This window comes from Nyctereutes procyonoides, unplaced genomic scaffold (genome assembly GCF_905146905.1).
Source record: "Nyctereutes procyonoides isolate TBG_1078 unplaced genomic scaffold, NYPRO_anot_genome, whole genome shotgun sequence".
NCBI classification, from domain to species: Eukaryota; Metazoa; Chordata; class Mammalia; order Carnivora; family Canidae; genus Nyctereutes; species Nyctereutes procyonoides.
In genome coordinates, this window is record NW_026575020.1 from 60,340,845 (window position 1) to 60,395,525 (window position 54,681).

General features: G+C 58.1%; 2 protein-coding genes across 11 annotated transcripts; one reads left to right on the forward strand and one right to left on the reverse strand.

Moving 5' to 3' along the window:
* Positions 1-701: 701 nt before the first annotated feature.
* On the forward strand, positions 702-10,205 carry SLC16A3 (solute carrier family 16 member 3). 7 transcript variants are annotated; one of them, XM_055314922.1, is made up of 6 exons: positions 720-741; positions 3,044-3,399; positions 6,749-6,996; positions 7,357-7,500; positions 7,781-8,539; positions 9,167-10,205. In XM_055314922.1, the coding sequence occupies exons 3-6, from the start codon at positions 6,774-6,776 to the stop codon at positions 9,430-9,432; spliced, it is 1,392 nt and encodes a 463-aa protein (XP_055170897.1). In that variant the 5' UTR covers positions 720-741; positions 3,044-3,399; positions 6,749-6,773; the 3' UTR covers positions 9,433-10,205. The 7 variants fall into 7 exon arrangements, with proteins under 7 accessions (XP_055170940.1, XP_055170897.1, XP_055170931.1 ...); XM_055314956.1 differs by lacking the exon at positions 720-741 and adding an exon at positions 6,498-6,652 and having other exon boundaries at positions 2,510-3,399; XM_055314938.1 differs by lacking the exon at positions 720-741 and adding an exon at positions 6,498-6,639 and having other exon boundaries at positions 2,510-3,399.
* Positions 9,474-44,460, reverse strand: CSNK1D (casein kinase 1 delta). Of its 4 annotated transcripts, none has more exons than XR_008663114.1 (10): positions 44,087-44,460; positions 36,940-37,050; positions 23,708-23,856; positions 22,960-23,188; positions 22,348-22,518; positions 21,792-21,940; positions 19,853-20,024; positions 19,226-19,365; positions 10,318-10,471; positions 9,474-9,690 (listed from the first exon to the last, which is right to left on the reverse strand). XR_008663114.1 is itself a non-coding variant. In XM_055315002.1 (10 exons), exons 1-9 carry the CDS (start codon positions 44,160-44,162, stop codon positions 16,257-16,259), a joined length of 1,230 nt encoding a protein of 409 aa, XP_055170977.1. In that variant the 5' UTR covers positions 44,163-44,457; the 3' UTR covers positions 13,126-15,118; positions 16,225-16,256. The 4 variants fall into 4 exon arrangements, 3 of the variants coding, with proteins under 3 accessions (XP_055170954.1, XP_055170977.1, XP_055170969.1); XM_055315002.1 differs by lacking the exons at positions 9,474-9,690; positions 10,318-10,471 and adding exons at positions 13,126-15,118; positions 16,225-16,289 and having other exon boundaries at positions 44,087-44,457; XM_055314979.1 differs by having other exon boundaries at positions 9,474-10,471.
* Between the last annotated feature and the right edge of the window lie 10,221 nt (positions 44,461-54,681).

The following is a 54,681-nucleotide window of genomic DNA, read 5'->3' on the forward strand; positions in this document are numbered from 1 at the left end:
GAGAAGGCAGAAGGCCCCGGTGGCCTGGGCATCTCAGGAGGTCGCAGGGCATGGCCAGGAGGCCGGTACTGCTGCTCCCCCCACTGCCCGTTACCCTGGAGGGGTCACTCTGCCCCCACCCGGTGGGCTCCGCGTGCCCGGTAGTCCAGGACACCGGCAGCATCATTTCAGAGTGGGAGGCTGGAAGGTGCTCCTGTGCTCCCGGCTGGAGGCCGCCACCACCGGCCTGGCTCCCCGCACATCCTCAAACTTGGGCTGGCCCTTCCCAGGTGACGGGTGACCGGTGAGGACGGGGCTAGAGGCACCTCACTTGGGACCAGCTGGGATCCCAGCCGCCAGGATGCGGAGCACCCCGGGCTGGCGGCCACCCGCAGGCCCTCTGGGCGCCCCAGGGGAAACGGCAGCTGGGAGCGTCTGGCTGCCCCACCACGACCCTCCGGCCGCGTCCGGGAGGGAGCGAGGCTCGGGTGCGGCGGGACTCCAGGGGCGCGGGGAGGGAGAGCTGAGCGGGGAGGCCGGAGCCCCGCGGGTCGTGCTTGCAGGAAGGGGGAGCGGCCGGCGGGAAGGCGCAGCTCCCTCCCCGGCGGGGTCCCTCGCCCGGCTGGAGCTGCCCCTCCCGCGCGGCACGGGGTCGGGCGGGGCGGCAGGGGCGGTGCCAGGCGGCGGTGACGCGCGGGGGACGTGCGGCGGAGCTCCGAGGGGCCGGCAGCCAGGCCAACCGAGCGCGGCGCCCAGCGGCAGGTAGGCGCGGCGCGGATGCTGACGGGGCGGCCCCGGACCCTCGCCCCTTCCCCTCCGGTCTCCCCCCACCGCCCCCCGCCCCGAGGGGCCCCGGGGAGCCCCCTGTGCCCCCCCCCGTACCCCCCGCGCTCCCGTGTCCCCTGCACGCCCCATGCTCCCGTGCCCTCCCATGCCCCCCTGCGACCCCGTGCCCTCCCGTGGCCCCTGCGCCCCCATGCCCTCCCGTGCCGCCCCCCCCCCCGCGACCCCATGCGCCCCGAGCTGGTGACCCTCGGGGTTGGGCTCTGGCCCGGAGGCGGCTGCGCGGGGCAGCCCGGGGGCAGCCGAGCAGGCTCGCGGGTGGCAAGAGCTCAGAGCCGGGCGCGGGCAGCGTCCGGGCGGGCTGCACGTGTGCTCCGGGCGACTCGCAGGCGGGTGGGGCCCTGCGTCTCCCTCACCTCCTCCGGCTTCTCGCCCACCTCCCAGCCCCCCAACACATTCACCTTCGGGTGTCGGTCCCCAGCCCGGCGTGGGGCAGACAGTTAGGGGGGCCCCTCCCTCTGCCAGGCTCGTGGGAAAACCTGGCGGGGCCTCAGTTTATTTATCTGAAAAATGGGCGGACAACACAGGCTCCTGGGTGTTGGAGCGACCGCTGGGCTGCGGCCGCTGGGCTGAGGGGAAGGGAAGCAGTCCGGTCACGGCTCCCGGGGCTGCCGGGCATCCGGGTGAGGGACAGAGGGTAGCCCAGAGGCCGGCACCCTTCCATCCCAGGGCGCTGTGCTGCACGTCAGAAGCGCACACTGGGCAGGAGAGGCTCGGAGACAGACACAGGGGTGGCCTGTCGGGGGCAGTGTGACGGAGGCCTTGCTGAGGGCTCCAGGAGTCACCTGGCAGTGCTGGGGCAGGTGAGCAGCCTCCCTGCCCAGGGGCCTGGGCCGAGCCTGGGATGGGCCGCGGGAGGCTGGGCCCAGGGCAGGCTGTGCCTGACACGGTGTGACCTTGGGCAGGGCCTGGTGCCCCGGAGTCAACCTGGCCCTGACACACCCCCAACCCCCCCCCACCCGCTAGAACCTCTCAGTGCGGAGGGGCAGCCACAGAAGGGGGCTTGTGCCCTCCCGGGCAGTGGCCAGGGTGTGTCACGGGGGCCTGTGCTGTCCCTGCGGCCAGGCCCTACTTGGCCCGGGGCACGTCCTGGCAGTGCCCAGGCCAGTGGTCCTCGGGGGCTGGGAGTCCAGCAGGTGCCGCCTGCCTCACAGAGTGACCGGTCCGTCCATCTGAGGCACCTCCGGGTCAGGCCTCCGGTGGGATGGGAGAGGCTGGGGCTCCTCACGCTGCTGCCCGGGCAGGCGCGGCCCCATCTGGGGAACGGGCGGTGCAGGGAGGCCTTGCCCGGCGCGGTCGAGTCGAGGAGCTGGGTGCACCCTGTGGGCTGGGCTCGGCCGCGGGAGGGGCCAAGGGATCACTGGCGCCCAGGGCTGCTCCGGGGCTCCCCGACCCCGGGCGCCGCCTATACGGTAGCGGACCGCGGAGAGCGCCTACTCCAGGCAATACGGCGGCGGCTCCTCCCTTGGCGCGGTCACGTCCCCCACGTCCCCTGGCCAAGCAGCAGCGGCAGGGGCGGGCGGAGCTTGCTCCCTTCCCACACCCCTCCAGCCCGCCCAAGGCGGCCTGACCCCCACCCGGCCAGTGGGGCGGGTTGGGAGGGGCCCCTGCTGGCTAGTAGGGCTTGGGATGCACAGACCCGTCCCGTCCCTGGCCTTGGCCTTAGCGCTCTGGCTTGGGGGGGGGCGTGCTACAGGCAGTCGAGGAGGGACGACGTGGCCACGTGATGGGCAGGGTCCAGGGCTGGGGGTTGCTGGGGCCTGCTCCAGCCTCTACTGCTCCCTGGTTCCGCGGAGTCTTCTAGAGGAGGGTGCCCTGACAGGGTGAGCCCACGACCCTCCACAGGGCCCTGGCCCCGTCCTTGTCACAGGGGGCACAGTGTTGGAGGGGGGCTGGCCCCAGTGTGGTGTCGTCTGACAGACGAGGCCAGCGTTCTTGCTCCACTGGCCACTGCAAGGAGCGCTCTGAGAAAACCAGACGTGCCTTGGGGGCTTCGTGGTCAATGGAAGCGGGGGCCCAGGCTGCGCTTAACAGGCCTGGGTCATGCTGGGGCAGTGGCCAGGCCCACGTCTCCTCCCTGCAGTCTCGGCTCTGCACACGGTGGGGGCATCTGGGGCCCTGCGCCGGCCCGGGAAGGGGGACAAGCACGCTGACCAGAGGCGCTGTCTGAGCCCGGGCGGACAAAGGCATCGGGATAAGCTGTGGCCCGTTTGCACAACAGGGCAGTGGGGAGAGGAAGGAAGGGGCCCGGGAGGCCCTCCCTGCCCTGAAGGGAGGCGCTCTCACGTCCATCAGCACCCCCTCACGCCGCGGGACGTGGGCTCAGGTGAAGCCAGCTGCTAGCCACAATGAGGCGTTTCTGGTGCCCAGGCGAGTCTCCCAGGCCTCCTGGTGCAGGAAGCTGCAGGAAGGAATGCGTTGCCCCTCACGCCCCGCCCACCCGGAGCTGGTCTCCAAGGCCTGGACGTCTACTTAGATAACTGGCCAGGCTCCTCAGAAGGCGAAGCTGCGGAGCACCTGGGATAGGCCGCACACTGAACCTAGGGGACCTGACAGGCCAGACACCCAGGACCCAAGGTGGGTGCGAGGACCGCTGGCACAGAGGTCTGGGGGGGCAGGCAGGGGGCAGGCAGATGCAGGAAGACGTGGGGCGGCTCGAGGCCGGCGGTGTGAGGGGTCGGGCTGCTTGCGTGCGCTCTGCACTGGCCCCCCAGGTGGAGACGCAGGTGGGTGGGGCGGGCAGAGGAGGGGGCACGGGGGAGGGCAGATGCTGGAGATGCTGCTGGAGAACGGGGCTGGCAGGAGGCCAGGCTGGCTCAGGGGCCGGGGTCCACAGTCCAGTGGACCCTGAGGGAGAAGCTGGCACAAGCCCTTGACTGGGGAGAGCACAGTGGGCCCTCCGGCGTGTGGCCTGCTGCACGGGGCATTCCGAGGGGTCCCCTCGCACGTTCCTCCCTGGGCCTTCCTCTGCTCGGTTACCAGCTGCCTGGGGCGGTGGGACCTCCGGGAAATTGGGGGGGGGGGGCAGCTCCCGGAGCCTCACCTGACCCAGGAGCGGGCACACACACACACCCCACCAGGGAGATCAGCTTTCTGAGGCCCAGAGGGCGGGTTATTTCTGGGCTGGGGACGTGGTTCGCATGCTTCCCCGGGAGGGTAATGTCATCACGAGGCCAGCTGGCTGGGGGTGCGCCACAGACGTGCTGGCACCAGGTCCCCCCGCGCGGCGGTGAGGGTCCCTGACCAGCACCCAGGGGGGCCACTCCCCCCGTCCTGGGTCATGGGCGCCGTAGGGCTCTCCTGGGAACACCCCCGTCTACGCCTCTGCTGGCCTTCCTCCCCCAAGGCATGCTGGGCAGACAAGGCCATGTTGTTCTTGGAAATCCCAACCCCTTCTCTACCCGGCCCCCCTACGTGGGCAGAGCACGGCCCGGCAAAACCCCTTTGCTGCAGACCTAGACGCCCCACCTGCCCCCTTTTGAGAAACCTCACTTTGAGGACTGGCTGGTGTGGGGCACAGACGGGGAGGGGCATGGCACCCCAGGCTGGGGGCTAGCTGGGAGGGGTGTCTCAAGAGCCGCTGGGGAGTCTAGGGGTGGGTGGGAGAGAGGACTGTGCCCCCCACCCCGTGCCTCCCGTGGCAGCCACACAGACCACGGGAGCCCCAGGGCGGGCCCAGGCCTGGTGGGCAGCAGAGGTGGGGGCTGGCGTTCCCCTGCGAGTGTGGCTGGGGCAGCCAAGATCTCAGAGGGGGGCCACGGGTGGTTCTGTGACCCTGCGTATAAAGAGCTGAGCGGCTCCTATTTTGGGGTTTCAGGCACACTTCCCTCTTTGGCCTTCGCACGGCTCACTAGGTGTATTTTTAAAAATCAATGACTGCCTGTAAGCCCACAACCACAAACAAGCCAGCACTGGGGACAACGGCCCCCCACCGTCCTCCGCCCTGCGTCTGGGGTTTGTGCTTTCTGCCTTAGACAGTATCCCTGCATCATGACACAGTCCTAAGATGTACTTTCTGGGTTTTTTATTAAGTTTCCCCGCTGTGTGTACCTTGGGGACCTCTGAAGCTTGGCGCTAGTGAGGTGAAGGGATACCGTGGCTTGCTGTACCCACCCAGTGTGTTTTGGGGGCGGGATTCGGCCCCATGTAGTGTCCCGTCCCAGCCTCGGGCACGTGGCTGCAGTGTGAGGGGGGACCTGGAGGAGAGGACCCAGGGGTGAGGCCAGACGATCCCGGCACAGTCCCGTCCCAGGTTCCAGGGATGCCAGGCGGGGCGGGGGTGGGGGGTGGGCAAAGGGCATGGTAGGGAGCCTTGGGGGGGGCGCTCTCCTGGGTTCCCCCGGGGCAGGGGTGCAGGGGGGCCGGCGCCGTGTGCTGCTCCACTGGGCTGTGTCAGCCTCATCACCGGCCTGGCAGCCAGCAGGCTCCTGGGGACCCCGGCCTCAGACGGCGCCCCTCCTCAGCAGCAGCCGCGTGGAATCACCCAGAGAGTCTTCAAAATCACTCCCCTGCCCGGACACAACACACCCTTGAATGGGAATCCAGGTGCCCCCCAGGCAGCCATGTCAGGGTCCCCAGAGGGCAGGGCTCACGTGCAGCCTCGATGCTGGGAGGGGGTCATTCCCCCCCACGCTGACCCTGTGCTCGCTCCAAAGTCCTGTCCAGGTTCCGGCTATGCCCCGACTCGCCCGACATACGCAAACGCGCCACCCAGGGGCTCCGCAAGGTCAAGGTCGAGGACTGTGTCCGAAAGGGGACGGGGTGGAGGCAGGCCTGACACGGGGACTGTGAGGGGCCTGGCAGGGGCGCTCCTGGGCATCAGTGTGGGCCAGCGCTCCCCATGGGGGCTTGTTTCTCCCCGAGGGGATCTCCCCGGGGCTGCCCCCCTCCCCGCCCACACAGGGAACAGCCTCTGTCCCGTGAGGTGGGGAGAACCAGGCCACCAGCCGGATCTGTGGGGTGAGGGGCTTTCTGTGTGAGTGATGAGGAGGAGTTGAGGGGCGAAGTCGGGAGGGGAAGGTCTTGGGCTGGACATCCGGTCCCAGCGTTCCAAGCTGCTGGGCCTCAATGGGGCTAAGTTGGGGGTTTGGGAGGGAAGCGGGCCCGGGGCCGCTGCAGGGTCTCGGGCCGACAGTGGGCACGGCTGCCTTAGCAGCCCGGAGGCGGAGAGGGCTGCTCCAGTGGGCGGCATGGAAGCGGCGGCGCTGCCCACCTATCCCTTCACTCGGCCCTCCTGCCCACCCGGGGTCTCCCCTTCCTTGAGCAGCAGAGACCACCCCCAGCTCTCGTGGGAGCTCGGCCTGAGGATAAGCGGGTGGGAGGAGCCAGCACTGGCACGGCGAGGGGCCAGAGGGCACAGGGGCCACCTCTGCGGCACGGACTGTCCACTTCCCAGCCTGCCAGCCCGCACAGCCAAGCCTGGGAGTGCGCCACCCCCCCCCCGCCCCGTCCTCAGGCTGTCACTCGGGGTGCGGTGTGACCACGGGAGCCCTGTTCCTTGGGGGTGGGCGAGCACGGCTGGACACGTCTAGCTGAGGTCTCGAGGGACACCACCCCACGCCCCGTCACAGGACCTGCTCGCAGGGGGTGGGAAGTACAGGCTGCTCCCCCACATGGGGTCAGCGGGGAGGAGGCTGGGCTGGGCTGACGTCCCCACTGGGGTCTGTCCTCCTCAGGAGGTAACCTGAGACCTTGCTGAGCCCAAAAAAGCCACTGCCCTTTAGAGCCAGCTGGGTGTGAGCAGGCCAGGCCTGAGCGGGAAGCAGGGAGGAAGGGCTGCAGCTGCTGGTCCGCCCAGACCCTCCATCCCGGGCCCAGGTGAGGGGCGCAGGTGAGGGCCGGGGGCGGGGCTCTCAGGTGGGGGGGCAGCGGGGGCCCCGCGGTGGCCGAGGCCGCACGATTGAGTCAGCCTGACTTCCTTCCTCAGGGACGCACGACCCGCCCTCCTGGCCATGGGTGGTGCCGTGGTCGATGAGGGCCCCACGGGCATCAGGGCCCCTGACGGCGGCTGGGGCTGGGCCGTCCTCTTCGGCTGCTTCGTCATCACGGGCTTCTCCTACGCCTTCCCCAAGGCGGTCAGCGTCTTCTTCAAGGAACTCATGCGTGAGTTTGGTATCGGCTACAGTGACACGGCTTGGATCTCTTCCATCCTGCTGGCCATGTTGTATGGGACAGGTAAGGGGCGGTCACGTCCGGTGGTCACCTCGGGAGGTCACCAAGTGCAGTTCTGGTTAGGAGCTCCAGGAAGGCCTGGGGGTGGGGGGCTGGAGCATCGGGTACCTGCAGCCCCTGTTCCGGGGAGCCTGGAGTACAGCCCTGGAGCGGCCGTGGCTCCCCATCGGGCCAAACCGGGCACAGGCCACGTGCATCTAGGACATTCCACTGTGAACCATGCTGTGCTCGGGCAGGCCTCTGAGTGTGACTTGCACCCTGAGCGCCTGGTGCGTCTGCTGAGCTGGGCTGGGGGCCAGGTCCCTGGGTGAGTGTGGGGAGGCTGGCCCTGCCCTGTACCCTGACCCCCACTCCCCCCCACAGGCCCACTCTGCAGTGTGTGCGTGAACCGCTTTGGCTGCCGGCCTGTCATGCTCATGGGTGGCCTCTTGGCGTCCCTGGGCATGGTGGCCGCGTCCTTCTGCAGAAGCATCATCCAGCTCTACCTCACCACAGGGGTCATCACCGGTGAGTGGGGCCCAGCCGGGAGCGGGGCAGGCCATGGCTGGCTCCTCAGGCGTACTGGGGCAGTGTGCCCGGGGCAGGGCCTATGAGGAGCAGGTGGCCGTGGGCTGTCCCTCGCGCCGGTCTGTCCCTTGTTCCTCATCTGACAGGGGCTTTGGACACACACCAGGCCCCCCACAGGGACACCCGGAGACCCCCACGTAGAACCATTTGGGGAGGAAAACGGGACAGGGACGAGGGGCTGGGGGCTGGTCGACGCCTCACCTGCCCGCCCCTCCTGCAGGCTTGGGCTTGGCGCTCAACTTCCAGCCGTCACTCATCATGCTCAACCGCTACTTTAACAAGAGGCGCCCCATGGCCAACGGGCTGGCGGCCGCGGGCAGCCCTGTGTTCCTGTGTGCCTTGTCCCCGCTGGGGCAGCTGCTGCAGGACCACTATGGCTGGCGGGGAGGCTTCCTCATCTTGGGGGGCCTTCTGCTCAACTGCTGCGTGTGCGCCGCGCTCATGAGGCCCCTGGAGGCGCCGGTGCCCGGGTCGGGGCCCGTGCCCCAGCGGCCGTCCCGGCGGCTGCTGGACCTGAGCGTCTTCAGGGACCGTGGCTTCCTCATCTACGCGGTGGCCGCCTCCATCATGGTGCTGGGGCTCTTTGTGCCTCCCGTGTTTGTGGTGAGCTACGCCAAGGACCTGGGTGTGCCCGACACGCAGGCTGCCTTCCTGCTCACCGTGCTGGGCTTCATCGACATCTTCGCCCGGCCCACTGCTGGCTTCATCACGGGCCTTAAAAAGGTGCGGCCCTACTCCGTCTACCTCTTCAGCTTCTCCATGTTCTTCAATGGCTTCACGGACCTCACCGGATCCACAGCCAGCGACTACGGAGGCCTGGTGGTCTTCTGCATCTTCTTCGGCATCTCCTACGGCATGGTGGGGGCCTTGCAGTTTGAGGTACTCATGGCGATCGTGGGCACCCAGAAGTTCTCGAGCGCCATTGGCCTTGTGCTGCTGCTGGAGGCCATCGCCGTGCTCATTGGGCCGCCATCGGGAGGTGAGTGAGGGGAGGGCAGCAGGCAGCGAGCCTTCTTGGGGAGGGGGGCCCACCTTGGGAGGGCCCAGCTCACAGCCAGCAGGTGTCAGGAGCCTCCAGGAACCTGCTTAGTCCCCCGCAGGAAGGGGCCCAGGCGTGTGCGAGAATCCTGAGGGTGCTGCTTACCCCGCACACCGGCCGGCTCAGAGCCAGGGTGGGGGTCAGGCTTTTGCTCTCCTTGGTGAAGGCTGAGGATATCCCAGGGTGTGATTTTACACAGTGTGGGCCAGGGGGGCAGCCCGGCCAGGGTCTCTCCAGCAGATGCCGTGGGCTCCCACCCAGGGGACCCCAAGAGCGCCAGGGCTGTGCTCTGTGGTCCTGGGGCCCTTCTAGGGCCTGGGCAGCTTCCGTGAGGGCACAGTGAAGAGGCCTCCACGGTGACAGGCAGCGTGGCCGGCTACCTCACCCTGACACTCTGCCTCCTGCACCCACATAGCTCCAAAACCTCCTCTGAGCCTCTGGCTCTGTGCTGCCTGCAGGAGTGGGGGGGTCCAGGTCAGGTCAGGGTCCCCCAGCAGCACAGTGTGCACAGGCAGCTGGTGACCGGGGGCGACCTTCAGCCCAGCCAACACGGTCCCTCCTCTGCAGGCAAGCTCTTGGATGCGACGCACGTCTACCAGTACGTGTTTATCCTGGCGGGGGCCGAGGTGCTGACTGCCTCCCTCGTGCTGGTGCTGGGCAACTTCTTGTGCATTAGGAAGAGGCCCGAGGTGGTGGCGGCGGTGGCGGAGGAGGAGCAGTGCCACAAGCCCCCTGCGGACGTGAGGGTGGACTCTCGGGAGGTAGAGCACTTCCTGAAAGCAGAGCCTGAGAAAAACGGGGAGGTCATTCACACCCCGGAGACGAGCGTCTGAGCCGAGGCGGCCAGTGGGGGCTCACGGAACCGGACAGACACTTCCAACGCTTGTGTTTATTTCACAAACAGGACGAGCTGGGGCGGGGCCATCCGTGTTTCTCTGGGGAGGCGGTGGGGTGGGAACCGTGTCATTCCAAAGCAGGTCTGTGGTGAAGCCGCGCCGCGAGGTTACGAGCCGTCTGCACCAGGGACCCAGCCTGCTGACCCCAGAGCAGCCCGGTGCCCACCGCTGAGCTCAGGGACCTGGAAACCCACGCTTCAGAGACAACACGCCCGGAATCAGGGGGGCTGGGGAGGGCCAGTGGAGCAGCACCGCCTCCCCACATGCTGGCTGCGCCCCGTCCCACCCCGTCTCCACTGCGGCGCCCCAGCCCACCCCTCACGGGGTGTATAGGGCACAAGACTCCCTTCCTTCACCCCTGAAATAAACCTGCGTGTGGGAGGAGCCACCTTGGAAGGAACATCTTCAAGGAGCTGGCAGGGGGGCGCGGGGGGGTGTCTGACCGTTCACTCCAAACTCACTTCTGCCAGACAACCTGGTCATTTCTACAAAGTGGCTCTGGGCCGGGTCAGCCTCCTAAGCGCTGCTGGTTCTGGACCCTTCTCTGCGGGGACCCCGACGGCTCAGAGTGTCCTCACAGGGCCCTGCTGCAGGGGTGGGGCATGCCCGGGAACCCCTACGGGTGTGTGCACTTAAGCTGAGACATATGTGTGATTCTTGTTCACTGTGTGTGTGTGTTTAAAGAAAATGATCTTCCTGCCTTCCATTTATTCACCCCTTGGTCGGCTGATTGTGGCCCTATGCGGTGAGCGCCCAGGGCGGGCATCTGCTCCCGTCCTTGTCCAGCCCTGCTCGGCCTCGCCCCGGGTACCTCACACCCACCTGCCCTCGTGGCCAGTGGTGGCCTGCGTGGCTGGGAGCCCGGTCAGAGGCCGCTGGGGCCGCCTCAGTAGGTGGTGCGTCGCGGGCGCTGGGGACGGCAGCGGGCACCCTGGCGGGCCACGTGCAGCCGGAGAGATGCCACGTCCCTGCTCCTCTGCAATGAAAAGCAAGTGAAAGCTCACATCTTGTCCGTCCCAGAGGTGCCACCCCCGCGGGGGTGCCGCAGTCCCTTCTCCATCTGCCCATCAAGCTGTGCAGAGGAACCAGGCACCTTCCTGGGGTGCTGGCCCGAAGCCCCGGGGCCCTGGGCTGTGTTGGTGCTAGCTCTGCATCTCCTGCCCTCAACCTGCGTCAGGGGGAGCCTGGCGGGGCCCCCGGCTGCTGCTGGCACGTGACGCTGCCCAGGCTTCCTGGGCCTCACACTGCAGTGTCCCCGACTCTCACCCTAAACTGCTTCCCTGCTGCTGGCCCGGAGCAAGGGCAGCGTGCGTCCTCGCTGGACGTGAGGACCAGTCCTGCTCCGGGGACACTTCATATGAAGTAGCTGTAGGATGGCCAGCTTATCAGCGTTGCTCCAGTTGGGCAGGATGCACTGGGGGCCTGGGACCAGGCGCACACGCATGCACGCACATGCTCCCAGGTGAGCAAGAGTTTTGCCACCCTCCTTTGGCCTTGGGAACAAGGGCCCGTCTTTCCCTTAGCTGGCCCCTCAGTGGACATGCTAGGTGGGCTGAAGGCCCCTGCCCACCACAGCCATCAACAACTGGAGGCTGGGGTTCAAGGCCCGAGGGTAAGCAGGCAGTCTTGTCTGCCTAGGTTTGGACTGCAGATGTTCCGGGCTGGGCTGGACATGGGAGAAAGGAAAACTTGCTGTCCTCAGGAAGCGGTGGCCACCGAGGGCTGAGGCCCCTCCCTTACAGGAGCCCAGAGCAGTCAGCACTTGGGCGGCCATGGGTGGGGTGGTCCCTCACCCTCCGGAGCTCCCTGCCAGAGGAGGCTCACGGCCAGCACCCTGGAAGCCCACCCTCCCAAGGGATGCAGGTGCCTCTGCCGCGCCCCCTCGGCCCCTCCTGGCAGGGCCTGCACACATCACCCCAAATCACCCCGGGCTGCTGGCCTCTAGCCTGGTTAGACCTGGGTCCACCTCCCACAGGCACGCACAGGGAGGGGCCTGTGCGGGGAAGACCCTGGCATACGCACATGGGCCTCAAACTGGGGGTGCCGGGGTGGGGGGGGAGGGTCTGCCAGTGACAATTTGGGAGGCAGATGCCCAGGACCTGCGGGGCCCACTATTGGGGGTCCTGGGCCCAGTTCTTTCCAGGATCTAAACGGTGGCCTGGGGGCACCTGAGGGGCTCAGCGGGTTAAGCATCTGCTCTGGTCACGGTCCCGGGGTCCTGGGCCTGCATCGGGCCCCCCCCTGCTCAGAGGGGAGCCTGCTTCTCCCTCTGCTTCTCACACTACTCGTGCTTTCTCTCTCTTTCTCTCTCAAATAAATAAAATCTTTGAAAAAAATGAAAAAATAAACAAACTGTGGCCTGGAGGACATATGCCGTGGTGGACACTCCCCCGGGACCTAAAACACCTCTACAGGTGTGTGGCAACGGAGGGCGCTGCTTCCAGAGGTCCTGCTGGGCGGAGCTAGGAGTAGGACAAAGGACAGATGTGGGGGTTTCCAGGATTGGGCTCCCGATAGCCCTCTCAGTGGGGGTGAAGTCTGTAGGGGGTGCAGGGAGCGGAGTGCTGAGCCCCGGGTCAGGGAGGTGGGGGCAGCTGGCACACGTCTCTGAGCACCGAGGGAGTGAGGAACGGGCCACAGAGGCTCCGGGGAGAAGGCAGTGCGGTGGTCCCCGCCCTGCTGCAGCCCCCTCCTGGCAGAACAGAACAGAGGACGGCCCAGGGCTTGTGTCACTGCCACTCTGGTTGGGGGCAAGGGCGGGCAGCTGGGGTAAGCAGCAAGGAGTCCGAGTGTTGCCTTCCCAATGCTGGCAGCTGAACGAGGAGGGGTGAGGGTCAAGAAGAGCCCAGCCGGAGAGCAGGGACTTTGGGCCCACACCCTGCAGGACACCCCCAGGGCCCCGGAGCAGGAAGGGCCAGATTACAGGCCCAGAGCAGCTGGCTCCTGGGGCACACCACAGGCCAGCCCATCTTCTTGTGCAGTGGGGTCAGGGACTCAAGGGCTTCAACAGCTCACGCGGGAGAAGCAAGCTGAGGCCCCGAGCACAACAAAGGGAGGGGCCCACCTGGGAGCCGTCGGCTGATCAGAAGGCCCACGGAGCTGGGGGGTTGGGGGCAGTGGCGGGGTGAGGAGGGGCAGAGGGCAGAGCCCCGGGCACAGGGTTTGAGCAGTGGCCCCTCAGAGGGATTGAGGCTGACAGGCCTGAGCCCCCTGGTCGGGCAGAGGCCCCTGGGTGCCACCTCGCAAGAACCATGCGCGCCCCTCAGTGGCAGCAGGCACGCCAGCTCTCACGCTGCTCACTCCCCAGAAAACTCCAGGCAGGTGGCAGTATTCCTTCCTGGGCTGCCCCGGGGGCCACAGAGCTCGGCGCCAGCCTCGTGAAGGTGGTTAAGCCCGGGGGGGGGGGGGGTGTCTCCAGAAGACCCACGTGGACTGGCGCGTGGGCACGGCTGCACTGTGTCGCCCGGGGAGTGGCGGCCCGTCCCTGTGGCCTGCTGCCGACCAGCTGACAGACGGCGCTGACGGGCCCCACACAGACAGCAACGCCCCTTCTCAGGAAATCAGTTTTCACGTGGTTGACCTACACACAGACACCTCTCTGTGAAATAAAGAGCAGTGGAGGGCGGGGAGGAAAGGTAAAAGTCATCACGGGTTTATTATTTACACGGTGGGTAAGCACATAAATGCAGTGATCACACAAACGTGCCGAGTCAGAGACTGGCCACCAATACACAGGTTGATACAGACGTTGCAACTACATTTCCTGCAGTGGGAGGGCAGCGAGTGTGCACGGACGGACGGACGGCCGCACAGCTGAGGGCCCAGGATCTGGGCCCACCTCTCAAACACAATCCAGCAATTTCAGGTCGAAGCCCAGATGCAGAGCGTGGGAAGCTGCCCCTAGCGGGTCTCCGGCACTCCATGGGCGGCTGCAGCTGCTAACACCTCGCCAACAGGGGCAAGCCCCGCTCTGAAGAGCCCCCAACTCGCCCTGACCTGCCCAGGCTCACACTGCTCTCCCAGAAACACAGCCCCATCTGACCAAGTGCCTGCACCCCAAAAGAGTAGCCCGCTTGGGACTCACGAAGCAGCACGGACGCACTCCGCGCGGTCAGCACACACCAGTCCCGGCGTCCTGTGCCAGCGGCCTGGGGGCACACACAGCACTCGCAGTGGGGTGACAGGTGGTCAGGTGGGAGTACCCACGAATACCCATTATTGCACCTTGTTTCCCACAACGGGGGCTCCCAGCTACTGGCAGCCTCGTGGCCCGGTGCCGCTACCTGCTACAGAATGAGGGGGCACCCGGAAAAACCGGCAGGAGCCAGCAGCCCCGAGAGGGTCATACTTGAGAGACTCCGACCTGCTCTGCTCCCTGACCCCCGTGGGGCTCGCTACGCCCCAGTGAAGGTTGTGGAGGGAAGTGTGGGACGCCACACCCTCCTAGACGGCCAGGTCGAGTCACCAGCTTCTTGGCACTTCAAGGCGGATCCCCTTGGGCCCAAGGCCTCCGCGGGCGAGCCCAGCACAGTGCAGACACGTCCTGGGTTCCGAGCACACAGGTTCATACACATGGAGGCCAATCTACACTGATCACGTTTACAGTCTGTTTAGAAAATTTCCCAAATTCAAAGACACTGAGGCAACACCACCACCAAAATAGCCACACGTGACCCCAAGGAAAGGCCCGATGTCTCTCTGTTCGAAAATACTCTCCTGAGGGACCAGCAACGCCCACACAAAGCCTTGGCTTCCGAGGTCTTCCGTGCTCGGGTTCCTCCTCGCCGCATCCAGGGGAATCGGGTACGCCGTGCCCGCTAACTGCTCTGAGGCCCGCGTCGCGCAGGCGTTCCGGTGCAGGTGGGGGACAGTGAGAGCCGACACCAGCGTAATGAGGCCACGGGACACACGGCACACAACACACACACAGACGCACACACGTCACTTACACACGTCTACACAGGACAGCACTTCTGGTGAGAAAACCCCTCTCCACAGCGGATCACACGACAGACCACAAAGCAGAGGACGGGCGCCCGCGCGCGCTCTGCTCCCTGACTCGCTCTGTCCTACACTGAAACTCCACACCAGCCTTTGCTCTGGGTGCTTTAAAGTCAACATCTGTTTTAAGACCGCAAAAACAGACGAGAAAGAAACAATAAAAAGACAGATTTCATTACACAGATTTAAGCCAGTAATTTTTAGCAAAATGATACAAAACTGTCTTAACCAAGTAGAAGATCGGTGGTTACAGTAGGCTCGTCAGGGAGCAGGGAGCGGGAGTTTGGTTCTCTCTGCAATTGTCTCTCACACTCTGCTTTTCTTCCCAGCCCGTGACAACCGAGTCCACGTGGGGGGCCCTCGGTGCAGCCCCTGCGACGGCAGCGCTTTGGAGTCTGTCCGGTTTAGTTTGTGTTTTGTTTCCCCCACGGGCGTCGCTGGGTGGGCGGCCTGGAGAGCTCCCGGTGTTAACATTTCGGTTCTAGACCGGGGGGCGTGTCACTAGTAAAGCCATTGTAACAGAGTAGATCAGCCATGCATTGTCTGCCCTTCACAGCAAAAAGGAGAGTTCTCATCGGTGCACCACAGACTGAAGAGCACTGGAAGCCACCCGACCGGCAATCTGTCGGAGCCAAAGCACAGGAGAAGGTCAGCATGAGGCCAGAGGCACGGGGCCAGTCAGGCTCGGGCACAACACAGCAGTGACGGCGAGGGGACGGGGACGCTGCCCGGCCCTACTCTGGACGCCCGCGCCCCAGCCACTCCGGGCGGCCCCTGTGCGTCCAGGACACGTGCTCAGCAGGACGAGTGACAGAAAGACGGGGAAGGAGAAGAGGCATGCAAGCGAGGAGGCCAGGTGGCCACGGAGCTAGAAGCCCGAGAACGATCGGACCAGACAGAGTCCAAGCTCGAAGAGGTACTTGCTCCCCGCTCTCCTTCCTGGAAAGTGACCTGGTGTTTTGAAAGCGGGGACCAGGCGCCGGGTGGACACTGGGGCTCCCCGTGGGGGAGGTGCGAGGAGCAGCTCCTACCGAGCTGCCTCCGAGAACGCAAGTCACGCGGGAACCGCGGAGCCCGGTGGCGGCAAGGCCCGGCCGGGAGGAGCCACGGTGTCACCGACCGACATGCGCCAACTGCAGGGGAGCAGGCGGCTGTGGCTGTGACGGGTTAATACAGACGGCAGCACGGATGGGACGCTGAGCAGAGACCGAGCTCGAAAAGAAAAACAAACGACAGAAATCAATGCGAAAGGAGAGAGTGACCAAGCCAGGGCGGCAGAGCCCACCAGGACTCCCGCAGCGAGAGCGCAAGAGCCCCCCCCCAAGCACGGCCCGCTCAGCTGAGCACGAGACGACACACGCCCCGCACAACGGACCCCGGGCCGGGCGGCTCGACGGCCCTACGGCCCCGGGGCCACTGGAGCCAAGCGCAAGTGCAGAGCCCTGGGCGCCTGCTCCCACCACAGGCCCCTGACTCTTGAGACGCCGCCGTGGGGCCGACGGCCAGCCCACGGTGCGCAGGGTCCCGGGGCCGCCCCGTTCGGGGACTCCCGGTCTGCTCTGGAATCCACACGAGGAGAAGCACTGGGCGGAGGGACGTCTCTCTCCCTGCAGCACCTGGCATGCAAGCCCAGTCCCGCCTGCGCACCCCTGTGGTGGACGCAGGGGTGGTCAGCGCCCGCCCGCCCGGTGCCTGCCGTCTGACGAGACCCGACATGAGCACACTCACCCGGTGCTGCCTTCCAACGGGGAGACGTGCAGCTACTTGCCGTGGTGTTCGAAAGGAATGCTATTCTGAGGTGGGGGGAAAAGAGAGCTGTTGGTAAGGGCTCTGCTGGCACGAGCACGGAGGCCTTCCTCACCTCACTTCAGCCAGGCCCACCACTGGCCGCGCTGCCTCACAGGGGACCCCAGGAACCTGGCGAGTGGCCCCCGGGCGAGGGCAGCCACTGCTGCTCCTCTGGGTCGCTCAGCTGACGAGGCCAACAAGGGGCCAGGCACAGCCTCCTCACTCCTCCGGCAGTGAGCCAACCTGACATCCAGCCCCGCCAGGACGCACGGACTGGCCACGAGGAAGACGGAAGGGCTGCAGGTCTTGTTTCGGGAGCATGAAAACCAACAAACCGAAAGGAGTAACTGGCTCAGAGACCGCGACGCATCCTATTAACAGCACTGGACCCAGGAGGCCTTTTCTTCTCAGAGAAAAAAAACCCGCAGAAAGGTTCACTGACCGGATGCTCTCTGGGCTCCGTGCTGCTCTGCTTGAGAAGCCGGACTCACACTCCGGGTCGGTAGTGAGGGCACTGTGCGCTAGCACGAGCCGCCCTCGAGAAGGGAGTCGGGCAGAGGAGCGGCCACCCTCCTGGAAGTCGGAGTGCGCCATGGCAGGGGGCTCAGGACAAAGGACACAGGTGTCAACGGCCCCTCCCCGTGGCCAGCTGGAGAGTCAGCAGGGTCCTCCCACAGGCGGGCTGGCGGCTCGAGCACCTTCCTGCTGAAGATCAACTACTTCCTTGGACTTGCTACCTCTGCACAGGACACAGCCTCTCCTCAGCGTGCACAGAGAACTGAGACAGAAACAGCAGCCACGGGGGAAGCTGGCGGAACACGGCCTCAGCCCCAGGGGGGGACAGGGCCACCCTTGCTTTACAGAAGCATCACCGGTCTACCTTCACCCCACTGTCTTTGGGGGAAATGTGAATGGAACCTGAAGAATCGTAGAAGCTGGGGCAACTGCCCTTGCTCTGGAACTTCTAAACCACCAAGGCAGACATGGGGGTCAGTCTCTTGCTGTCCTGCAGGGTGCTTGTCACCCCTCGGAAGGCAGAAGCCTCTCGCAGAGTCCCCTAAGGAAGGGCGCTGGCGGGTGATCAGGAAACCCCAGGGAAGGACATCCACGGGACGGGGCTGCATCGAGGACACACTTCCAGGAACTGTGTCCTCAACGTGAAGATCCTAAGAAACCCTCTAGGGTGACCAATGCTCCTTTCAGGAGGAGGGGGAAACCGCAAATCACATCTCTGGAGACTCCTTCCTCCTGTCAAGCCCCGCGGCTTCTTCACAAGCAAAGACAAAAGAACAAACACGCGGGACTCCCAGTGGCAAGCTGGTCCCAGCCAGGACCTCAGGGCAAGGCTCCTGGGGAGTGTGGGCTGAGGCTGGACACGCCGCAGAGGAGGAGCTGGGCTCAGCCCAAGGGTCGCAGGCTCTCCAATCCTTTCCTTTCCCTCAGGGGTCCCAAACCCTTCAGGCACTTTCTTTTCTCACAAAGAGAGTTTGCTCCTTCCTTAATCTCTGCTGGCGGAGGCCCAGGCTGTGGGTCCAGAGTCCAGACAGAGCCTGGGGCGTCCACAGACCCAGAGCAGGCCGCAAGCTTGTACTCTCGGCCACGCGTGGGCACACATCGCCCAGGACCGCTTCCTCTGCTGCTGATTCATGGATTCCGGGGCCTGTGGGAAGAAGCCTGGAGCCCTCTCTGTGTCCCGCGGGAGGGAGGAGGGGTGTGGGGCTGGGAGCCACAGTGGGCCCAATCTCATAACCCTGGCCAGACTCCCCGGGCCCCACAACTCAAACTATCTGCACCCTAAGTCTCTCTGGGAGAGACTTATACAGAAACAACCCATTTCTGGCAGAACTACTGATAAACTGGACGTGTTTATAGTGAAACTATCCACTTCACTTGATTAAAAGCAAAGGTCAGGATACTCCCTCTGCCTCCTGGGCACAGACCAAGCAGACACCGCAGAACTGGGGTTCCAAGCAGTTCTCACAGACCCCGCACTCCCCTAGGCAAGGTGCTCGACCCACCAATCCACCAATAAGCTACACCGAGCCCCAAGCGTGTGCCCACAGCACGGCCCAGTGCTAACCCAGCCACGAGAGGCCTGAGAACAGTCCAGCACTCCAGAGCCTTCCTCAACCAGTGCCTGCCACCCAGCAGACACCACAGGGCACAGGCACCCAGAGGACCCCAGCAGAGACAGGAACAACGTCCTGCTCAGGTGGGTGCTCTACCCTCTGACCCCACTGCCACTCGCACAAGAGGACCCTGAAAGGTACCCGAGGAAGAAAGTCCATGTGCGTGCGAAGAGCTCATCTGTGGAGGGCACGTGAGTGAATGCACAAGAGCCACGGCACCAAAGCCACAGAGAGAAGAGCAGGATGTGAGCGGAGGGGCCTCATGTGGCCCAGCCATTTCCCTGAGGACACCTGCCTTGTCAGAAGACAAGCAGACAGGGACTTCCGAAGACAGGAACCCTCCCTCGCGGCACACTGCCTGGCGCCAGGCTCCAACAGGCGCGTCCACACCACCTTACAGGGGCCGCTAGCAGTCCCCCCACGGGCTGTGTGCCCATGACAAACACGTGGTGTGAGATGTGGCGTTTCCAGTCTGCATGGCAAGGCAGCCCAGCGTCCAGGGCTGGCTCAGGGATGGAGCTGGGGCTGCGAGGAAGGCAGCAGAAGAAAAAAAGCCCCATCACCTGTACCCGCGGCTGGGGAGACAAGCTCTCGTCCGCCTTGGGCTCCCAACCCAGGGGCTGCACGGCAGCAAGAGGCAGTGTCCCTCTCCAGTTAAAACTCAGAAATGGAGGAGGAAGGAAAGAAGCAGCAAGCTCGTCAGCACCCACTTGGCTTGGCGCTCCAAGAGCAGCCCCAACACAGAGAGGCCCAAGGCCTGCAGCAGCCCGACCTCAGCGAGCCCAGAGCGCGTACCCGTGCGGTGCACGTACCTGTGAGGTGGACATGCGGGAGGTGTCTTGCCGGCCCGTGAGATCAGAGGACGAGATGTTGACGGGAGCGCCACGGTGCAGCCGCATACTCACTTTCCGCTCTCTTTCCACACCAGACACGGGCCGAGGAGAGGTGTTAGCTGGAGGGGGAGACAGGGGCGAGGGTGAGGGCTTGGGGCAGCCCCGTACCCGGTGTGAGGGGGCCTCTCCTCAGCATCCACGACCAGAGAGGTGGGTGCTGCTGCACCCTGGCCGGCTTGCACCCTGAATCTGAGCTCAGTAGTGGTGGGCAGAGCGCACGGAGCACTCAGGGATGCCAGCGTGCTGGCTCCAGGCGGGCCTTCCTGGGAGCAAAGCACCAGGTACTGAGAGCCTCCGAGGGAGCACTCGGAGTCACGAGAAAGAGAAACAACGGTGACAGGGCCTTCCAAGTCCTGTGCAAGAGACGTCCCCGGGCTGGCCAATCCTCAGAAACTAGAGTCTACCAGAACCACAGGCACACAGCCTCGCCCACGAGGTGCGCCCACCTGGACCCGCATGGGGCCCTGCAGCTCAGCCAGAGCAGCCAACATACAAACCAGAAACCCCCAAGTGCCTGCTGAGGAGAAGTGGTGCTCGCCCACTCACCAGTGTGTGAGGTAGGGGTGAGGGGGGTGGGAGGAGCCACTTCCTGGGTGCCCCGCAGGCGGCCAGAGGCCGTGGAGGGGAGGCCGCGGGCGGCGGGGTTTCGGGAGTGCCTCAGCCGCTCCTCTCGGTCCCGGCGCTCCCGCTCAGCATCATCAGCGGCCCGGCTGGCTCCCTGCGAAGGAAACAGGGTAAGACCAGACTGAACGGGGTTTGGTGGAAACAGGCTGTCCCCTGCGACTCCAGAACACACCAGGCGCACTTGGACCCGCAGCTAGAGAAGCCCTCCGCAGCAACGCAGCCGGCCGGGATGAGGCGGCTCTCCCTCTAGGACAGCAGCCTGCCCCTAGACTCTGTGAGCGCACACACGAGGTGTCCCTGACACCGAACTCCAAACACGGATGGGAACTGGGTGGCCTCTCCCCACTGAGCATCCACACAGGGGTGAGAAATCGCAGGAGGTCAGGTCAGCGGCAGGCCTGATGTGCTGGTGTCCAGGGGATCCCAGAGGCACGCGGAAGCAGTGGCGTCTGGTGGGCAGCGGGCCCAGCCAGAGCCCAGACTGCCAGCCCCAGGGCACATGTTGGGCCAGCGCCCATGTGACAAGAATGCAGGCAGCCAGGTCTGTCCTGGAAGGCCCACACGGAGGCCACCACTTCACTGGCTGTGCTCCCAGCACAAACAGCTAGTTATACTCAGTGACTGATGAACCAGAGGAGTAGGGGGTGCAAAACCCGCCATGTTGTAACAAATGGTGCTGTAACGCAGTCTGCAAAAGGCAGCCCACAGGCCAACTCCAGCCACCAGTTTCTGTAAATGAAGTTTTTCAGCTGCAGCCACACCCACCTACGACACACAGCGCCTGTGGCAGCTTCCCAGCGGCAGCGCAGAGCTCAGTGCTTGGACCACCAGGCACACACTGCCAAGCGGACATGACTCATTCTCCGGCCCTTCCCAGAGAAGGGTAGCCAGCCCCGCTGGGAGGGGGATGATGCCAGAAGATGGCCCAGACTCTGGGCGATGTGGGGTGGTGCATCCTGAGCCAGCCCACTGTGGGGCACCCATCTCCCCTGTGGGGCATCACCTCTGCACGTGCCAAGGCCACAGGACCAGTCTGCCTGTCTTATGCCCTCCAAAGAGGAGGTTCTGCTCCTCCGTCAGATCTTGTTACCTTGGAAAGGTTCCAATTTCTGTTTTAAGTTTGTAACTAAGGAGAACAAATTTGTAACAAAAGATGAAGTTTCAAAAAACCCTGAAACTTTCTGGCAACAGTGTCTGAAAATTAATTAATTAGGTTCATATAAGAGATTCAGGGTGGGCGGACAGATTTAGAGAAGAAAAACATCAGAGCTCAAGTTCTACACACAGTCACACGCAAACACCTGTGCTCATTTGATAAGCCAGGTACCAAAGTCAGTGACAGTCTAGCACCTCTCCAGGCACCCACCCGTTCGCTCACCTGCACTGCTGCGTCAGAAGGAGGAGGGGCAAGATGGGACTGCACCTTGCTGAAGCCCTTGGCCATACCCTCCCGCACAACTCGCTCTCTGGACCCGTGCCTCAACATCACAGGCAGTCACAACCACGGTGCTCTTAGCCACGTGGACGGTGATAATAGAAGGACCTTCCAATTAAAGATTTATCACTCAAGTAACAGCCTTGGTTCTGGGCAGACTTGCACCTGCGAGAAATCCTCTGCTGACTCCAGGGGGCCCAGCACTGACCAGGTGCCCGCCTCTGCTCTCCCGATGGGTAACTTGCTTCTCAGAACCTCCCGCCCATGGTGGACCCCACCTAGGCCACAGCCCTCACAGGTACGCTCGGCTCCCCCAATGCAGCGCATGTGCCTTCTAAAGCCTGCACCTCGTCCAGCGGAGGCCTCTGGCTGACCGGCTGTTTCCCCTTCCATACCATGATGTAAATGAGCTGGTGGCACACTTACAAATTTGAGCATGTTCCAGTCGAACACGTAGTCATAGGAGAAGCCCTGGCGGTGGAAAAGATTCCTGAAGAGCTGCCTCAGGTAGGAGTAGTCGGGCTTGTCGTCAAAACGCAAGGAGCGGCAGAAATTCAGGTATGTGGCAAACTCAGCTGTAAAACAAGAGACTCAGCGCTAACTAGCAATACCTGACCGCCTGTCCACTGACATTACTGCCAACATCCATGGTCGCACACTTAAGACGGGAGACGTGGCATCACAAACACTGGTCACGTTGGGAGGAACCTTCGTTTAAGGAAACCCAGCACCACAGAGCACAGCTTACTTCCAGCTGGGGCATTTCTCCACAGGAACAAAGGGAAACTCCCTGGGTCATAGCCCCGGAAGGTAAATGCGCGCTGGGGACAGAAGGCTGCCGCCAGCTCAAGGACAGGCCACTGACCCACTCTTCGCTGTCTGGGACTTGGCCTCAGGGGGCATGCCTTCTTTTGGCTCCCAGTGCCCTCCCTGACCCTGGAGACCACGGGCTGGCCCGGCGCCTGCACTCGAGGACACGCACAGGGGTAGCTTTTACACAGCACTTCAATGGGGGTGGACATCTTCTTCTCACTGATGCGTTCATACTTCTGCCTCTTGGTGGCTGCCTTCAGCCCCTGCCAGGGCAGAGAGCCCAGATTGAAGTACATGAGCACATAGCCCAGTGACTCCAGGTCATCTCTTCGAGATTGTTCTGGAAAAAGATGGGAAACAGGTCAAGGGCAGCATGTGTGTGCCTGCAGCCACAGTGCCGAGCCCAGACACACCCTTACTGTAAAAATGAACTTTTGAAACCACAGAAAAATATTCTTGGATTCTTTGTTTCACCAGCAGCTGTCCCTGATGTGCCCTTAGGAAACTGTGACACCCTTGGATGAGTGACCCTGACGTTACAAGGACTGTCAAAAAGCCCAAACAATCATTCACCTGCCCCCACCACACCTCACAGAGGGTTTTCGAGAGTCTGGAGAACCAGCCTTTGCCACAAAGCACTGATGACAGCCTCTATGCCAAACATGCTGACCACTCCCAGGGTTCCCCCAGGAGGCTGCCCCTTCCCTGAGCCAAGAGATGGATGTGCCCAAGGCATCCTAGTGAGCAGGGGCACAGGAGACCCCACCACCCATGGGCTCACCGATTCCAAGATGCGTGTTGATGGAGGCGTACCGCGCCGTCCCAGTGAGGTTTTTGTTCTCGCGGTAGGGGATGTGCTGGTGGGTCCTGGCGTCCCGGTACTTCTTGGCCAGCCCAAAGTCGATGATGTACACCAAGTTGCCCTTCTTCCCCAGCCCCATGAGAAAGTTATCTGGCTTCACGTCTCGGTGGATGAAGTTCTTTGAATGAATGTATTCGATGCGACTAATCTGTAGGTAGGGAAGTAATGACAAGATCGAATCCCAGCAGCAGCCTCGGGAAAGGCACCTGCTTGGCAGAGTGAGGGCCGTGCCCTCAGCTGCACGTCTTGCAGCCCTTGGCCAGAGCAGAGTAACTCAACAACCAGGGAAGGATGTTGACTGGACCACCTTTAGTACCCCAACCAGGCCCGGGTCTTTTCTCTCCTTGGCTCTCAGGGGGCTGGACCCACGGCAGCCTGATGGGACCACCACTCCCAGACACGCATCTACACCAGCAGTCCTTCCTGCAGGGTCCCACCAGGAAGCACACACAGGATCCTGAGGGAACTGGAGCCATGTGGGGTGGTCTCCAAGGCCAGCCCGCACGCATGATCCCGCACCAAAGATTAATGTTCTCGCTCAGTCCCTGGGCACTAACAGGCATAAGACAAGGACAAGAGCCCCTGAACGAGCTGCCAGACTTCTGAGTCACAGCAAGCACGTGTCAGGGGCCCAGCTCCCTGTCACCTCAGAAAAATGGATTCTTACCATCTGGTCAGCAAGCAGCAGGACAGTTTTGAGGCTGAACTTCCTCGAGCAGAAGTTGAAGAGATCCTCCAGGCTCGGCCCCAACAGTTCCATCACCATGACATTGTAGTCTCCCTCTGCACCACACCACCGGATGGTGGGGATGCCCACTGCAAGAGAGACCCACCATGCCTGTGCTTGCATGCTGGCACACACCCCACGAGACACACACCACGAGGCCAAGACCAGGCGGGCAGCGGCTAGAAGTGACACCAAGGAAAGAATGGAAGGCCAGGGGCGGGTGGGGGGAGGGGGGAAGTGAGCAGACCAAGAAGGGCTCCTCTGAAAAAAGCTGAGTCCCCACCCGCCCCGCCCTCCCCACGAATCCGAATCCTCCGAACCGGGACCAGCACAGGCTCCCTGTGGTTAACCAAAGTCCACACTCTGTTCAGGTTTCCTTGGTTCCCGTCACACCCTCTCTCCACCCTGAACGTCACATTTCCCCCCGACGCCTCTGGGCCTCTGGGCCGTGCCGGCTCTCCTGTCCTTGGTTTCAGGTGGCCCAGCAGTTCTGGGGGTGCTGGGACCCTCCCTCCATCGGGACACGTCTCACGTGGGGCGATGGGTTTGGGGAGGAAGACCACGGAGCTGAAGGCTTCTCACCGCGTCACTCAGGGGTCCTTGCTCCTCACCGAGGATGGGCTGTGACCCCTGGCTGGGGTGTGCTCATTGTCCTCAGGGCGTGTGACTGTTCTCTTTGGGAAGACCATGCGAGCCCGAGCCCATACTTCGGGCCGGGGTCCTGCTCCGCTTCTTGAGGGCAGAGCACCTACATACAGTACTCAGATTTGATCTTCCCTCCCGTCTACTCATTCAATCACTATTTGGTGCGATGTGGGCCTGTGCGTACCCACCTTCTACTCTCATCTGTACTGAGTCCCCCGACACTGTTGTGAACACTGAGGGCTGGGGCCCTTGACCAAAACTAAGTTTTTAGTTCAGCTTTCTATTAAGTTGTGATACCAACTAGGCAACTCCCTTTCACTTTGAAAATTAATTACTTAAAAACGTGTTACATGTTTCATGAGAACAAATTAAAAAAATAGCTAAGTTACACAGCAGAATGAAGCAAAGGTCTTTAGCCCACCACCTACCCAGACCCAGGTCATTCCTCATAACTACGCCTACCGTTACACACCTCTCTCCACTCACTCCTGTACTCCCCACAGAATGACGCATCCAGGACTTTATCATTCCCTTGCTTTTAATAAAGAAGGATGCCGGTTTAACATTCAGCCGTTAGAAAGGATGAAGTCTTGTCATTTTAGACAACATGGATGGACTAGAGAATACCATGCAAAGTAAAATAAGTCAAAGAAAAATAAATACCATAGGATTCCATTTCTATGTAGAATCTAATGGACAAAACAGGCAAATAAGAAACATTCATAAATACAGAGTCAAGTGGTAGAGTTGCCAGAGAGGATGGAACAAAATAGGTGAAGGGTATTAAAAGGTACAATCTCTCAAGTTATAAAATAAGTCCAAAAGAAAAAGAAAAAAATAAAAAGGTCACTAGGATGAATAGTCAATAATACTATCAGGACATGGTGACCACATCCACCATAGTGAGCACCGTGTAATATAGAGGCCTGTCAAGTCACTATGTTATACACCAGAAACTAATATAATGGAATTTTATATTTCTAATTGTTGTTTTTCTGCCTTTTAAAAAATATTTTGTTTATTTATTCATGAGAGACCCAGAGAGAGGCAGAGACACAGAGGGAGAAGCAGGCTCCCTGCAGGGAGCCCGATGTGGGACTCGATCCCAGGACCCCGGGGTCACATCCTGAGCCAAAGGCAGACGCTCAACCACTGAGCCCCCCAGGTGCCCCCTACATTGCTTTTTATGCCTGCTGTATAGTCTTCCCTTTGGAGAACAGATCATAATTCATCTATTCTTTCATTTGGACTATCTGGGTTTGCTTCATTACAGACGGTGCTACTAAGTACACCCTTATTCATGTCCCCGGATGAAAATTCTTCTACACCAAATTCTTGTTCACATCCTGTTTCCCCAGGCACATGCCTACAAACACGGAGCACAAGTTGTCTGACTCTGCAAGATAATGTCACCTTGTTTCCTAAGACAGAGAGCCCACTCCACACACCCACCAGCAGTGAGCTGGTGGAAGCAGATCGCTGACTCTTCATCAAAATGCAGTGGGTGTGAGAGAGTGTGTCAATGAACTCTCAGTTTGGATCTTTCTTCCATATACTTATTGGCCACACGCTGTTCTTTGAAATGTCTACCCATGTCTTTTGCAATTTCTGTATCAGGTAGTCTTTTGCCTATTTATAGCCGTTCTTTAAAAATTCTGGGTTCTGGGGCTCCTGGGTGGCTCAGTAGGTTAAACATCTGCCTTCTGGGATCCCTGGGTGGCGCAGCGGTTTAGCGCCTGCCTTTGGCCCAGGGCGCGATCCTGGAGACCCAGGATCGAATCCCACGTCGGGCTCCCAGTGCATGGAGCCTGCTTCTCCCTCTGCCTGTGTCTCTGCCTCTCTCTCTCTCTCTCTCTCTCTCTCTCTCTCACTGTGTGCCTATCATAAATAAATAAATAAAAAAAATTAAAAAAAAAATAAACATCTGCCTTCACCTCAGGTCATGATCTCAGGATCCTGGGATCAAGTCCTGTGTCAGGCTCCCTGCTCAGAGGGGAGTTGGCTCCTCCTTCTGCCCCTCCCCCTACTTGTGCGGGTGTGCAAGCACACTGTCTCTCAAATACATAAATAAAATTTTAAAAAAATTCTTGGTACTAAACCATTGTTGCTTTTATGTCAGGCATATTTTTTCTTTTGGAGCTTTTTGATGAGAAATTCTTTTTTTTTTTTTTTTTTTTTTTTTTTTTTTTTTATGATCGTCACACACAGAGAGAGAGAGAGAGGCAGAGACACAGGCAGAGGGAGAAGCAGGCTCCATGTACCCGGAGCCCGACGTGGGATTCAATCCCAGGTCTCCAGGATCGCGCCCTGGGCCAAAGGCAGGCGCCAAACCGCTGCGCCACCCAGGGATCCCTTTGATGAGAAATTCTAACAAAGATGAACATATCGATCTTTTCCATTATGAGTAATGTGTTTGGTATAAGAAACCCTGAGTCAGAAGCAGATACTATTATTAAGTTACTCTATATCAACCAAGATGGAGTAATGGGGGCCTAACTAGCCCTGACATCCACAAAAACAAGAACACTGAACATAACTCAGAACATGTGGAAAAATGGTTTTTCTGAACATGAGACAATGAACAACACCCAGGCCTGAAAGACGGGACACAAGCTGCGTGGGCCATAGGCTGCCCCCTTCCTGCCTCAACTGTCAGCAGAAATGCAAAAACTGAACAGACAAAAGTAACTTGACTTCATCCCATAACTAGGTAGAGAAAGAACGTGAGGAACAGGATAAAATACCAAGCGGGTGAGCAAGTAAAATTCACAACGTCTGCCGTCCAAAGATTACCAGGTATGCAAAGAAGCGGAAAACATCCACACTGAGAACAATCAATTGAAACTGGTTCAGATGTTAGAATTAGCAGAGAAGCACAATAAGAGTTATGATAGGGATATCCCTGGGTGGCTCAGCAGTTTGGGGCCTGCCTTCCACCCAGGGCATGATCCTGGAGCCCTGGGATTGAATCCCACATTGGGTTCCCTGAATGGGGCCTGCTTCTCCCTCTGTTTCTCTCTCTGTGTGTGTCTCTCATGAATAAATAAATAAAAATCTTTTTAAAAAAAGCTATTATAGAGGCGTCTGGGTGGCTCAGTCAGTTAAGTGTCTGACTCTTGATCTTAAGGTCATGGGATTGAGCCCTGAGTTAGGCTCTGTGCTTTGCAAGGAGTCTGCTTGAGCTTCTCTCCCCCCATCTCTCCCTTCGTGTGCTCTCTAAAAATAAATAAATAAATATTTTAAAAGTTATTATATATTCTAATTATATTCCATGTCAAAAAAGCTACAAAGTGGTGGCATGGAAAATTTATACAAGACTCAAATCTGGGACACCTGGGTGGCTCAGTGACTGAGCATCTGCCTTCAGCTCGGGTTGTGACCCCGGGGTTCCAGGATTGAGTCCCACATTGGGCTCCCCACAGGGAGCCTGCTTCTCCCTCTGCCTGTTGTCTCTGCCTCTCTGTGTCCCTCATGAATAAAATCTTAAAAAAAAAAAAAGACTCAAATCCAACTTTTATAGATGAGAACTAGTGTCTGAGATTAGATGGTGCAAAAGAAAAGCTGCATGACTCGAAGGCATAGCAACAGATACCACTGGAAAAGCAGCAAGAACAGCTTCAAGCCACCTAATACCTATTATCACTGGAGCACTCAGGAAAGAGGGAGGAGGGGGCCGGAGATGTTGGAAGTAGCTGGATGAAGACAAACCCACAGTTGTAAGCTAGGCCGACCCTACACACAAGGGCCACAAAGAACATCACACAAATGTCCACACGTGCTAATAAAATCACTCACAACTAGTGATAAAGAGAGCATCTTGAAAGCAACCAGTGGGAAAAACCACGTTATATAAAGAGGTCAAAGACCAGGATGGCTGCAGACTCCTTGTCAGAAACGAGGCATCTAAAAGAACACAGTGGGGCGGGCAACATGTTTCAAGTACCGAGGACAAAAAACCTCCAAAAACCAAGATGAATGAACAGAATTTCAGATATAAAAAAGCTGGAGAATCCATCAGCAGCAGACCTGAACTGCTACATATGGGAATGGTCACCCTTCAGGCAGAAGGCAAGCAATGCCAGGCAGAAGTGTGGGGCCCACACAAAAGGATGGAAAGCACTGGAAATAACAACAGAAGTTCACATATAAGATTTATAAATCTTTTCTTTTATATAAAGATTTTATTTATTTATTCATCAGAAACACAGAGAGGCAGAGACACAGGCAGAGGAAGAAGCAGGCTCCCTGTGGGGAGCCCACGAGACTCGATCCTGGGACTCTAGGATCACACCCCGGGCCAAAGGCAGGAGGAGCTCAACTGCTGAGCCACCCAGGTGTCCCTCACACCTAAGATTTTTAAAAATTACTTAAATCCCTTTAAAAGAAATGCCTATTTGGGACACCTGGGTGGCTTAGTGGTTGAGCGTATGTCTGCCTTTGGCTCAGGGTGTGATCCTGGGTCCTGGGATCAAGTCCCGCACTGGGCTCCCTGTGAGGAGCCTGCTTCTCCCTCTGCTCCTCCTCCCCCTGCTCGTGCTCTTGCAAATCAATCAAAAAAAATTTTTTTAAAGATTTATTTATTTATTCATGAGAGATACAGAGAGAGGCTGAGATACAGGCAGAGTGACAAGCAGGCTCCACGCAGGAGCCCGATGTGGGACTAGATCCTGGATCCCGGGATCACGCCCTGAGCCAAAGTCACCCACCCAACCGCTGAGCCATCTAGGCGTCCCCAATAAATAAAATCTTAAAAAACAAAAGAAATACAAATAAAATACTTGATTAATCCAAAAACAGGCAAAGGAGGAGAGGAGACAAAAACCAGCAGTAAGATGGTAAAAAAACAAAACAAAACAACAAACCTGGCCTGTCAGGAACCACATCAAGCGTTAAGTCCTCCCAACACTGCACGCAATAGGTTCTAAGGAGGACACCAACTTTAGACAGAAGGGTGCACGGAGCTGGGTTCACACAGGGTGCAGCAGGCTACGGAGAGCATTTCTGAGGATGTGCCTGTTATTTCATAAGGATAAAGGCCTGACTTGTCAGGAGAATATAACCACTCCATACATTCATGCACCTAATAGCAGAGCTAAAACATGTGAAGGGAAACTGCAAGGAAGCTGGCAAAACACACAATTTGATGGTGTCCTTAACAGGCCCTCGGACTCTCAAGTACACCTGGGCCGGTTACCAAGACAGACCCAACGATGGACATAAAACAGGCCTGGAGTTAAAAGGATTCAAGTTGTACCAAGTATGCTCTCAGATGACAATGGAATTCAGTCAGAAATAACAGAGTGCTCTCCGGAAAACCCCCAAATATTTGGATGCTATATAATACACTTAAAAATAATCCGCCTATCAGGGAGAAATCAGTAGAGGAATTAGAAAGTTTTTTGAACTAAATAAAATCGAAAACACAACACATCAGGGTTTATGAGACCTGCTCTAAGGGCACCTAGGGAGAATCAATAGCAACCAAATGCCTCAGAAAATAGCAAATTAAACCCAAAGTAAACAGATGAAATGAAAATGATCAAGCAGTAATCAAGGGAAAGGAACATAAAGAAACAAAGAGAAAAATTACTGAAACCACATGTTTTTTGAGAAGATTTTTGATAAACCTCTAATCAGACTGATCAGGAAAAAATAAGAGAAGGCGCAAATTAGCAATATTGAATGGATTCTACATCTATTAAAAGGCTAATAGAGAGGGATCCCTGGGTGGCGCAGCGGTTTGGCGCCTGCCTTTGGCCCGGGGCGCGATCCTGGAGACCCGGGATTGAATCCCACGTCGGGCTCCCGGTGCATGGAGCCTGCTTCTCCCTCTGTGTCTCCGCCTCTCTCTCTCTATCTCTCTGTGACTATCATAAATAAATAAAAATTTAAAAAAAAAAGGCTAATAGAGGAACATTATAAACAGCTTTATGTCAGTAAATTCAGTAACAGATGACACAGACAGTTTGAAAGACACGAACCGTCAAAGTCCTGTCACTGCTGGTGGGAATGTAATGGGACAGCCACCTGGAAAGCAGCTGGACTTTATTAAAAGGGAAAAGCATTCACCTACTTCTGATTCAGCCATTCCACTCCTAGAAAAGATATTTACCCATGAGAAGAGGAAATGAACGTCCACGCAAATACACAACATTTACAGCATCTTTGTCAGCAACGCCCATGAACAGCTTTCTCAATCCTCTACTCCGGGCACTTCTTGGTGCATGGGGAGGACTCTTGGAGGTGGGGCAGGCTTTCTGGAGCAGGAGCGTGGCCGGGCCACAGCTGCAGACTCGCTGCTCTAAGCTCACAGGCATCGCTCTCAGAGGCACTATGTCACTTCTCACTGTCTCAAAGAACTACGCCTGGGGTCCCACATTCTCAGGACTCCAATTGCCCTGACCCTGTATAAATGACGAATCTTGATGGCTTCTAACTGCTCTTGATGTAATAAGCATTCTGGTTTTACGTTCCCGTATTTCTGGGTGATGCTCTCTTTCTGTACCAGGTTCTCTCTCGGGGCAAAGCTATTTCAGGGAGGGGGTCAGCAGCAGCCCAGGACTCTGGAGCAGGACTATGCTCTGCCATTTCCCCAGGGTGCAGAACTACTTGGGGTGTGCAGGAACCACCCCATTTTACCAGGGCTGCCCTGTGACTTGATGTCTCTCTCCTACAAGATTGGGCATTGGTCTGAACAGGAAAGGTGGTACAAGGGGGCCCGAAGGCGCGGAGAAGCCCCGACTATGGTATGCTGGTCTGCACCAGCAATGGACTCCTATTCTGGACCCCCAATCTCAGGACATGGGCTCCCTTCACTGGCTCAGTCCAGCCTACCAGCACATCAGGGTCCGTGTGTGTGTACGAAGCAAAGTCCCAGGGGCACCTGGGTGGCTCACTGGGTTAAGTGAAGCAAAGCCTCAAATCCTTAACCTTGAACAATGCTGGGTTTTCCTACCTGGGCTTCTAGAGACCTCGATGTCAGGGCCAGCACCCTGCCACAGCAGTGGTTAGTGCCATGGTGGGGAGTATGATGGAGTGCACTGGGACCAGCCGTGCCTCATGCTGGTTTCTAGCCACTCCCTTGAATCGCTGTGTTAGGCCTGGAGGACTCACAAGGTGCCAGCTGAGTGATCGACAGGCAGCCTGGCTTGTGTAAACAGAATGAGCTGGTCTTTCTCCATGTTCTTCTGGGGTTTTATTGTTCACCAACTTAAGGATGTATGTGTATATGTTGAAGGGGGCGGTCTTGAGCCATCTCTTCTTGGTGCCCCTTTATTCTATTTCCTATTTGGGTCAATCTTCTGTTTTAAAAGCTTGCCTCCTTCCTACCTTATTCCTTTCTCTACCCACCCTGTCCCGCGCAAAAGCTCGTATACTCTTACAATTCCTGGGTTGGCTGCACAATGCTTAAATGATTCGCACAAAATTCTGAAGAAGCCAGAAACGTTCCATCCCTTGCCCCCAACCTCCTGAGTCAAAACTGTTCTTTGTCATGATTCATGCCAAACATGTTGCTGTATTTAGAGGGATCAAACCTCTTTCAGTCTCTAATCCTAGGGAAAAGGTGTGGGGTGGGGGGCTGGAAAACCAAGAAGGGAAGATGACTGGACCTCCAAGTTACTCAGGAGCGTCCCTGAAGGTTTAAGACATGCATGTCAGGGATCCCTGGGTGGCGCAGAGGTTTGGCGCCTGCCTTTGGCCCAGGGCGCGATCCTGGAGACCCGGGAGCGAATCCCACGTCAGGCTCCCGGTGCATGGAGCCTGCTTCTCCCTCTGCCTGTGTCTCTGCCTCTCTCTCTCTCTCTTTCTGTATGACTATCGTAAATAAATAAAAAAAAAAAAAATTCAAAAAGACATGCATGTCAAATGGGCCACAAGATGGTTTAGTAGGATATGGTTGACTGTAACTCCATGTTTAATGCAGGAAACCAAAGTTTTCTGTGGAATTTTGAATTTCTGGGGAAGGAGAGAAGCCTGTGCCTATCTGCCTTCTCCCAAGCTTCCTCCTGCTCCTGAATTGCAGGAGACTGAGACCCTAGTTTTAGTGACGCCATCCCTGGAGAACACAGATGTGATGGTGGGATCTGCGACTGCTGTGTCTCACACACACACACACACACACACACACACACACACACACACACAACCCTTTCCTTTCCCCTCAGAAGATACAGAAGAGACGGGATGGTACCTGGGGGGACACAGACATCTTGTAATGGATTGGTACTGGTGTAATGAAGTGAACTGATGATATGTGTAGAGTGAGAGCCAGCTACCCACCAGAGGTCCATTCCTTTACAAATAAGTTTTATTTCTTCCTCTCCCACCCTTATTTTTAAATGTTCTTCTTTGTCTTCGGAGCTAGAAAGGGGACCCCGTGCCATGCTAGAGAGGAATGGTGATGACGAGACCAAAGAGGATGTGGCTTCAACAGAAGCTCAGATGCCAGGCAGCTGGGAAATAACCTGCATAACTGACCATCCTGGGGGGACACGTCCCTGCAGGCAGGTGCGGCACCCGACGTCATCCTGCAGGCCAAGGGCCTGCCTGCTCCATGAGACACAATTCCACTCTCAGGCTGTGCAACAGAAAACATGATCGGGTGCTATCGAGGCACCGTCCCCAAAAATAAGAGGACAGAAGCAGGAGCGAACTGCTTAGAGACAGGTGGTTACTAAACAGCAGCCATGTCAGCACAGGGCATCTTGGGAGCACGTGGGGTCAAAAGTAAAGTTGAACGGTATGTGAAAACCATACCAAAGACATTCATATGTTGCACATGTGAGGCAGATGTGACTCAAAGACGCACGGAGTCCGTTTACACCGCTGAGGTGTTCCAATGGCGGCACCCTTTCTCCTAGTGGTCGATCCCAAAGTCTTGTTACCCAGCATCAGGGAGCAGAGAGAATGCAGTAAAGGCAGAGCGCCCTTGCTCTCAAGAGTTCTCTGGTGAGAAGATGCTCAGCTTTCTGTGTAGCCTGCTTTGTCCTGAGCAGTCTAGATTAAGTGCTGAGGCCCCAGGAAGCAATCAGCCATAAAGCGATCACAAGCATGTTCCCACTGCCTGTCCGCAGACGGGGACTCTGGTGCCAGCACGATCAGAAACGTGGAAATGCACACCACTGCTGGGCCCATGCAGGAGCAGGCAAGGCTGGTAGGGCGAGGGCAGCAGTGACCAGCATGCTACCCCCACCCACGGGCCATTAAGATGGCAAATGGGTGGCTTAGTGTCACTACGTGCAGTTCTCAACACTTGATGGGAGTCCAAAGATACCAAAATCTCTGCTTGGGGGTGAAAAACTAGGCGACGGGAACAGGCATATGCTTTCCATTTTTACTTATGAGAAATTCCAGTATTTGACATTAATGCAAATAAATACAAATTTTCACAAAGTTTTTGGCAACTCAAACCTAAAACAACCATAAACAAACTGCCAAATTTTTCTAGACAAGGTCATTACACTTTCAAAAACAAACTACTTATGGGGTGGCAGAGAAACAAAAATCCTTAGGCAAGGATGCCAGGGGCAAACTCTGGACCATGGTTCCTCCCTCAGGGCACTGAGGTGAACTGGTACGCGAGCACCAGGTGGGGCTGGGGTCCTGCCGCCTCTCAAGTAGGTGGGAGCAATGGGTGTTCACTTTAGGATCAGTCCCCACATATTACATATGTTCTCTGCTATGGGAACTGACCAGGACACAGGATGAGAGAAGGGAACTGGGGGACTCAGCCACTTCTACCGTGAGGGCCATGCGTGCTCAGTGCTCACCCTCACTGCCAGCCCAGATTTTATACAAATGGCCCACTCCACCCTCCCACACACCACACCCGCCCTGAGCCTTGACCAGAAGCAGCTGTGGACTGAACAAATGTTCTCTACTGAGAGGCCACCAAAGAAGGGATGGTTCAAAGCCACCCTGGAGACATCCAGATGGGAAAGAGCAGTTGATGTCTAAGCAGGACCTGGCACTCTACTGCATTTTGAGAAGAACATAATGTCTCCCCAAGTCATTTACCAACACAAGTAAGCAAGGTTTATTCCTGCTTTTCCAGGTGTTTAATCCACTATTGCCAGCAAACTTGCCGCAGGTAGAAGCATCTGGGGCACGGTGCTGACTGCCAGGCTGGGCAGCTGCATGCCTCCCCAGGAGCAGAGCTGCTATGCAGCAGTGGCCTGGGCACGACGATGCTCAGGTTCAAATCTCTGTCCTCGGGCAAGTTCTGCAACGGTCTGCGTATCTATTTCTTCAGTCAGGACACAAGGCTGGCTGACATGTTTCTGCACAGGACTGTAGTGGCAGCAGACATGCCAGTGTCTGTAAGTGGAGACCGACTCCTCCCCTAGGTGGCCTGCTTGCCTAAGTGCCGCTCTCTCTAGCCAAGCACAGCACCACCACCACGGGCCAGGCAGTATCTAGAGAAGCCTGCACAGCAAGCTACAGAGTGCATGGCAGTCTCTCAGCTCCCTCCTATGATGTATCCGCACATGCAAGCAAGCCCAGGATGCAGCATTAAAAGCACCTAAGAACCACAGTCAGAGATACTTGCCGTCCCTTCACCACAACCAAGTGGTCTGTGTGTATTTGCATGAGATGTAATGCAGAAGGCTGACCTTCAGCAAGAGGACCCCTGCATCCTGTCTGCAGCCCCGGCGGCTTCATCTTGGTTAGGAGGAATTCACACAACACTATCAGAATCATGGACTCTGCGTTTCTGGACATCATCTCTTTTCAAAAATTGGTCTCTTTACCTTTTTTTTTTTTTTTTTTAAAGCACCTTGATAGGGGATCCCTGGGTGGCGCAGCGGTTTGGTGCCTGCCTTTGGCCCAGGGCGCGATCCTGGAGACCCAGGATCGAATCCCACATCGGGCTCCCGGTGCATGGAGCCTGCTTCTCCCTCTGCCTATGTCTCTGCGCCTCTCTCTCTCTCTCTGTGACTATCATAAATAAATAAAATTTAAAAAAAAAAAAAAATAAAGCACCTTGATAATATCCATTAAGTGCACATTTGAAACCGGAGTAAAACTCAATCTACACGTGGAGGATGGCCAGAAGGGAGAAGATCCTAGGTTTTTAGGGTCCAAGAGAAGGGGCACAAATCTTAACGCAAGGATTCAAAGTGAGATGCAATGCTGCAGCTTGGGCCCTCAGGCCTGCCGCAGACGACTGTGGTTCAAGGACAGAGAAATCCCATCCTGAAGGGAATAAAGTCTTCTCTGTCCAGTCTCTCTTATCCAATTCCTATTGGGGTATTGGCTGACCGTCTTCTTTCCTTCTGCCCTCTGGCCCTCCAGCTTGCAAATTCTCAGAGATGCTGCTTGTTAACACTCAACACAACTTTTAACTGGAAGCTTTATTCAAACCCCAGCATCAGGCCCTCCCCAACCACAAAGGCCACCTCCCGAGTCATCTCCTTCTCATCACCACCTGATAAGCTGTGTAGACTGTCCTCGATGCCTAAGAAGCCTGCCTTCTGCTGAGGGTCACCAGAGGGCAGACACAATGGCTGGGTCCTCTGCTGACCACTCCCTGGGGCCCACAGGGGCCAGGATATTTTTACCGATGGCCTCCTCAGGCTCCCAGAAAGCCGAGATGGGATACCCTGGACCTCCTCTGTGATGGGTCCTGCAGGACTGTTTGTGTTGCTCTGATATGTATGAGAGACATGTGTTGCTGTGTAAAGCAAGAAATGTTGGTTGCTGGTAGCAACACAGATTAAACCACTTTTGTGGAGGAAAGATGCCAGAGTGAAATCACCAATCCTCCCTTCTCTCCTGAAAAAACGCAATTCAGACTCTGAAGACAAGCTTCCATTTGCAAGGCACCGAGAGCACTCCAAACTATGAAAGTACCACAGAAGCTTCTGCCACGAAGGGTCTCCTATCAGGATGAAGTGCAGCCATTCTTCAGACACAAAGCCTTCTTCCCGAGGGGAGCTTCTTGGGGCAAAGCACGGACATGTCCTTCCTAATGCTGCGGTGTCTTTGGGACTCTGAGACACCCAAGAAAAGCCCCACCTGCTCCCTTAGCTGAACTATCTTGAAGTCCAGAGAATTCTAAAAGTTAGACTCTGAGATCAGGACATCAGATACCCTTAGGCCCAAGAGAAGGTTTCGAAGAATTGGGACAATAATTGAGTTAGAAAGGGACACAGAAGTCACGGAGTTCAAACTCTGTTTCACTCAGGAGCGTCTGAGGGGACTCCCCACCAAAGCTATGAGCAAACCATGTGACCAAGGTGGCATACCTAACAATCAGGAGTGTGCCTGAAAAATCACAATTCTCACAAACCCTGAGTTCAAAGACACGACTAGTTAACATGAGGCTATGGAAAAGCAGACAATCATGCTTTATGTTGAACGAGGCCTTCAGTAGGCCTCTTGGTAGCTGAAGGAAGCCACATGACTGAGTCACATGTATGGATGTTTCCCTCCCTTTCCCAAATAAACCAGAGGCTATGCTTCATGACCCATTCTCCCTCATCAAATACAACCCTGGTTTTCTTTTGAACAGGTAAAGGGCATACCTCCTCCCTGCATCATTTTGTAGATTTTGCTCTCAATGTGGAGCTGAGGGTGTTTGGTTTTGACACATTCAAGCTTGATGGCAACTTCTTCTCCTGCAGCAATGTCCGTACCTTGGCAAAAGAGAAAAACCACAAACATTAATAATCTGGTGTCCACCACCTAACGCAATACTATAACACACCACAGACCTTCTGCTCCGCTTTCCCCTGTGAGATGGGTGTCGGTGGTGGACAAACCCTGTGGAAAAACCATCATTACTTTCACTTTTTAAGCAGGAAGTCTTTGATATGTATAGAAAAGTCTTATTTAGTATTCCCTCACCCACTTCCATATGTCCCCACTCTGATCACGTCAATAGGGGACCCAGAGACAGGGCAGTGCATTTCTCTCTGCAAGGACTCCCATCTTTTCTGCCCTAAGCTTTCCTGTCCCACCAGCTGGTGGCTGGCCCCTGTATTCACCTACCCAGGGCGAAGCAGTTCCAGGGTGACTGTGTGCTCCCCATTTCTCCATGCTGCCTGGATAGGCCTGTGTGGGGGTGGGTGGGTGTGGGCCTTCCTTTTTACCAAACACCCACGGCTTCAGTCCACCCACCCTGGGTGTTGAGCCGCATAAATCTCAGAACAGTCAAGGCACTTCTCCAGTGGAGCTGGTTCCCCCAAGGACACTCTGCAACCTTCTCCCTTCCTGGGGAATAGGACACTACTGTGCATTTCTTACTGATACTGGACCAGAAGGGTGGACTCCCTTTTAGAGCCCAAATGACACTTATGCAACATGTACCTGTCACATACCTTTTGTTAGTTTTATGCTAAAACCAACAAAACATCAGCTAATACCTCCTGATAACAGCCTATGTTCTATCTCTGCTTTACTTCAATTAAGGAAATGCAGATATGACAACGCCCTGCCCCAGGCTTCACACACAAATGCTCCTGAGCTCCCATTTGACCCAAAGCTGTGCCCATGAAACCTTCCTCAAGAAGCTTTAGCTGAAGAAAACAGGGAAGAGTCTTAACCTACACCTAGCTCTCCCCCAGGTGCCTTGTAAGTACAGGTGTCCCTTATCTGCAGTCAAACTCGGTCTGCAGACAGATGCTCCTGTGCCACCCTCCGGTCAGGTCAGCAGGAGCCTCGCCACGTCACACACCCGCATCACTTCCCTCCCGCCCCTTGTCACATTGGCACTTCACCACCTCACAGGGTCACAAGAAAGGGGAGTACAGCTCAGTAGGATTATTGTGAGACCCCAGTTACAGAACTTTATTTACAATATGCTGCTATGATTGTTCTATTTTATTATTAGCTATTGTTGTGAATCTCTCACTATACCTCATCTATAAACATCATCATGAGTAAGTATGTCTAGGAAGAAACAAGGTATACGTAGGGTTTGGTATTGTCCATGGTTTTAGGCATCCCCTATGGGTCATGAAATATGTCCCCTGTGGATAAGGATGTCTGCTGTACACACCAGTTTAATCCTTCTCAGCAGTATGTTTATCTGTATTGGTTCCAGCAGCTCGACAGGCCCGGGACATTTCCTTCCCAAGGGGATCGTAGCATTGGACAAAGCAACCTCAACTGACTGGTTTCTCTCTCCCCAAGTTCAGGGGAAGAAGTGCAGTCTATTTCACAAGACGCTTGCAAGGGAGGGTGCGTTAATAGTTACAAAGCACTTTGAGATTCCCAAAGGCACTAAAACCACAAGCAGCCTGCAGGAACCCTGCCTGCTGCTGTTCATGTGTCCACTAAACACCTAAGAACCCCCAACGTCTCCTCCAGACTACCCAGATGGCTCCAAGAAGTACAGGGCTTCTGGTGGGCTTGAATCCAAAACCATGGGAATAACCAGCATCTGACCACTGCAAGTGACCATTCTAGATTTAAGAACCTCATTTACCATTCCACAGAGATTCTTCTGGGCACTCACAAAGAAGACAGGTAATACATTTTGTTCTTCCTACCCGCATTTGCGATGATCTATCCAATTACAAGAGAAATGACTTCATCGTAAATGTACTGTGCAAATGAGAAATGCACTGGGAGTTCCTGTGAGGACCTGGACTCCGGGCTGAACCCGCCAGCCCAGGAGACACAGAGAAATGGATGACTCAGCTTACTGGTTACATCAGCAACTCTGTTCCCCAAAGCATGAGCAGTGGAGCCTTTAGTGAGAGCATTCTTGCTCCGCCAACTACATCAGCATTGTCACCCTTGCCATGAAGCAGGTCTTCAATGACAAGACAGCCTGGACCAAACAGACTACCTCCCAGACCACCACCTTCAAGAGGGCAGAGAACATTCTAGCTCCACCCTATTGTGGCAGATAATGTAAACATCTGGCCATCAATCCAGCAATACTGACAGGACAGTCTGGGAGACAACCGTAAGCAACTCTAAAACTCCATTTGAATCCTGTTCTCCTATCATGGTGCCAATCTTCCTGCTGGACCACACCAGCAACGGAGTCAGCCTCCCCCAAGATCACACCAGCAAAAACACAGCCAGCCTCCCCCAGGAACACGCCAGAAAATAGGGCCAGCTTCCCCGAAGACCACACCAGCAAACACAGCTGGCCTCCCCCAGGATCACACCAGCAACAGAGCCAGCCTCCCCCAAGATCACACCAGCAAACAGCCAGCCTTCCTTGGGATCACACCAAAGAACAGAGATTGCCTCGCCCAGGATCACACCAGCAACACAGCCAGCCTCCCCCAAGATCACACCAGCAACAGAGACAGCCTCCCCCAGGATCACACCAACACAAAGGGCCAGCCTCCCCTAAGATCACAACTGTGAAGCTTGCCTCAAGTCTGATGAACCAAAGAGGGGCTGGGCTTGGGCTCTGCAAATAAATGTGATAATAGCATACACTCTGGATTGCTTCCCAGCAAGGTCTGTGCCCAGTGGGTAGACGTACCAAGGAGCCCAGCTTCAAGCACTGGGCATTCCATGAGAAGCAAACATCACAGGCAAAACCAAGGTCCAGTGGTCTAGGGCCCTGTAGCCCTGCCCCACCTCCTACGGCTGGCATCACACCTCATGCTTCCCTGGCAGTCCTGCTCCAAGTCTAGTGCTCAAACCACCTGTCCAAGGGGGGGGGGGAACAATACAGGGCAGCAAGAGAGCATCGAGGAGATCAGACAGCAAAGCGATGTTGCTACATTTAATCTTACTTTACAAAAGTAATGGTTTATGGGGGCAGCCCAGGTGGCTCAGCGGTTTAGCGCGGCCTTCAGCCCAGGGTGTGATCCTGGAGACCCGGGATCGAGTCCGTGTCGGGCTTCCTGCGTGGAGCCTGCTTCTCCCTCTGCCTGTGTCTCTTCCTCTCTCTCTCTCTGTCTCTCATGAATAAGTAAATAAAATCTTAAAAAAAAAAAAAGTAATGGTTTATGAAGGATTGGTAATTACAAAACCTGATCGTTCAGCACAACTTCTATAAGTACTTCTAGATAGGGAACAAGAAGTTAGAAGACCCCACTGAGCACTGGGTTTCAGATTCACAAGGCAGTCAATCCACAGGGTCCGTTTACACTTAAAACAGTTTTATCTCGCTAATAACCTCAGCCCCTCCAGCAGCTTAAGCAGCCCCACCCTGTCAGACAAGAGTTCCTCTCTCTAGGCAAGGGTGTTACTCTGTTAGAGGTTAGAGGTGATCCTAGGAAAACAAAATTATGTCTCTCAAGTTGAGCAGACAAAATCAGACGATGAATTAAGTGAACCGAACCCAAGCCTGAGTCTGTCCTGGGACAGCTGTCCTTAGGCCCAACTCCCAATGAAGATTGTCTTATCAAAGAAACAGGGAGAGGCCTCTGGGCAGCCAGGCAAAGGTCACTCTAAACAGGGCAAATGTTGACGAGGCAACTGATGCAGGATCACAACCTCTCATCAGGGACACTCAAAGCTTAAGCTACCACCCTAAAGAACGAAACCAGGTGACTAGGAAAGCTTCAGCCAGTGCAGGCAACTGGTCTTCTCTCCCAGCCAGCTGGCCAGCCAGCCACCACTCTAGAACCCCTACTGTGTGCCAGACATCCTTGCATGGTGTTCCTGAAGAAAAAGAAAAGTCCATGAGAGGGGAAAACGTGAAAATCGAGTATGAAGAGGTTACTAAACTTTAGCTCTCTAAAGATGTTCATGTACGTCACGACGGCAGGCTGCAGTCCATCCAGGTAACACATGCAGAGGGGAGGCCATCCTCTGATAAATGGAGTGACCCCAAAGGCCAACACGGACAGGAAGAAAACCTACATTCCATCAATCATGAAAGACAGGGGTGTAGGTGGGTCTGAGGACCCTTCCGCCAGCCTCTACAAAACAAACATGGATGACAACAGAGAGGACGGGGGCTTGCAGACGCTCTGGAACACTGGATGAACTGAAGAGGGTCTGTGCTGACTGTAGCACCACCACCCGCCTGGCTCTAGCACTCTTCCCCACACACCCTCTTCTTCCCTCAGCTCTACTGGTCACACTGGGAACATGTGGTCCACAGTAAGAACACGCCCTCCCTGTTTTCAAATGTTATTAGCAGGTATACAGGAGGTACACTGCCAGCAAATGAAAGGGCTTCTGATGTCCAGTGCCTCACAACACATCACCTCCAACAGCAAGGGGCCAAAGCATGTGGAAGCTAAAGCTGATGAAGACACAGGGGTGGGAAGGCTTTGCCTTATGCCCACTGGCAGTAACAGGTACAGGCAACGTTTCGCATAAGCACGTACCGCACAGAATACAGGAACTCTGAGGCCTTTGCGCCCTGCCCTGACAGCCTTCAGGATCTGGCAAGCTTGGAGGTAAACAGAAGATGGGGACCGCACATTTGGGGTCCATCGTGGCCCAAGTGCAGTACTTTCTGAAGTCCAGGCACTGGAGAAATAGCCCATCTTTAAAAGGGCCATGTGGGATGGACTGGAATAACTGGCAGGGCACAGGGCCGCATGACCATGTCAATGCAGCAGGCGGCCGGGAAGGCAGGCCAATACCGGGCCCTCCTGGTCCATGAGGCACTCAGTAAACTGAAAGACGGCCTCCCCTCCTCGCAGTTTCAAACCTCTGAAAGCACACAACGTCCCAGGCAGAAATCCAAGACCCCAAATGCAGGATCACAACACAGGGAACCTTCGTGGAGGAGTCGAGTGTTCTGATCAATAGTAAAATGACAGCAGCAGAAGTGATTTAAATTGTAATCACAGCAGAATACATGGAACCTAACCATTTTCAAGATATGAGGATGCAATTCCTTAACTAATGCCTTTACCTACAGAGGAGGAACTACGGTAGGAATGACTCATTCTGTTCCGTGGTCTTTGGGGCAGCCATCTTTGAGCCTCACCTACAGCTGGTGGGGTTCCTCAGACCCCGCGGTCCAGCCACATCTCTCAAGTAACAAGATCACCTCTCCTCGGTGGAGCAGCACTCAGCCTGAATGGACCCCCGTGGGGGCCCAGAGCCCATGCTGACGGAAAACATCAGCTGTGGCCTAAGTGCACCTCAACGGGCCGTGCGGGTGCTGGGAGCGAGGGTGTGAGACTGAGGAGAGACCCCTCTGGGACAGGTCAGCCTGCGCCGTGCATCAGGTGCCGCCGGTGTGCCTAACACAGGGGGAGGCCCAGAGGGCACCACGGTGAATAAGCACACGGGGCTCCCTGCACCAGCTTCAGAAAGCACAGAGCTGGCTAGCACCTGAGGACAGAGAGCTCCGAAATAAATACCTACTTTTTGATGCCCGTGTAAAGGTGACGAATGCATGGACTTCTCAGGGCAGCTCCTAGATCCTAGGTTAAAACTTTGGCCAAATTTCACTGTTCTGGGAATAATGCAAACAGTTTACATTCACCCAGCAAATTTCCCTAAAGGAACGCTGCTCAGAAGGCAGCCAGCAGACTACCGGAGAGAAACGTCTGTGAAGTGTGTTTTGCTCAGCAGGACAGTAAGGCAGAGGGCAGGCAGGATCAGAGGCATCTGTAGGGCCCAGACAGGCTTGCTCTGTGGGGTGAGAAGGCACCAAAAGCGGTAATGAACAAACATGTGCACTCCTAACGCCGTCAGCCCCGGAGGAGCAGCTGCACCTCCGGGTGACAAGACGGGAGGCCGGGTGGGGACCCCCTGAAGCCACTCCTGACCCCTCTGACAGGTACACAGCCCAAGAGAAGCAGCAGGGCAGGGGCTCTGCGCAACATCGGAGCGTGTTTACCCCAGACTTGCGCAACAGTCCCTCTGCGCACACGGCCCCGCCAGGCTGTGCGTCCCCAGGTCCAGGGGGGTACCGGCTACAGCAAAAGTGATTTTTAAAGCCCCAACTTGAAGGCTCAAGCCGACCGTTCACGTTACACGTGCATTTCCTCGCACTGCAAACCGGAGACGATCCAGAACTTTCCAATCCCATTTTTCTTTCTTTCTTTTTTTTTTTTTTTTTTTTTTTTTACCCCAGATGTACCTGGAGAACCGTAAGGGCCAGAGGGACCACCTCGGGAGTAGAGAGCGCTTTACTACTTTATTTGCCTCTAATTTTTGCCCACACCGCGACGCCGACTCCGTCTGCGCTGCCCCACATCCCAGTCTGGCTCCGGCGGAGGCACCCGGTCCACAACTTGGATGCGCAACATGTCCTTCGGGGGCCGCTCGACGGGGCGGGGGACCCACCCGGCGGCCCCGTCGGAGCCCGGGGAGCCGCCGAGCTGGGGCTGCGCCGTCGCACGGGCCCGCGGGCCGCGGAAGCCTGGGGCCGGCGCCCCGACCGCCCCCCCGGACCCCCCCCCACGTGCCCGGGCGCAGGGGGCCGCACACCCGCCCGGCGGCCTTTGTCTGCCCGCGGGGGACACCCGGGCGCGGACAGCGGGCGGGGGTCTGGGGCGGCGCAGGGCCGCTCCCGGCAGCCTGGGGCGCACGTCCGGGCAGGCGCCCCGGGGCACGGCCGGACCCCGCGGAGGGGCTGGGGGCGGGGCGGAGGGGTGGGTCCCGGTCACCGCCGCGGGCCCGCGAGGGGGGTCCCGGGGGCGGAGGCGGGCCGCGGGGCCTCGCAGCGGGGTCCGGGCGTGTCCGGGGTCCTGGGCGGGGGTCCCCGACCCGGGGGCGGGGGGGGGGGCCGCGCGGACGCCGGTCCGGGGGCGGCCCGGGCTGGGGGGGGGAGGGGCGCCTCACCGAGATAGATGTCTCCGAAGGAGCCGCTGCCGATCTTCCGGCCCAGCCGGTACCTGTTCCCGACTCTGAGCTCCATGGCGGCGGCGGCGGCGGGTCCGGCTCGCTCCTGCCCTCCCAGCCGCTTCCTGGGTCTGAGCTCGGGGAGGCGGCGCCGCTGCTGCCGCTACGGCGGGTCGGGCTGCCGGCTCCGCCCCCCTCACGGCCCCGCTTTCACCATCGCTTTCCGGCCGCCCCGCTGCTCCCAGCGCCTCAATACGGGGCGGATGGGACAGTCCGAGCGCCGCCGCCCCTGCTCCGGCCCCCGCCGACCCCGCTCGCCCTCTCCCCGCCGCGGATGGACTCGGATCTTCCGGGCCTAAATCCCCCTTCAGCTGCCTGAAGGAGCCGCCGCCATCGCGCTGTGACGTCACTTCCCCTAGCAACCCGGAGGGGCGGGGCCGCGCTGCCTGAGGGGCGGGGCCGCGGCTTCGGGCGGTGGGGCGGGGCCAGGGGCGGGGCCAGGAGGCGGGGCGGGGCCAGCGCGCACCCGCGTCCTCGAGACCCCGGGACCCCGGGGCGGCCCCCTCTTTTCGGTTTGCCCAGCCGCCTCAGCCCCGGGCTGCGGGGGGTCCGTCCCACGTGCAGCCTGCAAGTGCTGGCGCAGGGGCTTCGTTTGTCCTCGCAGGGGCCGGGGAAGCCGGCGACTCCCAGCGACACACCTGGGACAGGCCCCCGGGCAGTGCTTTTTGCAAGAGGGACGGGGGCGGAGCCTGTCTGCCCCCCCAGCCCTGGGACCCGCAGTACCCGGGGGACTCAGGTGTGCCGGGCCCGCCGCCGCTGCAGCACTGCTCGCCGCTGCCCGCCCACGCCTCAAGCCTTATGCGCTCAGACCTAGAGCCGAGGTCAGACCCGAAAGGCGAAGGCGCAGCTACCAGGGATTCAAATGGTGAGGCCGCGGGCCTGCCTCTCAGTCTCATCTTCCTGGAGAACAAATCAACCTTTTCACCTAATTTGTATCTAGTCTGAAGGTTCCTCTTGCAAAAGAAAGCAAGAATGTTAAAGTTCAGAATGATGCCTGGCTTCAAAGATCTGGAGTCTTGATTCTGATCTCTGGAAGGGAGTCCTCCAGGGAAGCATCCAAGCCGAGAAGGAATGACTTCCATGTCATTGCTTCTGGGGCCTGCGCCCCATGTAAAGAGGGAGAACCGTAGTACATAATGCTAATGCATACTTTGGAGCACTTGGCAAATACCTACTGCTCTATGCGTGGGGCCTGTGTGCTGGGCCTGGGCACGGGGCCGGCTGTGGCCAGGAGAGCAGCCTGTGTGCCAATGGACCATCAGGACCTCCTCTCGGGGTGGCCCAGGGGAGGCGGGGAAGGAGTGCAGTGGGCAGTGAGTGTCCTTCCGCAGCACACAGCAGCCCAGGCTCCCCTCTCCCACACTCAGTCTCAGGAGTGCAGCCCCTGTCCAAAAATAGCTGGGGGTCGGGTTGGGGAGGTTGGCATCAATTCCTGAGCGTTGCTAGCAGTGCCTGGACACGGGAGAGGCTACCAGGCAAACCATGATCAGCCGCTGGTGAGCGGTGGGCAGCGGGGAATGCCCCATGGCCGCGTCAGCCTGGTTTCTCAGTCTTACGGGGTGAGGGTGGGGGGATATCATCAAACTGGTAAAAACAGCCTGTCGCCAGAATTCCCTGGTGAACAGTGCCCTGCTCCCCTCCCCACAAGCCATGAGTACAAACTGGAAGAGAAAGGGACCTGGATGTGCAGACCTCCGGCCGCTCCCTTAGCCACCCTGGGCTGATGACTGGCCAGCAGTCCCATCCTGGGAACTAAGTGTCCTCTCTCAAAAAGAAGCTGCAACTCTTGGGGCCTCCCCCAGGTCCCAGGGTTCTGCCCACATCCCCCCTATTTACGCTTGGAATTGGTCAGGTTAATCAGCCAACAACAGGACCAAAGTGCTTGCTTGTGTTTTACTTCCCATAATGGGGGGAGTGCCCGGGAGAGGCCTGCGCAGGAGCAGCGCACCTTCTTTGAGGAGCCATCTACCAGGGCCTAAGCCCAGGTCGGAGGCCTCTCACCCCAGCACAATGCTGCGGGCGGCCTGCCCCAGAGGCTACAACTGTCCCCAATGTATTCCCTACTTTCCGGTTGCTAAAGCCCCTTGCAGGGTGGGGGTAGCCGAGGCCGTGCTACAACAGCTGCTTCCCCAGAGTCCAGGGTGAGTCAGAGTGGGGCTGGCCTGGCTGGTGCTCCAGCATCCTCTCTATGCTCACGTGCTCTGCCATTCACTTGTGTGGCCTTTTTTTTTTTTTTTTAAGATTTTATTTATTTATTTATTTACTTATTTATTTATTTATTTATTTATGATAGACCAAGAGAGAGAGAGAGAGAGAGAGAGAGAGGCAGAGACACAGGAGGAAGGAGAAGCAGGTTCCATGCCAGGAGCCCGACGCGGGACTCGATCCCGGGACTCCAGGATCGCGCCTTGGGCCAAAGGCAGGCGCCAAACCGCTGAGCCACCCAGGGATCCCCTCACTTGTGTGGCCTTGAGAAGGGCCGGAGTCCCTGCCCCCAGACCCTCCCTTGGAGCGTCGGTGAGAGCACCAGGAATAACGCAGGGGGCGAGAAGGCTGGCACAGGTGCCCGTGTGTTCTTGCTGTTGGAAACAGCCTTACCTGTGTCCCAGCTCACACTGACGTCGAGCCATACCCACAACCGCCCCTGGCCCATAGTAGGCACTCAATAAACCCTGGCTTCATGAATGACTCCCAGGCCAGGCCTTTGCAGCTGGGGTGTCCTCCCTGTGCCTCACCCGCAGCTGGGTTCCCTGCCCCCCTCCCTGGCCTGTGCCATCTGCTCCCCTGAAAACTCCCTCACGCCCAGATCTCTGGGGGTGTGTTCCCAACTGGGCCAGCGTCTTTTTTATTTTAATCCAAACCTGCAGTAGAAGGAAAGTCTCACCCAAAAGCCTCCATACTGGGGACCCTTGGGGCCAGGCCCCGCCCCCTGTGGGCCCCGCCCCGCAGGTCTGCCCCTACAGCTCCCCCCTCTTACCATGGGGCACAGTGCTAGGCTGTCTGTCTCGTGCCACGAGTTTGTCTGCGGTGGATTCCCACTCCATCCGGCACTGAGGTTTCAATGCACTGACACCACTGTCCCCTTTGCTCCCTCGACCTCTTGGGCAGGCCAGGAAGCCTTGAAGGTCAGTGGGTCCAGCCTGACGGCTGCCGGCCGATAGAAGCCGAGTGGAGAGAAGCAAACAGCTCCCATGGGTCAGGGCAGTGGGGGGTTTCCCAGGCCTGCTGTCTGGAGTGTGTCCATGTGCGTGTGTGAGCAGCCTTAGTGACATTTAGTTCACATGCCACTTGATGCACACTTTTAAAGGGTGCAGTTCAGGGGATTTTAGTGCCTTCACGAAGGTGTGCAACCATCACCTCAATCCACTTTACCTTTTCATCTCCCGGAAAAGAAGCTTGTAGCCGGCAGCTCTGCCGCCCGCACCCCACGAACCCTCGAAGCCCTGTGCTCTCATTCACTGGCGTGGCCAGGGCCGGATCAGGCTGCCATGGTTTGTGACTCCTTGTCCGAGCAGGTGCACGTCTCCATTCTCCCACCGTGGCCCCATGTCTGACCCTTTGGGGAAGAGCAGCACAGTCCAGTCCCAGGAAGTAGGAGGGGTGTGCGTGTGTGCCTGTGCCTGTGTCCTCGGAAGGGTACCTGACCGGGGTCTGGGCCCCTTCAGTGCTACGGGCAGCTCCCCGCCTCTGCCACGGGGCACAGTTCTCTGCTCTCCTGGGCTATGGTGCTCTAGCTTCTAGTACGTTTTGCCCGTGAGCTCCTCTGACCTCTCCACCGTGCCTCTTCAGCTTCCTGAAAGCAGGAAACTAGCTGGTCCTGATTGGCCGGTTCTTTTTCTGCCCCAGGTCACAGGTCACTGGCAAGCCCAGCAATAATACCTTGGGACTAATTAATGAGGACTGAGTCCTTTGCACAAATCCTGAGGACCTGTGGCTCCCCTGGGCCAGAGCTGGGGCAGCTGGGTCACCAAGGAGAGGCTCTGTGCCTCAGGCTCCCACCCCGGAGAGAAGGTCGCCCCAGCTGCCGCTCTCTTCATCTGGTTGGTGCGTGGGCACCCAGAGGTGACCCGTCTTCTCGGTTCCGCCCCTGCTGCATGTTGACAAATCACAGCAGTGCAGAGCGGTATTACTCCCTTAGAGTCATCTTCGCTAGACGCAGAAACAGAGGCCCAGAGACAGTTCAGCTAAAATTTCTAGGTTTTCCAGGGTAGCTGCAATTTATTCTGTATGATTTTAACAAAAACCAACAAAAAGAGAGGTCCAAGACCGAAAGGGATAGCCAGAACGTGGAAGCAGCCCAAGTGTCCAAGGATGGATGAGCAGATAAGCAAAGCGTAGTTTTTCCACACAACAGAATATTAAGTATTGAAAAGGGAATAAAATCCCGACACCTGCTGCAGTGTGGGTGAACCTGAGGGCCACTGTGCTCGGTGAAATAAGCAGATACAAAAACACAAATGCCGTGTGATTCCAGTCACCTGAGGTCCCAGGAGTAGGGCCAGCAAGGAAGCAGAGTAGCAGCTCTGGGGCTGGGGGAGGGGAGTTAGTATTTTTTTTTTTTAAGATTGTATTTATTTATTTATGAGAGACACAGAGAGAAGGAGTGGCAGAGACACAGGCAGAGGGAGAAGCAGGCTCCATGCAGGGAGCCCCATGTGGGACTGGATCCCGGGTCTCCAGGATCACAACCTGAGCCAAAGGCAGATGCTTTAACCGCTGAGCCACCCAGGCATCCCGGGAGTTAGTATTCTTGGAGACAGAGTTTGGTTTGGGATGATGGGAAGAGTCTGGAGGTGAATGGTGGTGACGGCTGCACAACCGAAGGTGCTTGGTGCCACTGGGCTGTACATTTAGTGGTAAAAATGGTAAGTTGTGTGCTAGGTACACTCTACCACAACTTTTTAAAAAAATCCATGGATCAAAAGAGAGGGGGAGGAGGAGGGTAAGGGAGGGGGGAGAAGGAAGGGGGGAGGGGAGGGGGCTGCTTATCTCACCTGGCAGCAAGGACTTCCCACAGGGGCAGCGGTACTGTGCCCTGTGCCATCTGCCTGGGTCTTGTCTGTGCTTTGACTCTGTAACCTGAGGGGAGGGGGGCCATGGACATGGGCCGGTGCTGGCTCAGGTGCTGGCTCAGGTGCTGGCTCAGGTACTAGCCTAGCCCAGCGCAGCCACCAGCCCAAGGGCAGGAGGGTCACCTTGTCAGCATCCCCAGCGGAAGTGCCACAGCTGCCAAGGCTCCTCCACAGCCAGACCTTGCACCTGGAGAGGAGGGGCTGCCAGAGGACTCAGTGGAAGTGCACCTGCTGGCAGGGCAGACAGTGCTGAAGCCAGCCCCCCCCCCCCACTGCCCTGGGCCCAGAGAAGCCTCTTGGTAAACAAGAATGATCTAGAACCTGATCTCAGGACAGGGAAGTGAAGGGATAAGGAGCCCTCTGGCAGCCCCTCCTGTACGTGTATGTGTGCATGTGTGCACACCGCTGTGAGTGCACCTGTGCATGCGGAGGTGTGTGTGTGTGGATAGGCACCAGAGAGAAGCAGCCACCACACACGTATGTGGGCATGCGCATGCACCCCAGTAACTGCACATGTATGCACACGTGCCCGTATACCCGCGCATGGGTGTGCACACGCATACGTCCGTGTGTGCACATGTACTTGCCTGCGTGCGGGTGTGAAGTGGGGAATGGGAACGAGCCTGGGGACCTGGGGAAAGTAAGTCTGAATAAAGACTCTCAGTTGGGAAAGGACCACTGTGAGGGGTTCTAATAAGTTGGAAGTTGGGGGCAGGGACTGAGGGGAGGAGGGTGATTGCAGAGGTCTCATTACAGGTGAGGAGGAGGGAAGAGATTTCGTGGGGGGGGGCGTTGGGGAGCGGAGCTTCTTAGAGGGCCCAGGCTGGTTCCCGTGGGCGCTCCCGGCTGGCAGCAGGAACGTAAGCCCGGCCTTCAATCAGGGCTCCTTCCCGGAGGCCTGCTCACCCCGCCCAGCCCCGAGCCTAGCGCGGCGACACTGTTCCGAGTTCAAATCCCACGACAGGCGCCGCCCTGCATCAGGCCAGCGTGCTCCCGCGGGAGCGCCAAGCGACGCGGCCACTTTGGAAAACTGGAAACCGGCCTGGCGGCCCCTCAGAGCGATGAAGGTCGGGTCACCGGTTCCCCGGCGGTTCCCTAGAGGACTGAGAACGTCCGTCCGCACAGAAACGCGCACGCAAGCGTTCACAGCGGCGTCCTACATCACGAAATTATCAGAGCCCAAGTAGAAACACCGCGAAGGTCGGCTCCGGGTGGTGGACCACCAGACCAGGTCCGTCCCGGCGATGGAATGTTTATCGTTCAGCCGTGACGGGCGTGGAGCCCTGACACCTGCCACAGTGCAGACCAGCCAGGGAAACCACACGGAGAGAAGGAAGCCAGCCTCAAAGGGCCACGTCCTGTGGGGTCACGTTCATAGGGACTGTCTGGGGTTAGGACGGGAGGTGGACTGGGGCTAGGGAGGGAGCTGGGAGTGGGGCTGGGGCAGACTGCCGTGGGCGTGGGGACCACTCGTGTGGGATGATGACGAAAACATGTCCCAACTAGGCAGACGCTGTGATTGGGTAACAGAATGAATATATAAAAAGCCACTTAAGGGGATCCCTGGGTGGCGCGGCGGTTTGGCGCCTGCCTTTGGCCCAGGGCGCGATCCTGGAGACCCGGGATCGAGTCCCACGTCGGGCTTCCGGTGCATGAAGCCTGCTTCTCCCTCTGCCTGTGTCTCTGACTCTCTCTCTCTCACTGTGTGCCTATCATAAATAAATAAAAATTAAAAAAAATATTAAAAAAAAAAAATAAAAAGCCACTTAATTATGAACTGGAACATTGTTAAAATGGTGAATTTTATGTTAAATGAATTTCCCGTTAATATAGCACAAGTAGGGACGCCCAGGTGGCTCAGTGGCTGGGTGCCTGCCTTTGGCTCAGGGCGTGACCCCAGGGTCCTGGGATCCAGTCCCATGTTGGGCTCCCTGCATGGAGCCTGCTCCTCCCTCTGCCTGGGTCTCTGCCTCTCTGTGTGTCTCTCATGAATAAATAAATAAAATCTAAAAAAAATAACACAAGTAGCCCTGGGGACTGAGCTCAGATTCCTTGCCGGGGATAGGGGGTCCTCATGGTGCCCCTCCTCATGCCTCCATGGGAACGATTTGCGGTTCCCTGAGAGCATCGGCGTCTCCTGCCCCGGGGCCTCGGCACGCACTGCCCCTTCTCCCTGTGATGTTTTTCTCTCTGACCTTTACTCAACTGAGTTGCCTCTGTTTCCCCTCTCCGTAGCGAACGATGCTGACCTAGTGGCCATGGTTCGCACCAGTGACAGATGACCACACGGGAGCAGAGGAGCTGCCTACGCCCTTAAAGGCAGCGGCTTGGCCGAGGCTGAGCCCACGGGTCAGGTGCCCAAGCTTCAATTCCTGCTCTGCCACCAGCTGTGTGAACTTGGTTGGGCGGGCGACTCACCCTCCCTGTGCCTCTCCTTTCTCATCTGTGAAATGGAGGTACTCCCAGCACCACCGTAGGGTAGTGAAGAAGGTTAATAGGGTCACAGACACACGGTTCAGAAGGGGTGGAACCGAGTGATGGTGTACGTGAACGAGCTGTGCACATAATTACTGTTTACCTGGGGAATGAATCGTCACACAGGTGGCAGCGGTGGCTGCGCTGGCAGAGCAGTGGGTGGCACCTAGGCCCAAGGGTGGCCTCCCGCTTAGGTCCACAGGGTGGGTCAGGACCCATGCCCGCCCCTCGCCCTCGGACCTGTGCCTGTGCATTGAGGGTGCTGGGCCCAGCACTAATGATTATCCCCATTTAATTAACAAAATTCAGCAACTGGGGCCGGGTGTGAGGGCATGAGGAGGGACAACTGTGGTAAAGTGAACAGCAATTTCCAACTGGACAAGGGGCTCCAGGCTGGCACCGGCGGGGTCTACGGGTCCCAGAGATAGGCCCTCCCCAGAGATCTGAGGGAGTGACCACAGCCCCGGGGAGGGGAGCCAGCAGGAAGGGTCGTGGTGGGACACAAGCGGTCTCCCAGGGCTGACAGTGTCCCACACAGCCAGTGCCCAGCCTCTGGATCAGGAAAACTCTGAGGATGCCAGGCTCTCCTGGGCCCCTGCTGGCCAGAGGCGCCAGGAGGAGCCAGGAGGAACAGCCTTTCAGGCCCCAGGTCTTGGTGCCAGCCCCGCCGCTGGTGAGCAGAGGCGTGCAGCCCGGGCACGGATGTCAGGTCAGGACCGCAACCAGCCTGCAAGGATCAGCCCAGGTGCAGGCGAGGCTGGGACAGAGGCCAGGGCCCGGCTGGGACACGGCCCCGGTAGGTGTCTAGAGCAGCCACCAACCTCACTTGGCTGTTCAAATTAATTAAAATGAAAACAAAAGTACAAATCCACTTCCTCAGCCTCAGTAGCCAAGTTCCAAGTGCTCAGTGATGCCTGGATTGGGAAGCACAGAACTGGAAAGCTCTCTGGGGCAGGCCTACAGGAGACCAGGGGGTCCGACCTGGATTGGAGGTGGGGGGGGCATTCGGCAACGCCTGGTCGTCACTGTGGGGTCACTGGTACCTCGTGGGTGGTCAAGGGCGCCACTCAGCACCCTGCGGTGCACAGGGTAACCCCCGGAGAATGACCCAGTGTCCAGTGTCAGCGGGACCAGGCTGAGCCAGCCCCTGACTAGCCTCCCTGCCCACTTCATGGGGGCAGGGGGAACCAGAGGGACCAGCAGGGGCTCGAGGCAGCTCATTGGGTCCTTACCTCTCCCCTGGCAGAGAGGACAGGGGCAGGACCTGCTAGGAGAGTACACCAACCCTGATCTTTGACCCCAGGCTCCCACCTCTTTTCCCAGGTCCCTGTTTACTTCCAGCTGGCTTAGGTGGGCCCCTAAACAGGAGGTGTTTTTGGAACAGGCCCTGTCGTCACCCACTGCCTGTAGACTCAGGAGGTCCCAACGTGGCCTCACACCTTGTTCCAGGCTAGGAAGCAGGCCTGCAGTACTCCTTGAGCCCAAGGCTGGCACCCCTTTGCCTTCCAACCCTGTCCCGCAGGCCGGTGGTGACCCTGCCCAACAGCCACATCGCCTCACCCCTCTGTCCTTGAGGGATAACTGCCTCTGGCCTGAGCCCCAAGCCCTGCTGGTCTCTGTCCCTGGTCATCTCCTGCCAGACGGGGTGGGGGCTGACCTCTGGTCGAGGTCCACACCACTCGCCGGAGAGCCCCTCCTTGTGGCCCTGAAGTCCAGCAGGGCTTGGAGATGCCATTCCAGGTGCGGGGGTGGTGGCCTGCAGGTGGGAGGCGAGGCCCATGCAACTGGAGCACCTGTGGTTCTGGCCCGTAGGAAGTTACGGTGACCTCCACATCTCCCTGCTTGATGAACCGGGCTGCTAGCCTGCCGTGGCAAGGCCGGGAGGGTCTTGCCTGGCCCCGGCCTCAGGATGGTCCCCCTCCCGCCTGGCCACCGGCATGCCCAGCAGCTACGCGGGCTGCAGGGGTCAGGTCTGGTGCCCGCCATTCCTCCTCACACAGCCCTGATCACCTGCGCGTCTCTGCATTTCTCACTGTGCATGTGACTGGACAGTGAGTCATTGGGCCCAGCTCCTCCGGGGTCCCGTGCCTGTGAGGTGCCCCAGGTGCCCCAGGAGTGCGGCCCCCCTGCAGGGGCCACCTCGTGAGCTAGTGGCCACAGGAACCTCCCCAGCACCCCTTCCCCTGAGGCCTCATGGGGCTGCCCACCCAGGCAGGCTTGGGGCTCCTGCCTCACCCCCGCCGAGGCCCCGTGGAGGAGTCTTTGCAGGGGCGGGAGCTGCGGCCTGTGAAGAAAGAGCGACTCTCCCCCCAGCAGTCTCCTCCAGCCAGGACGCCCCGCCAACTCAGCTGTCGCAGGGTGGTCGGGTTGGTGGACCCTGGCCAGCTGTAAGCCTCCCTCCTGGGGAGGCCCCTGGGGGAGTCCTGGGCATGGGGGGCAGGCGCTCAGGGTACTGGGATCAGGTCTAGGCGAGACTCGGAGCGCTCTGAAACAGGGAGCTCAGGTGTGGGTTGGGGGGCAGCTGTTCGAGGTCCGGCCCTGTGCGGGGCGCTTGAACACCGGGAAAGGGCCGCCGTTGTGATCGTGGTCGTGGTCGCGGTCACAGTCGTGATCCTTAGAAAGAACTGAGTGACGTCGAGGGAGGGGCGAGCTGGCAAAGGCTGCCGGCTCCAGACCAGCTCTGCTGCAACTAAGAATGGATTCCAGGAACACGGGGGGTTCAGAGTGCACAGTCCCACCAGGAATAAAGGGAGAAACGTAAAGGCAGTGGAGGACGGAGGACGGAGGATGGAAGGAGGACGGAGGAGCAGGGTGAGCACAACCTAAAGCTGCCTCATGGCGGAAGGATCACATGGAAGCGCTCTGGCAAGAAAGAAGGGGAAAAGCAAACAAAATATACAAGAGCGGGAGTAACAACAGACCCAGCATACACCTAAAAAGTAAAAGAATTAGAAACACTTAAAAACTAATAGAATGGAAAACCTAGAC

Coding starts and splice junctions, on each gene's coding strand:
- CSNK1D (XM_055314979.1), bottom strand. CDS start 44,162: ATGGAGCTCAGAGTCGGGAACAGGTACCGGCTGGGCCGGAAGATCGGC. Junction 22,519..22,959: donor CAACACGCATCTTGGAATCG/GTGAGCCCATGG, acceptor ATCTTTTTCCAG/AACAATCTCGAAGAGATGAC. Junction 10,472..19,225: donor CCCGCATGTCCACCTCACAG/GTACGTGCACCG, acceptor TTTTCATTGCAG/AGGAGCAGGGACGTGGCATC.
- SLC16A3 (XM_055314965.1), top strand. CDS start 6,774: ATGGGTGGTGCCGTGGTCGATGAGGGCCCCACGGGCATCAGGGCCCCT. Junction 6,997..7,356: donor GGCCATGTTGTATGGGACAG/GTAAGGGGCGGT, acceptor TCCCCCCCACAG/GCCCACTCTGCAGTGTGTGC. Junction 8,540..9,166: donor CATTGGGCCGCCATCGGGAG/GTGAGTGAGGGG, acceptor CCTCCTCTGCAG/GCAAGCTCTTGGATGCGACG.